At 41.8% G+C, this 72089-nt stretch overlaps 1 protein-coding gene across 1 annotated transcript; it reads right to left on the reverse strand.

Moving 5' to 3' along the window:
- Window positions 1-7577: 7577 nt before the first annotated feature.
- On the reverse strand, window positions 7578-52803 carry SAMD5 (sterile alpha motif domain containing 5; the record flags this gene model as incomplete). The annotated part of the gene is made up of 2 exons (XM_084228840.1): window positions 7578-7640; window positions 52339-52803. The coding sequence occupies 2 exons, from the start codon at window positions 52801-52803 to the stop codon at window positions 7578-7580; spliced, it is 528 nt and encodes a 175-aa protein (XP_084084966.1).
- Between the last annotated feature and the right edge of the window lie 19286 nt (window positions 52804-72089).

The following is a 72089-nucleotide window of genomic DNA, read 5'->3' on the forward strand; positions in this document are numbered from 1 at the left end:
CTCTGTCTCTGGTGAATCCTCTCACCCTCCCGCGCTTCTGACTGTACCCAGTGCTTGTATAAACAAATAAATAAATCTTTAAATAAAAAAGAGTAGATTGATATTTTATTGGCTTTGATTGGAGGAATAGATGATATCCCTCTGACAATTCAGATAAGGAAAAGATGACCAGAAGAAAACTAGTGGGCCACTTGAGTATTTCTATGTGCCTCCAGAAATTATGTTTACTATATTCCTGCAGAAGAAAACCTAAATGTGAGTGTAGAATTTTAGAAATTATTTGCACTTATGACTTTACACAAAAAAAGAGGACCTGAACAATGACTAAACCACCACCCAAAATGAACTCCTGATAAAGAGAAACTCAGTTTCCCACATCTTGGGGTGAAAGGCATGTTCTCCTTCAAACCAAGAGCCACGGCATTCCTCGAAGGTAATACCAACACATACAGCTTTGGGGTTCAGTATCCTTTGGCAGGTGAGAAAGCTCATTCATTCCTTCATTCAGTTCACATTACTACTTAGTATCTACAATGTTCTAGAAAATGCACAAGGAATGAGGAGTAGCAAGTGGGAACGACACGAGAGGGGATGTACCCGATGTATTCAAAGCCTGGTGGACATGAATGCAAAAGCTGATCATCTGCGATTTGTTTCTAAAGGACATGAGGTTGTTCGCAGACACGATCTTCCCAAGCCTTCTGGATGATGTGCTTGTGTAATTCAATCCACTGGACACTTCACACTTTGGAGAGCAAAGGCATAAAACAAAGTGACTTGGACAGGGATTTGTCAGGAAATCCAAGACTGTAGTCAGGGTTTCTGATGCGCAGGCCAGGACTCGGAAAACATTAAATGTGTCTTCTTCACTCAAAACAGTTATTTTTGTAAAAGCTGTTATGTAGATTAGTTTTCAAAATGAAATTAAACTGATCGAGCTCTACATGCAAAAGAAGGCATGCTGAATACTTGTAGTTCCCAATAGTGCTTCGACTCAGAGAGAGCTGACATCCCCCAGACATCCTGCTAACGGTGCGTGGATATATTTTCCAGTAGAGGAGGTTGGCCAAAAAAGTGTCCATAATTACAGGAATGAACTCTGTCCTCAGGGTGACTCTAGGAGGGGGAAAGTAAGTTTTTCATTTAAAATTGTTCAAGATACTTCTTTTAAATTAAAAATCCTTAGTAAGGCAACATATGACCTGGAATGAGACTAGAGGGTATTCATTTTCTAGAATCAGATGAGAGACTTCAAAAGTAGTCTTATGTGGAATAGTTTTATTTATGACATAAATCCTCCTATTCTTTGTCAACCACTCCTTATTTGAGATCTTCACTGCATGCAGCACTTCCCATTAAAAAAAAAAAATACATCTTACTGATGTTTATCAGTATCATTGACTTTTCTAAATATTCTGGCTAGGAAAAGGAAAACTTGACATGTAAAGGATGAGGTTTCTCGGTTCCTGCAGACCCAGCACCATTTGGAACTTGAGTTTATGAACAAAAGTGTTCTAAGGCTATATCTTGAAAACCATGGATCTAAAACGAAATTAAAGCTGGGCAAAGTGAGTCTCTTTTGAAGATTCCCTGAGCCTCCTGAGGTATGCTTCGTAGGATCTCAGGTGGACAGACAAAAGCCTGGATTGGAGGATTCAGGAGAACCTCAAAACCACTGTCATGTGAGCATAGCACATGACTCCTCAACATGCAACTTCTATTATTTTTTCAAAGATTTATTTATTTGTGCATACAAGAGCTGGAGTGCAGGCTAGAGATGTTGGGTGGGGGTAGGGAGGGTGAGAGGATTCACCAGAGACAGAGTGACTGAACAGGCAGACTGACTGAATACACTGCTGAGGGGCACAGTGGGCGAGACAGGAGAGGTCTGCTGCACCACATGGGTCACCACCCTGGTGCAGTGGCTGTGGATAGCTTCATAGTTCTGACATTTAACCCCTTGTGCCACCAGAGAGGCCCAACATGCAACTTCTAAATCAGGTTATCCTAAGGTTCCCTTTTCACCTCTAAAATTCAAAGTATTGTGTTATTCTTCCTCATATTTATTTTACATTTTGCTGTCTTTACATTTACTCTCCTCTCATCTTGTACTTAGTACAAATAAAAACTTATCCGTTACCATCAAATGATGCCATCTATACATAAACCAAAACACTATTACAAAACTTCTTTCAATCAGATTTGGGGCTGCTTACTTGGGGCTGTGATAAATATTGTGCTAAGCATTCACAACAATTGTTCCAATTGTTCAAGGTCACTGAAGCCAGAAAGTGATAAGACTGGGATTCAAATCCAATAGGCTCCAGGTCCCAAGAGTTCTGAGATGCTACAATTTTCAGGTGATGAAGATTCAGGGGCCATGGGAATCACAGCAGGAGCACAATGAATATGCCCTGCCACCCCACCTCCCACCATTTTGAGCCAGGTGTCCTGGCACAGGATCACAGGGGGAGAAAATCACAACGTATTCATATATAACAATTGTACAAAAGCATCAGCACACATGCTAATGACTTACTTGAATTTTGCATGCAAGTGTGGGGAATCTTGCTTCCTTCTTTCTTTCAAGTGAGAATTCTGACTTCCTATGTCCACTGCCATGCTACAACATGGCAACATTTACAGATCATCATTTAAACGACACACACGCTCTGTCCCATTCAACGAAATGTGGACGATTACAAAAGAGGCCAAGACAGAAGCGCTGTGAAAGCCATTTATTGAAGAGAACATGTCTGCAAACACAGCATGCATGGGCATACACCCCAGAGCTCACAACGTTGCTCCCTTTAGGCTTTTCACAGAGACTTTGAAAACAATAGATGAAAGGAGGTTTGGGGGGGCGGGTAGAGAATGGCCATTGCAATTATATTTACATAACCAAACTGCTGCTTTCATTCAGAAGGAATCTGTACTTGACTAGTTGGAGGGGCATATGTTGATTTCTCATGTCCATGCACACATTTCTATAGGGGCAGAACTTTTCACTGAATGTAACCTGAGTAACCCATCTTAGAATACTGTCAAGTCTAGGGAACAGGGCAACAACTACAATGAACAACAGAATTTCCGACTCTAGCCCTCAATCAAGATATCACTCTGTCCTTGAGATATTCAACACAGCATTTCATTAGGGGGGTAATAAGGGAATAGCTATCTGACAATAGCTATCTGACAAAGAGTATGCTACAGAGTATATCTATACAGGACATTTCTCATCTTAAATCAGATTTAAAAGTTGACTTCCTTTTGCTGCAGTGGAAGAAATTTTGGCCAACTGTCAAAAAAAAAAAAAAAAATACCACCTAGCCCTTAATGTGGAACTTAACCTCTTGCTTTCCTCTAAAGGTTTTCCTTCAAATGAGCAACAATCAAAAAAGAAACCATTTCCAAGAATTTAAACAATTTAAAAGAAAATCTCTATTTTGATATTTAAAAAGCTGTCATTTTTCTGAACTACCATTTTATTGGTTTTGGCATTTTATGGAAATGTGTAAAATGGTGGGTACTAATCATGGAGTAGAAAGTTATTTAATTTTATCTCATTAGAGAGTAATAATATAAAGTTGAAGAAGAATTTCTAATCAAAGAATCTGTTAGTGTAAAATATCTGATGCAGGAATTTCTAATTGATGACCACTGAGGTTGCTAATAAGAGTGAAATTAGAAAATTCTAAAAGAGAAGGGCTAGCTGACATGCTCTGCTCCACACAACTTATTTTGTTTAATTTAATAAAAATTCTATAATGGCTTTATTAGCAGCACTAGTTGTCAGCTGATCTCTTCTAAGAATTTCCTGTTATTTCATACTTGGTCTGAATAGAGAATTGGCAATACAAGGTCAGGTTCATTTCTCTTATTTGTCCCTGGATAGAATATTCTACTCTTTATTCCTTATTTATTTTGAAATTCAGAAATCGTGCACCTGCTTGAACATGACATGCTCATACCTAATTAAAAACTTACAGGTTAACCACCCATTTTGTCCAAGAATGTAATTTTATTTAACCTCTGTGTTTGTTATTCTCGAATGCCCATGTGGGGGATCTGTTTTCAATACTCAGAATCTTCACGGAGAACAATCCAGACATGCTCATCTCAGTTTTCTGGCAGGTGCTTCCCAGTCACTGGCACATCTGGTTTCTCTTCACGCAGAAAAAAAGAGTTTGCCGATCCACCATCATCTGCTTCGGCTCTTGGCTGGATTCATCCCAGAAGCAGCTAGAGGGAAATGCCTATTTGCATCCCTAATTTTTAAATCAGTCATAAAATCAGAAGAAAAAGCTCATACGCCACTCAAGTTGTACACCAACTTCATCATGTAATGTAAAGCTATTATAAAAAAGAGGAAAGTTAAAGAAATACTACCTTCAAATATGTCTGTGGGACTTAATTTCCCAGACTTCAAAAGTTCTAGCCTTACTCATTTGCTTATTGTTTTTAAAACCACTCTGCACTCAGACAATAAACAGTCACTGAAATCCTATTATGAGCCGTCACTGTAACCTTTCTTTCAATTAACCTTCCTTTAAAAAAGAAAAGAAAAGAAAGGGGCCTTATTCGGTATGTTTAAGCCTTAGGCAGCTATAGGGACATGTCAACTTGCCTGAGTTTTCATCTGAGAGGAAAGAGAAGGTTAGTGAGAGCCAAGGAAGGAAGGGAGACACTCAGCATCCATTATGGCCAAGCAGGAGTCAAGAACTGTCCGTGGGTGATGATGACAGAACTCACAAGCTTCCAGAGAATCATAGGTGGTACTTATATCTAGGAGGTCCCAATTTATGGATGGGGGGAAGTTTTAATGACTTTATTAATTGTTTGAGATAATTTCCCATGCTACACTACAGCTTATGTTCCTGACAGATTCACCACATGAGAAGACAATGGACATGATTCTAGAATTTGAATCATCTGGAAAGTCCAAAGTACAACTCAGTGCATATTGTTTTTGTTGTTGATTTCACAACACATTAATGCTGTATATGTCTTTGGATCAAGAACAGTTACTCTATGTCACTGCAAATTCCTCTGGTAAAAAATCCTTAAAATCATATCTTCCATATGCCAAGAAATAGATTATGTAAGTGAAATGTTTCTTTTCTCTTCCCAAAAAATTATGTTTTAAGATGAACTGGATAGAATTTTACTATAATCCTCCAAATTCTTCAATAGTATGTAGCAAGTCTGATATTAATCTCTCTTGATGTCTTGGGAAATATAAATCAAGATAATCCTCTAGTTTTTAAAAATTATATTAGTTTCAGGTGCGCAACATAATGAATCAATATGTGTATATACTGCAATATGACCATAACATATGTCATTAACGTCTGTTAATATCCATCCCCTTACACAGTCCAAAAGAATTTTTTTTTGTGAAGACTTCTAAGATCTACTGTGTTAGCAACTTTCAAATACTTAATATAGTATTATCATCTACAGTTGTATAGATAATCTTCTAGCTTTGATAATTTATATGCACTACAGTATCTTCCCTTACCTTAAAAAAATGAAGGATATTATGAATGTTCAGATAAATGGAAAAATCACTGTGAAAAATTATCTCCTGATACAATTCATGGTAATTCTACTTCCTTTCTCTTACATGCTAGCTCTTGAGTCAACGCAACAGAATGAGCTTCCTTCAACACCTCTTATTTTAAGGTTTTCTTCCTCTGGTTTTTGGTAAGAAGTCTTTAAAAACCATTAGCTATGTTGACATTCTAGATTGCGACTCTTAATCTAGGTAGAGGATTGTTATTTTTAAGTTCCAACAGCTGACACAAAAACTAAAAACTGTCAAGATAATTGAAGTTAGACATTACACATATGGAAAATAAAATGTGAAATGACCAAAGAGCCCCCTTTTTGGTTGCAGTGGATTACATTATAATGCACATAGTGAAAATAATAGATTTTTCAAAAAAGTGGGGTTTTCTAGAAACTGTTCAACAAATGCATGTAAATGTACATCTGTGAAATAAATCTATAGATGCTGTACCTGGAAATGATTCCCAAAAAGGAAGCCAGTTATGATGACAATAAATTATATCTGTAATCTATACAGCCCCCCCCCCCAGGACTCTAGTTGACTTGAAAAAATGATGAAAGGTTGATTGGAGTATAATCCTTATGAAATTATGAGCTATGTATAGTTTAAAGGGTAACTTACAGATATATTCAGAACTTAATTTCCTTACACTTTTATATTTAAGAATGAGATAGAGTTTACCCCCTAGTGTCTAATCTCTAGAAGTATTTAACTATGTCACCTTAGATGTTTTAGAGCAGATACTATACTCTTTGGAGACCCAGTTCTAGGGACCAGTATGCCCCAGGAAGAAGTGCATGTAATACTTTCTCCTTGAAGAGTTTCCTTAACTCCAGAAAGCATCATCACTGTGAATTTACACATCTCAAGGACTTCTATATAGTGCAGTCAGGATTCTGCAGTACTGCAGGAGCTCTCAGAAGTTTTTTGCTCCAGGACCTTGTGGCATATCTACATCTTTTTGATGATATTTCAACTTAGTTTTTGGTCCTGTCAACAGAGGGGCATTTTCTAAGCAGAAAATAAAACAACCAACATCCAAAGGCATGAAGAATAGGAATGAGAAACATTTCAGATTCATCCTAATCTCACTCCATCTCATTGTGCCCTCTGCTTTTTGACTGCGGCTATACAGGGATCTCAGTGCCCACTGCCTCTGCTCACCCCCTACCCCAACAGGCCTGAAGTCAGAAACTAAGGAGTAAAATAAGCAGAGAAGGCCCTGCATAGGCCAGGCAGTGCACTGAGCAAGGATAACTATCTCTATGTAACCGGCTCTTGCTCCATATAAGTCAAAGCTAGACACTCTTACTGGTCCTAACCCTAAATTCTAGCTAGAGTAAATTTAAAAGAAGGTAGAAACAACTGTCTTCCCTTGGTGACTATCCTTAATGCCTCAGTTTCATGATTAACCTATACATGAAATAACTATATAAAACACCTTAAAATAAGAATCCCCATACCAATCTATTCTATATAGAATGACATAAAATATCTCAAGCTATCAAAGCATGGCTCTATATGAAGTGAAAGAACATATGTTAAAATCAAATATTAAGGCTACTTATTCTCTGAAGGTTAATTTGGAAATAATGCAATTATTAGTGAATGCCAGAAAACTGTTTTTCTTGTCTTGTCCTACACTTAAAAGCAGTTACCACCCATATGCCTTAGTCAATCTTACTCATTTTCATTAAGAACTCATAGAATGGAAGGAAGAATCCCAAAATATGCACAAGACTGTATCTCATAGCAATGTGTCTTCTAAACATGAATGTGGTACTTCTTGATGTGTGATATTTCACTGCCTGATGTCTAGCTATTATACGTTAGTTACCCAATTTACTAAGTTGATTATTCCAGAATTTTTCCAATCAAAAAGTTAAGCTGATGCGTATTTCCAGGGTCACCATCCATTTCCCTTTTTGAAAGAAGATTCTAAATATGCCCTTTTTCCAGTCTTCAGGCACCTCATCAGTCCTCGACGAGGTCTCAAAAATGATATCTAGCGGTTCTGTGATGACTTCGGCCAATTCATTAAGTACTCTAGGATGCCAGCCATTGGGACCTGTGGATTTGAACATATCTGGGTTATTTAAATTCTCCTTTACCCAATCTTCCCCTAGTCAGTCCATCATGGATTCCTGCTCCTCTTTTTGAGTCATAATGTGTCCCTTTCTGGTTACCACGCAAATTTTTGAAAAATAGGTTTAAGTCTGCTTTTTACTTATCAATTTTCTCTTTGCAGCTAATAAATGGGATATGTATTTTATTCTTCTCGAACCTACAATTTGTTTTAAAAAAAAAAACTACTTATTTTTCCTTTTACATTTCTTCTAAGGAAAGGAAAGTTTTTGAAAAAATGAAATAAAAACGTATCTTCTAGGAGTTGCCTTCTTATGGGACATCATTCATTCCTACACTTTAACAGCCTTCATAATATAGTAGTAGATCTTCTGAAGGCTCCTGATCTCATGCTCCGAGGATACACACTTATTCAACCTGTATCTACAAGTGCTCATTACAAATGCACCTTCCAAAATCAAAAGATTCACAGCCATCGTTAATCATAATCACCGGTATCTATAAACAGTAACTTCTCCCACAGTTGTTTAAAAAGCACAGGGGTGTCTGAGCTAGAAAGAGATCAATAAGGATTTCTTCCAGAGCAGTCACCCAGTAAGATTTTTTTGTGGTGGGGTCACTTGCCTCAGTGTTCTGGGGTTCCCATTACTCAAATTACCTCCCAGCCCTGATCCCTGCGGATGGTTTTAACCCTTTCATCGCCACAGTAACTACTCTGAAATTGAAAGACAGCAACAGATTACAGTTTGCTGCCCATCTGTCACGACCAAACCTGTGTGTGAGAATCGCTTGACAGGTCTCTTGACCAAGGAGAGGCAGGAAAGAAGAAAGGAGAGGAAATGCAGAGGAAGCAGGCGGCCATCTGAGTCCTCTCCAGGATTTTAGACATGACAGGCAAACTGCTGCTGGGATTCAACTATTTACTTGTTGATGGTGTTTTCATTGGAAAAGGTTGAATCCATTTTGCTTTCTTTTCTTCTGTTTTTCGAGTTGATAGCTCTCCAAGCCTACCCTTAGTTTCATCTCTTAACAAAAAAAAAAAATCATACTGCAGGCATCATTAAAAGCCTCTTCTAATAAACGATTCTGCACATTTCTCTAGGGTACAACAATTTGTTTTAGCACATGCCATTTTCACCTCTGCTCAAACAGCCACCTGCTGATGGCAATATGTTAACTAATATGTCATTATTAATTAGTTTGGGTAATAGCATCTTGCAATTGTATCTAACTGGATAGAAAGTATGTCTGGCCATGCCCAGGAAGTTGCTTTCTCTGGAGAATCAAGCTATTTTTATGCCCTTTTTCCCTGTAATACTAAGTGATAAGTTCCTACTAATTAGTATATCCAAATAGTCACTCAAATAAACTCATAACCAAGCCAATGGCTCTCTTCAAGTCCTGTGAAATAAAGTAATGTTGTTTTATCTTGATAAATTAAGGTTTTGGAGGGGAGTGAGGGGGATTTCTTTAGAGGAGGGAAGTCACCTTAACATAAAAAAGGCAAAACTGTTAGGTGCTTAGTGCTCTGATATGAATGAAACTATACAAGAGAACTAGCTATTTCTATGAGAAAACACAGAAAGAGCCTTCAGTTACAGCGATGGAAGCAACTAAGACAGCAGAATCACTACAGCTAGGGAAGACCGCAAGTAGGAAGCACCTTGAGGAGTCTAATGAAAAGGAAGATTCTCTCATGTCTCCCTGAGTCAAGATGACGGCCCCGCCTACCTTTCAAGGTCATTTAATTCTAGGACAGGTGATCACAGAGCAAGCACCCAGACACTTCACACGAAGCTCTCATCAAGATGTGACCCCCAGGTCATTCGCAAATCCAGCATCAAGCCAACAGCCTTGGAAACCTCTTGTGTCTGGGGTCCAACAGAAACCAACCTCATTCATGAAACAAGCCCAGCCTTGTTATGTGCTACTTCTCATTCTTTGGTGGAGAGGGTGGGAGGCAGACAAACAGGATTTCCACAGTTGGGTCATGGAGAGTTGCAAGATGTGAGAGCAGGCGCAGAGAAGAGTAATTAGCTGAGCGCATGTTGCTTCATGATCACTCAGAAATTTCCCTGTTACCACCGCTCCTCCCTGGGGGGTCCCGGCACCCATGGTGACATCCCTGCTCCCAATCGATGCCACCGGTCGAGGGGGAGAGAAATGAACAGATTTTTAAAATCCTGACCAGCTTTAAGGAGATAACAGTTGAAAATCACTCTCTGGCACATAATCCTAGCCAGTCCAAACTCATTTCACAGAACATCTGCCCTCACCACACATTTTTCCTGTTTCACTTTCTCCAGAAATTATCTGGCATCCTCTTTCAAAGAAAAGTGTTTTTCTTTCCTGCACCAAGGAAAACAATTATCTGTGTCTGTGTTGAGAAGTCTTCTTCGGCTCTAGTACTAGGCTGACTTAAAAAATCTTGAAAGGAATTGCCTCAAATCTGGTCTTTTCTCAAAATACATGAAAGCCAACTGGGGAATAGTTAAGTAGCAAATTCTATTTTTTGGTTTATTAATGCTGCTGAAGTTGTGCTATTTTTAAAGCTGAACTTGTTTTAAAAAAAGGGGTGGGGTCTATGCAGGCAGTTCCCCTGCAGTGTGCCAGATTATAATCTCCCCGTTTCTAGGGAAACACCACTAAGAGGTTTCTACCCCCACAAGCCCCCGTGCACCCCTCGCCCAGCCTCTGTGATCACACTCTCCATCACAGAGTTCTTACATTAGGGCCACACAAAACTAGTTCTTGGGCAGAACTATGCCTTTCTCCATTTTATTTGTTCCAGGCTCCTGGGGGATGGGTTGGGGGGGGGGGTTGGTCTTTCTCATTTCACAGATAGTTGGCAATTCTCCTAACCTATTTTAAAATCCCAATTGAAGAAACCGGGAGGGACAAAAAAAAGTTATTTAATGAATAAAGAAATTATTATCCTATGGTTAAAAATTAAGATTTATGAGATTAGTTTTTTTTCCTCAGTTGATTACTCTGATTTTTAACTGACTTCAAGTCTGTTACTCTTTTTAGCTTGTGATTTTCCCCCTAATTAAAGGCAATCAGTTACATGCAGGCTACACCATTTGGAAGTCATTTCTCTATTGTGATATTATTCTTAAGGATGTAGCTCCATGGCAGATGGAGAGCCAACAGGCATAAATTCTCCACATTCGGTTGCTGGATGGAAAACTTTGAACTGGTCATCAGACATTACTAACCAATGCACTTCCCTGATAATGGGGGGAAGGGTAATTGTGCATAGGAAAAAATTAAGAATGACAGGACAAAGACGGCCTTCTTTTCTCCTGGGTGGCACAAGAGCACAAAGCTAACCTTTGGGTGGGTGGCTGGTAACAGGACATGAGATTTTTTTTTTTCCTCTTGACTTTCTCCAGCTACGTTTACTCACATTAGGGTAGGAAGGAAGGTCAGGAATTTACTTAGAAAGAAGGCTCAAATACAACCTTAATTTCTCACCAAGCTAAGTCCTTAGTGGGAAATTTCAGTCTAGCCGGTCAGATGGGAGTACAGTTTCCTCTGCTCATACAATAGAGAAAAAAATAATCGATACATGCTCACTCAAGCTACAGGCATCTTAACAGTCATCTTTCAGTTCCTCCAAAGGCCTCTGAGGGTCCCTCTCAGATTCCACACCACTGAGGTCAAAGCTGCCTCCCAGATCCCAACAGACTAGAAGATGCAATCTTATGTTACACACGAGCTGGCATATGTGTCCTTTTTCTGCTAGAGAAGGCTGGCAGGGTAGATTTCCTAAGGATTCTATAGACTAGAAAAATGTTTGGTCTACTCCAGAATGACCCACATAAATTTTCTTTTTTTTTTTCTTCTTTAAACACAGGAATATAAATGCTGGATAAATTATGTGGGCCACAGTCCTATTGGTCTTCCTTCATGGCATACCCTTGGTAAGAACTGATTCACTGGCTTATTCTGAAATTCAAGGGGTTCCAAAGAAATGGTCTGCATCTCCCTACCTCTTCCTGACCCGCCTGTGTTCTGAACTTCACGTGTCAGACTTATCTGCAGGCTTCAGCAGATGGGAAGTCACTGGAAAGGCTGGAAATTTTCTTATCTACTTATTATTCAGAGAACTCTCAGGAGCAAATTCAGAGGATAAAAGACAAAATTATCTTTGTTTATGCTCTCCTCGGGGCATTAACTGATTTTAAAATTTTTCCAACTGAACAGCTACGTACATGGTACATTCTAATTTCTTAAAAACACTTTGTTATACTTAACACTGAATACTTAACACTCCCCTGCCCAGAGTTAGAGCCCCGTCTTATCTCAGGAGAAATGTCCAGTTTTAAAGTACAGAGGCTCCCCCCTCACGACCTCATCACCTCCAAAAGGCCAACCTCTAAGTACCACACTAGGGATTAGGTTTCAATCTATGAATTTTAGGAGGCCACAATCATTCATTCAAACTATAACAATATCTCTACTAAACTTCTTGCTGAAGAATTATCATTCTCTCCCTCCCTCTGTCTCTCCTCTACCTAGTCACAGCAAAAGCATACATTATTATCTATTAAAGGTCTTCGAAATCACCATTAACATTAATCTGCTAACTCACATTACACACAGCATCAATATAGTTGCCATTAGCAGTATTTGTATAGAATGTACTATACTATTGTTACCTGCCTGCCCTGGCAACAGTAACATGACTATTAATATTTGCCAGGACATTCCTCTGGTCCCAGCACTGTGCTAAGAACATATATTTTACATATAATCTCCTTCACTTCTCATGACGAGCCAAGATGAGGCTATCATCAGCCACATTTTATAGATGAGGAGCCTGAGGTTTTATGGTATAGATAACCTGTCCATGTCAAAGAACCAGTCAGTGGCCAAGGGGTTCTATCCAACAGCAACATCTAACCTTGTAAAATTACCTCTTCCCTCCACATCCTTTTTTGATCAGGAACCTGTTGCAGTTGAACTACAAAATTCACATTCACCTGAAAACCCATAATGTAATCTTTAGATACAGCCTTTGCAAATGTAATTAATGAAGCTATGCACATGAAATGACCTTTGGCTGGGGGTGACTGGGCCCTTTATCCAATCACTGGTGTCTGTATGAGGAGGGGAGGAAACCCAGAGAAGAACCAGATCCACACAGAAGCAAAGATCTTGGGGGTGCAGCTGTAAGCCAAGGAATGCCAGGAGCCCCACGGAGCTGGGCGAGCCCAGGGAGACCCTCCCCTAGAGCCTTTGGAGGGAGCACGACCCCACTAGAAGCTTCATTTCAGACTTCTGTACTCCAGAACTATAAGAAAATAAATTTCTTTGCTTTAAGTCACTCAGTTTGTGGTACTTTGCTACAACAGCTCCAGGGAACTACTATGGGGTCCTTTCACAGAAATGCATGTTTCTCAAATGCTGTTAAGAATACTTTTATTCACTTTTATTATTTTTTAGCAGTATATGAAAATGTGATTTTAGGCAAAAGGTATTCCTTTTTTTTAGAACACAGAATATTGTTCATAATGTTTATTTAGATATCATATTTAATGTCATTCATAATACATGAGGAAAATTTTAACTTTTCCCTATTAAATAAATGATGGAAACTGTCTAAATTATGTAAGAAAAAATATGATTTATAAAAAATACATGAAAATCTATATACTGTTTATTTGTGGGCTCCATGTATACTAAAATGAAGACTGAGACTTAACTGTTACAGAATCAAAAATAGAAAATAATCAGGGGCCTCCCTGGTGGTGATGGGGTTAAAGACAATGCTATCAAGGTATTGGCAGCCACTGCAGTATGAGTTCGAACTCTGGCCAGCCAGGAAGCGACCCACATGGCACAGTAGACCTCTCCTGTTTTGCCCGCTGCTTCCCTCAGCAGTGTTTTTCAGTGGATCTGCCTGTTTTGCTCCCCACTCTGTCTCTGGTGAATCCTCTCACCTCCCCACACCTCTAGCCTACACTCCAGTTCTTCTATGCACAGATAAATAAATCTTTAAAAAAAAAAAAAAGAATCAGCATTTGGAATGATTGCTTTTCTTTTGCTTAATGTCCACTGGCTTATTTATTACATGCTTGAATGTCTTGATTTGCAGTGGCTATTTGCAAACACCTCTTTAAAAGTAACTCACAACACATGCAGATATTTCTACTTCCAATAAGTTAAGATGAAATACAATTGCCAGTGTTTTTCTGTTTTGATGTTTGTTATGAAGAATGTTAAGTGTAAATATATTTAAGTTCTCTAAAGTTATCTTTTTTTTTCTTACAAGGTATCTTGGGGTGTCACAAAGCCCTCTCACTTCCTAACGACACTCTGATTCTCTAGGTTGTGGGTAGGGGTATTGAAGTTAACAGTGCACCCCTCAATGACCCCCACCTGTCCCTCCAGGGATGCTTCTCCCAGACCAGTCAAGGCTTGTTGAAATGGTGATGTGGTTCCATGAGCCAACATAGTCCCACTGTTGCTTAAAATGCTTTGATTTGGGGGCCTCCCTGCTGGCGCAAGGGTTAAGCACCACACTATGAAGCAATACACAGCCTCTGTAGCACAAGTTCGATCCCCAGCTGGCCAGGGAGCTACCCACATGGTGCAGAAGACCTCTCCTGACTCGCCCACTACTCCCCTCAGCAGTGTACTTCAGTCAATCTGCCTGTTTCATTCCCCACTCTGTCTGGTGAATCCTCTCACCCCCAACATCTGTGGCCTGTACCCAGTTCTTGTATGCATAAATAAAAACAAATCTTTAAAAAATACATAAAATAAAATGATTTGATTTGCTTTTCACTTCAACCTATAGATTTGAATTAGTTTTTTCCCATGACCTTCTCTGATACATATTCTCTCCCTCTTCACCTCAGAAGATTCACTTCTTTTATTAGTAGTGACCACTAATTTTTAAAAGTATTTTGTTTTGATAGAATCATCCACTATGAAAATGTCCAATATTTGTTTTGTCGTGTTGACTTCCTTTATTGCACATAATTTTCTCCAACTCCTTCAATTTAGTTGTAAATGGTAACAATTCATCTTTCCTTATGGTTGAATAGTATTTCATTGTGAGAATAAACCACATCTTTTTGACCCAATCTTTGCTCAGTGGGCAATCTGGTTGTTTTCATGTATTGCTTCTTAGAAATGATGCTGCAAAAAAAAAAAAACGTTTTGTAGAGCATTTAGTTTTTGGAGTTGATGGTTTCCTGTTCTTTGGACAGATGCCCAAGACTGGGATTGCTGAATCCTATGATATTTCCTTTTTATTTTTTTTAAAGATTGATTTATTTATTTACACAAGCACTGGGTACAATCAGAAGCACGGGAGGGTGAGAGAATTCACCGGAGCCAGAGCGGGGAGCAGAGCAGGCAGAAGGACCGAAGTACACTGCTGAGGGGAGCAGCAGGCAGCAGGAGAGGTCTGCGCACCATGTGGGACCTTCCTCCTGTGGCCGGGGAGCAGCCGGGGATCGAACTGGTGCTGAAGAGGCTGCGGGCAGCTTTGCAACTCAGCGCTCAACCGCTGCGCCACCAGGGAGGCCCTGCTTTGCTTTTTTGCATTTCTCTTCGATGGCTGCTTTGACAGTCTACTGGCTTCTCTCCACCCACTGTGATGTGTGGTCGTATCTTTTCAGTTGATTATATGGACAAAATCTGGTCTCACATGTGTTATTGTGTTACTGGGTAGAGTATTCTACTTATTTCTTTTCTTTACTGAGGTAACACTAGTTAACAACCCTGTATGTGATTTAGGGGAGTAGGTCTGCACATCCTCCCAGAGGTATGTCACTACACCACCACCACCATGGAAGCACCCAACACCTTTTACCCTAAGCCATGGGGCTCCATCCCACCTTTCATCCCATCCCCAGCTCTCTCCCACTCTGGCAGCCTCAATTCTGCAGTCATATTTCTAGGATTTGTTTTGGTTTAGTTTTGTTTCTTCCCTTTTTTCCCTCTATATTCCATACATAAGCAAGATCCAGTATTTGTCTTTCTCCTGATTTATTTCACTTAGCATACTCCAAGGAGGAGTCTTTTAATAGCCTTTTTATATAGGTAAGTGTAGAAATTCCTTTGAATACCATGCCAAAACCTGACAATATATGTAGGTTCTTCAAGGTTAGTTGCGATGTAAAAGCTGAAATTCTGTCCATGAACTTTTCATAGTCTGTCCACTATATTAGAACCATTCACCTGTCTTCTATCACCCATGGACCAATTCTCATGAGTGATTTAATAACATCATACATGGACATTTGCAAAATATAGGGTTCCTGAGTTACAAAGATCTTGCAAAGGTTGACAAATATTATTGTATATCCAAAAGTAACAGTGGTCAATACCATCACCCATGTCATCAAAAATGTCTTCACTAGGAAACTGTCAAGCTCAATGTGGCAAAATTCAAGTTTTCCAAAAATTTCACTGACTTCAACATTCAAATTTTGTTAATAACAAGTACTTTCAATTATTTTTTTGAAATAATTTATCTCCCAAATATCCAAATACTCTAAATAACCATAGTACATCCCTCAGATGGTATTTCAAGTGAAAATGATATTCCATGAAAACTTAGTTAGTTCGGTTAGCGACTCAAACAATAGCACAGTAGTTTGCAAGAAGACAAGGTTCACACACTTTCATTTGCAACATAAGTGTTCACAAGTAGCTGCCATTTTGTCATATAGGTTATTTTTGAAATTACTGAAAGTTGAGATTAATTAAACATATTCATTTCTATGGCTTCATCCTTCATCAGGGAGACTGCAAGGAAAATGACTATTTTCTGGTATATGTGCGAAGATTACAATAAGCACTAGTACAGCTTGGTGTTATTGACTTGACTGGCATTAAGGTGCCTACATTTTTACCCACTGCTGCTTTTGTGCCACTTGGGCAAATATCCACATAGGGAAAAAAGACAAATAATGTCATAGTGTTGTTATGAAATAATCATTACTTTGCATCCCTCCAACATGGGTCTTGAGGACTCCCCCCCCCCAATTTCTTTGGACCACATGTTTCTAGATGCAAGAATTAAGGCGGAGGCCACAAAAATCTGCATCTGCAAGTCTCCAATCAGCTCATGAAATAAAATTCTGTGCTTTGAATTGATAGCTCCTTCCAAATAATCACTCTTCCTTGAACCTTCTACCCCCCCAATTTGACCCAGTCCCAAGAAACTAGAAAGTCTGGCAGGAAAGCAAGTTGGCTTTCCTCCCAGGTATGGTGAAGTTTGTAATGATGGTGGGGCTGGGTGGTAGGTGAGCACAATTCCCCAAGGGACTGCGATCCTGGACAACAGTAAGAGCTTTTGAAGTGATCAGACAACCCTGCACACAGCCAGCCTGCTACATTAAAATAACCCAAGGTCTCCCGGTGCTAACTCCCACCAACCTGAACTTTGAAGAGTGGCCTCCACTGGGCCTGGATCTCACCTGCCAAATTGGAAGGGGCAGGGAAGCAAGACAACTGTCATAATCCTCTCTAGCAATGCCTTGCAAAGCACATTTGCATGCCTGCAGCCTGGCAGGCAGAGTGAAGGATCAGCTCGGGGGTCTGTGCTATTTGCTACTGCTCTACCTCCTCTCTGGTTTGGCAGGGACAACAGGGCATTTTCAAATATCTCACAAAAGCCAAAGGCTCTGATGTCATCAGCTGGGTCTCAAGGACCAAGGGCTAATTGCTTTAAAGGAACAGTACTTAATGTCATCTGAATAATCCTCAGGTTGCAGGTCTTGTCTAAATGAACTCTGAGGATATGTAAATGAATTACCTGAAGCAGCAAAATATGCAAATAGGAATGTGTTCCAATATGCATTGGAAATCTTTATTACAAACACTTGCTGCTTTCTTTAAATGTATATATATAAATACACCTGTAATCTAGATTAGTAGTGAAACTTCTATCTTGATTATGTGCTTACTATGGGCTGTTTCACTGAGGTCTAGTTCATATTTATCTTTTCCTTTGTGGGATCCAGTTTTGTGTGAAAACATAGTCCAAATTTTGATTGCAGGACTGTCTGGCTACGAACTAGATGGATCAAATAAACCCTCCAAGTGAATGGCTTTTCAAACAGGTCTGGCAAAGGATGTGTGCCTCATGGAGATAAATTTCATGGCTCAGCCTTGGTAGAGTTTCTTTAGGAGAAAATAGTTAATATTGCACAACTGGCATTCCCATGACCTTTTTTTTTTTTTGAGATAAATAAGGGAATCTGTCCATGTGGGAAATGATGCTCATACTTGCTATGATGAAGTAACAGTTCTGGGAGATTTGGGAGCAAAGGGCCTTAGGGTCATAGTTGAAAGTAGCTTAATGTCATTGTGTGCTCAGTAAGTCCAGGGTGGGTGTGTATGTGCCAGTGTGCATGAGTGTATGAGTGTGTGTGTGTGTATGAGTAGGCATGTGAGTGTGTGAATGTAAGATTGTATGAGTATGTGTGTGGGGGTGTGTGTATGTGTGTCCACATGTAAGTGTGATGCTGTGGGTCTGGAGGGGGATAAAGACCATATGGGGTAACTGCCTCAAACCAAACCAGCCCATCTGCCAGGCATTCCTCCTAGTCTTGGCATCCCTTCCTGCCAGGACACAGTGAAACCCCCATGGGAGCAGTACAGGGCTAAAAAATCCATGCTCAGCCTCTAGAGGGAAACCCCAGGTTTACTGCTTCCTGGATGGGTGGCCTTGAGCACATTTCCTAACCTGACTGCTCTGTGTTTCAATTCCCCATCCATAAAACGCAAACAGCACAGCCCTAACACCTCCGAGGGTGTTAAGAGGATTTAATGAGCTAATATTTGTAAGACTGTTTACAACAGTGCCGCGCACAGTGTAAGCCTATCTGAGTGTCTGCACGATTTTCTCAGCACCTGCCCTATAAAAGGTATGGAATTCTATTTCTTAGTTCAATCACTGAGTGATATAAACCCGCCCCTAAGGAGGCAGGTACTTAGTCACATCTTCAGAACAAAAACATAACGGATGTGCGGCAGCATTATTAAGTTAGCCATCCACAAATGTTATTAGAATAAATCATGAATAATGTGTGTGCTTTAAGCACTGGCTAGCCATTAACTTTTAAAAATTTCATTTAGCTTTGTGAAGCATGCCCTATAGAACATAACTACTGTGGTAGTAGTTCTCAGCTTGTTCAAGCATAAAGACCTCTTTAATTGCTTTAAAAGCATAGATTGCCTCCCCCCACCACCCCAACCACAGGGCATGTACATGTATGTGACTAAAAAAAAGAGTAACTTTATTGTTATATTTTTTCTACCTTCCTATTGCCCTTTGAGTAAATCATTGCTTTTAAAGAGACCAAAAATTTAAGAATAGCTTCAAACTAATTTATACAAAACATATTATTTATCTGGAGACCTAATGACAAAGGTTTGGTCAGAACCCTTATAGATTCCAAGAGCCTTGTATTATTCCTCAAGGGTTTGTGTTCTTTTTGGAACCACCTGCCCAGAAGAACAGAATCATTAGAAAATACACTTGGACCTTTAAAGAAATTAAAATAAAACCAAGTTAACCAAATGAAAGTCAAACCCCAGAATCCAGAGGTCAGTATAAGGCAGTGGGTTTCTGCATTGTTAGGGGTATGGCAAGACTTCAGAGCAGTATTTCAAGAAGCTAAAAGCTAACATTTTTTTAATGCCTTAAATGAGAATAACTTGCTTTCCCTGCGCACCGTCTTCCACTGCTGGACCTTACAAATTTCCACTGGGTTCTTCAGAAATCAGACCCATGAGGCAAAGATGTTCAACAGAAAGTTAACCCTATATAGTTTTTGCAGAAACCATGTGTCATTCCAGAGATAATCAAAAGGACCCAAATTTCCTGGAACTGATACAAATCCATGGAAATATCTCCATGCAAAAAGCACAAAAACTCAACTGGAGGGTTTTCAGAAAATTCAAAACCAGGATAAGAAAGCCTTTTATAAGCACCCTTCCTTCTGTGGTTAGGAGTTTCCCCTACTGGTACAGGATGCAATTCTAAGCACTGGCTTTTGTTTAGCAGATAAAACAGGACTTAAAGTAGACATATCCATCTATAAATCACATTCAGGAACAAGTTCTTCCATTCTTCTGTGCTTCTCATTCCCTTTGAGACCAAATGTAGAATAAACTTTCTCATTACTGCATTTTACTATCACTCTAAAGAAGGACTTATTTTTATTTTAGGACATAAAGTGCAAAATCATGTATTTAACACTACATTATAGTCACAGATCATGCAAGTTAAATAAAGACACCTTGCTGATTTCTTAATATAGATTCAGCTAAGATTAGTTATGCATCTGCCACCTTAACATTCAGATTGGGGGGAAAAAAGCCTTAGTTAAAAATCACACTTGCATTGTAAGTGCTTAGAATTTCATGGTTCATTTAAGAGCATCACAATCAAGAATTTAATTATGTCAAAAAAGAATGGTGTCTTCTTAACAGCCAGGATTACATCGCCCCGCCACCCTCCCCCTGCAAAGTGGATCATTTTCCTTAACCTCTATGGACTTGTTTCCTGACCTATGAAATAAAGAGTTTGGTTAGATGATTTAAAGATACCCTCTGGATCTATCACACTGTGATTTTAAGATTTCTAGGGAATAGACTGACAAGGAGGCAGAGTAAGCAGAGCCAAGACACCCTGGGAACTCAGCCAATTCAATTTCCTAAACAAGGCGGTATTTCTCATGATGTCAAACACCCCACACAGCGCTCAGCAGACTGGCAACTCAGGGTGATGGGGAGCAAAGAACAAGTTACCCCCAAATCTCAACTGCACATGAACACTGAAGCATTTGCCTAACAACGTGCATTCATTTCACCAAGCAGTGAATCTCCAAAAGCATGGATTCCTCCCAAACAAGATCTCTATATTATACCATGGGATGGACTGAGAACCAACGTCAGAATGTTAATCTATGTGTGTGTGGTGGGGGAGGGAAGGTCTTATTTTTGAATCAGCAAATCTAACCATAACTTCCAGGCTATACTGAGCAGTGAAGAGTTTATATGCGGGCCTCCCTGGTGGCGCAGGGGTTGAGCGCTGGGTTGTGAAGCTGCCCGCAACCTCTGCACTGCCGGTTCGATCCCCAGCTGCTCCCCGGCCACCGGAGGAGGGTCCCACATGGTGCGCAGACCTCTCCTGCCGCCCGCTGCTCCCCTCAGCAGTGTACTTCGGTCCTTCTGCCTGCTCTGCTCCCCGCTCTGGCTCTGGTGAATTCTCTCACCCTCCTGCGCTTCTGACTACCCAGTGCCTGTATAAATAAATAAATAAATCTTAAAAAAAAAAAGAAGTTTATATGCTACAAATACATAGTGTATTCCTTTACCCTCCTGAACTACTTATATAATTCACAATTCATTCTAGAGGTAGATTATGTTCTAATCAGTTAGTGTGAGACCTGTACCCAGCAAAGAGAGCCTCAGACAAAGGCTTGTATGCAGACAGTTCACTAAGGAATGTGATCCCAGAAAGCAGAAGGAAGGTCCAGGGAGAGTGAAACACAGGCCAGAAAGATGACAAGGAAGCATTATGGAGTTGGCCACTGATTGATGTGTTACTCCATTCTGCAAGACCTTCCAAAGGGCCTTAGGAAATGCATCTCAGAATCATGCATGTAATGGGAAAAATAGGGAAGCATTTATGTCCTCAGCACCCATTACCCATTTGTCTAGGTGTGTCCGGTGGGTATTAATTTCCCTGCATTTCCTGTTCACACATGCATGAGTAATCGGCTTCCACAGGTGAGCATGACAAAATCAGGGGACACCCTGGGCCTAAAGCAGGAAGCTCAGACCTAAGCCAGGAGCTGTCATGCTGCACCTCTGTGATCCAAGTTGAAGCCTCTGCAGAACTATTGACTTAGCCTAGGTTGGAATAAGAGTTAAAGCCAAGACGATCTGAACTGCTGCCATGCATCAGGCCTATCTCTCAGTCAGGATGGGTCAGTCATACTGCAGTAACAAACGATGACTCCACCATTTCAAAGACATGCCACAACAGAGATGAACGTTCACTCATGCTCCAGATCCAGCGTGGGTCTGCAATGGCTCTGTGACATTTTGTTGATTCCAGGAGCTGGAGCCTTAGAGTTCTTGAATCTATAAAGTTGACCAAGGAGTCACCATCAGGAAAATCACCAGTTACTGTGACTTAAGGGAAAAGACTGAATTTGTGAACCATGCATAGTTTGTAAAGCTTCTGCCTAGAATAAAGCCACATCACTTCTACACACCTTTCATTGCCCAAAGCAGGTCATATGTGTATGACCTGTAGGGGAAGAAACGCAGAAAGGGTGATTTAGAGTGCACTGTGTCTTCTATCATGCTCTGCCTTCATTTTCATGGGAGAGAAGTCAAGGGAAGCAGGTAAAACTCTCTTCAGGAGCCCTTTGAAAATTCTTACATAGCTCCCCTTTTCTTTGAGAACATGGCAAATGGATATTTAGAAATAAGAAGTTCCAAAGGAAACAGGTCTTTTGCAGCAGATCTTTTTTAAAAAAAAAAGATTTATTTATGCATACAAGAGCTGGGGTACAGGCCAAAGATGCAGGGGGGAGGTAAGAGTATTCACCAGAGACAGTGGGGAACAGAACAGGCAGATTGACCGAAGTACACTCCTGAGGGGAGCAGTGGGCAAGTCAGGAGAGGTTTGCTGCACCATGTGGGCTGCTTGCTCCCTGGCAGGCCGGGGATCGAACTCGTGCTGCAGAGGCTGCGGCTAGCTTCATAGGTTGAGTCTCAACCCCTTGTGCCATCAGGGAGGCCCCTAGCAGATCTTTTTCTAATGAAAAAGTAAAGCCAAACATGGGGAAAACTTTGGCAGAAGCATTAGACATCACCTACTTGTTATGCTGTGAATTTCTTCTGTTTATAGATGTTAAGATGGGGTCAGTTCTCAGAAATCACAAATGAAGTGACTTGTAGTCAAGACAATGACAGAGCTGGAACTAGGTTTCAATTTTCTCTGTTTCTATTCCAGGGCAAGTTGATTGTTAGCATTAAGGTGTAATTTTACATTCATGTTACCTAAAAATACATATAGAGTCGATCTTCTGTATCCAAGAGGTCAGCATCATCCAACTGCAAGTTGAAAATCTGTACTATGTGGTTAAGTCTATGATGGCTGCTTCTGTGCTGAACACGTAGCTTTTTTCCTTGTCATTATTCCCTAGACAATACAGCTTAACAACTATTTACATGGCATTTACATTGTATCATAATCAATTGAGAAGATTAAACAGCATATAGGAAGACATGCATGGGCTATATGCAGATACTATGCCATTTTATATAAGGAACTTGAAGATCCCCAAATCCCCAAGGCAGGTTCTGGAACCAATCCCTCTCTGATACTAAGGGTCAGCTGTATATTTTACAAAAAATAGGCTTCAATCATGTTATCAACCTAACAACAAAACAATTTTAAATAGCTAAGTTACACTATACTCACAAGACAAAATCCAACTTCTCTTATTCATAAGGTCTATTGCAATGAAGCATGTCATAGAACAAGTGAACAGAGATAACAGATCCTTTGCACAAACTTAAAAAGCGTCAGAACCTTGTTTATGAGAAGACTAAGCCCCAAGACTTAAGCGAGGCTCATCTAAATCAGGAGTCCTGATTTGGAATGGGAAATGTAACTTCCAGGCCTTCTGTTCATTTGACCTGCCTCACCGGCCAGTGATGAAAATGCAAACCAGTTCATTCAGTAAATATTTGCTGAGCATCGTGACAGACAAAGCACAGCTCTTAGGCACTTGATTCACAGTGAAAAGCAAGGCAGGCAAAGTCCCTACCTTCATGGGGTGCACATTTTAGGAAGGGGATGGGAGCTGCAGGGGATAAGCAATAAGCATGTAAATAGCATGATCATTTCAAACTGGGGCACATTCTGAAAAGGCAGTGCACAGTGATACCATGGTGAGAATCGGGGGCCAATCTGGGTCTCTGATGAGGCAACTGGTAAAAAAGTTATGAAACTACCACTGTAAACCACAGCATGGCCTCTGGCATTAGTTACATTATCCTACCAGAGCTGCTGTTTCTCTGTGAGGAAATGTGATGGAGAAGACCCTCTGTGCTTTCCCCCACTTCCCACTCCCTACTAAATCGCTTTTAATAGGTCATTGTTATTTTTTCCTTGTCATATTATTCAGTGCAATTTTACGATTACAGTTCTTAATTTTAAAATTAAGCAAGTAAGCTCTTTTATATTTTATACGCCCATTACTTAAATTAAGTTGCTTTTTACGTAGTTTATGTATAACAGAAAGCCTTTGAGAAAAAAAAAGCTTCCTCTCTCCTTACCAGCTCCAGCTACTATCCTCTTTCTTCTCCTCCCTGCATCTAATTCTTGTTGTGGAAAGATTGTTTTATCTTCCAAATTTGTGTCTGGGCAAAAATACAGATTCCAGTAAACATAAACCTCCTTTCGAACATTTCCTAGGCAGGATCCTAACAATGACTCCAATGAGTATTGCTTTTATCAGACTCTCTCCCTCGAGTGTGGGGGAGCCTGTGTGACTCTATAAGATCACTCTGGGATGGGGTGACCTTATATGACAAAAGGCAGGTCATTGGGGTTGGCTCCATGTAGGCAGATTTCTTTAAAAGTCCAGTGTTTCTCCAGGAATGGGAAGTCAGAGAGATTGTGAGTTGGAAGACCCTCCCACGGTGGCCGGTCTGGAGATGGGGGTGCTGCAGGGAGCCTCCGAATGCAGAGGGCGGCCCCTGGGTGAGGCCTGCAGGGAAATCAGGACCTTGGATCTACAGCTGCAAGGAACTGGGTTCTCCCAAAACTTCCATGAGAGTAAAGCAGATTCTCTGCAACTTCTCCAGATAAGAACCCAGGGTGGCTGATACCCTCAGGCCTTAAAGACTCTGAGCAGAGAACTCGATCCAACTTGCCGAAATGTTGACCTCCAGGTCTATGAGATAATAAATGGGTTTTATTTTTAGCCGCTAAGTTTGTGGTAATTTGTCATGCAGCAATAGAAAACTAATACAACATGTAACCAGATTTATCAACTGAAGGGTTCCACTGTTAAACAGCTAAATAATGACTGTTTCCACCTTCAGAACATGCACCATTAATTCTCATGAAAGGAAGGGAATTCCCTAGGGGACAGGGGAGGCGGGTCAGTGATGGAAAAATAGGACTCCAGGAGGGACAGAATGATGGGAGACACAGCATCGCCCTCCCTACCCGGGTGCTGCGGCTACTTATTTATAACAGAGAGGCGTTAACTGTTTACAAACCAGGGGTGACTCCACCATCCACTACTCTAAGGCAGAGAGGCAGAGCCACTAGGACTAACTAAAATGTGCCTCAGTGACAGGAATGTGCATACAGCCAATAGATTTTCTTCCCAATTCTTAGTACCAGGGTGGGAGTGGAGAGAAGATCACGAAACTGGTTAAACGGTGCCATGCCTTGATCGTCTATTTTATTATAAATTCTCATGTCACCTCTGAATGCAGGAGCATTCACATATACCCCCGCAGAGCAAGCCCGGCGTGTTCACCTGATACCCTTCCTTTTCCTTGCACAAAGGATGGCTCTCTTCCCAGCCTCCCTGCAATAGATCAGGGGCATCTGCTGGCGTTCTGACCAATGGAGTATCAGTAGGTATAATAAAGTCATTTGCAGGCTCTTAAAAAGTGCCCTCAGCCAACCTTCAGAGACAGAGAAGCCAGAGCATCCTGGAGGGACCTGGACAGCTGAGTCTCTGTGTGGAAGAAGCCCCCACTGACACACACTGGACTTTAAGGGAGCCAGAAACAATTATTATATGAAGGTTTTGAGACTGGAGGAAGGAGACAATATTTTCTTATTACAGCATAGTTTAGTAATGTTAACTTATCTTGAAGAATACACATATATCTCATTTTATTTGATTTAATAGGATTAGACAGAATCTCTGCATCTCAGACTCTTCTTGATTTAGTACAATACCCAGGTGTTACACAAGAACGTTAACATAGGAATCTGAATGTCAAATATAATTCCTATTAAGAAATTATTGCAAGAAATTCAAATTCTGACACATCTGATATTTATAATGGGTGATTTCTATCTTACATGAAATTACGATGAGAAGTATAGAATCATTTGTATTATATGTGTATCATATACATATATGTGTGAACATACATGCATATATACTTGTAAATTTACGTACATTAGTAATAGGTATAATGACAAACTCCTTCCTGAAATGCCAATTGAAAGTGCACTTTCTCTGCACCTAACTACCCCACCACCTTCTATTGCGCCCACCCCCAAATCTGCAGAAGGACCACCTCTCTGATTTTTCAGCCTAATTTAAGAATGTTAGCCTAGAACAAAGAGAAGTTTAAAATGAAAACTAATACTTGTTGGGCCTCCCTGGTGGCACAAGGGGTTAAGTCTCAGCACTATGAAGCTATCAGCAGCCACTGCAGTATAAGTTTGATCCCCGGCCATGGAGGTGACCCACATAGCACAGCAAACCTCTCCTGTCTCACCCGCTGCTCCCCTCAGCAGTCTATTTCAGTAGGTCTGCCTCTTCTGCTCCCCACTCTGTCTCTGGTGAGTCCTCTCATCCCTTACTCCTCTGACCTACACCCCAGTTCTTGCATGCATAAATTGTTTTAAAAATTATATAAAAAAAAAAGAAAACCAGCACTTGTTTAGAATAGAGATGGACTCAAAATAGAAGTAAAAATTATTTTTCTAAATAATCACAAATGGAGTTAACTATTCATAAACTAGGAAGCAAAAGTGACTACAGTGAATGGTCAACCCAATTATCCACTTTTCCATTTACTTGAATGAGTTTCAAAAGACTGAAGAAGAGACAAAGGGCTAATACATGTTCTTTAATGTACAAGATTATAATTAACCTAACGTCTGTTTCAAATTTACTATTATCTATTAAAGAATAAATAATTTTACAGCCCTCTAATGTAGCTCTTAAGCTTTAAATCACTGACCCTAACTAATAAGCAGCTTAATAGCAAGAATACCCTAAATAGAGCCCCAGACCGCAATTTCACTGAGTGTAAATCATCATCATTTTTAATGCAAAGGCAACAGCAAATCTCTGTAATTACTGGGTGCATTTTGAATCACTTTTATTATTACTGCACTGTTCCCATTAAAAATCCAAAACACTGAACTGCATGGAATATAAAACTGGAATTACGATACCTTACAAACTGTAATTGAAATCCATAAATTTCCTACTAGTATTCAGAATTATTTTGTTGCCAAGGAATTTCAGCTATTCAGACTTTGAAAGTATTTGCTTTGTCTAGAGCAAAAAGTAAGAGCATTTTACACTACCAAATTTGAAGAACTGGTTCTGGAGCAAAAGTACATGAATGGTTTCTTACTCACTCAAGAATTTACATTTCGAAAGTAAACCATATAAAGCCCAGAAAAAAAGAGAGTAAGGAAAAGTCAAATAAATGACAAATATACCATCTATGAAAGGATATCAAATAGCATCCCTTCCAGAATTATTGTCACATTCACCCTCCCCTCCAACAGGCTACATAAAACAGTCTATATAAAACAGTCTACAAGGGACCCTTCAGTATCAGCACTGATCTGCTTACTAAAAATAACGAAGGCATGACACTAAGTTTACAAAAGGGTAACAGTGACAGTATTCTTATTGTGTGCACATGAGAAATGAACAGAGGGTACGCCACCAAGTCATTTTGAAGAATGGTGATGTTCTGAACCTGATGTTGTAAGCACCCTTGTGGCTAATGATGTAATAACTGCCTCCTAAATATGCTCAATACTTCTCTGATAAACACCATCCATAACCATGGGTTGAGTTGTTTTGTTATACACATGAATTTATTACAAATGTTGCTTTTAGAAGAACTGCTGGTTACCTGAAAAACCTGAGATTGTATCTTTTAAAATGCCCAATGAATACTCTGTAGATACTGGATTTCACATGAGGGTAGGCATATGGAGGAAGCATTCTCCATCCCATGGCTCAGCGTGCAGTGTGATCATCTACTAAAACCAAATATTCTGTATACTGACTCTTACGTTGTTATGATGCCCACCAGAGTGAGGGTCATCCTGCCAAATCAACTGTCTTAAAAACAGGCTGTGCCTGGGCCTCTCTGGTGGCCCAGGTGTTAAAGTCTCAGTACTATCAAGCTAACACCGGCCACTGCAGCATGAGTTCGATCCCCAGTCAGGCAGCTGACCCACATGGAGCAGCAGACCTCTCCTGTCTCACCTGCTGGTCCCTTCAGCAGTGTATTTCAGTAGATCCGCCCGTTCTGCTCCCCACTCTGGTGAATCCTCTTAGCCCCCGCACCTCTGGCCTGCACCCTAGTTCTTGTATGTATCAATAAATAAAACTTTAAAAAAAAAAAGAAGGAAAAAAATCAGGCTGTGCCAGCTTAAGGAGTCTTCTTTGTAAATTCTATGTGTTATTTTTATTCATAGTCTACTGGCCTTTGAAGGATCTTAATCTCCTGTGAACATCTTAACATTAGATATATATTAGATATACATTTTCTACATTAGATATTTCCTTTTCCAGTCTATATATTTGTTTATATTTTACATTATTCTGGACTGTCCCCAATTCCTCCTCCCAACTCACATCTAGACCTGGCTCAAATTCTATCCTTTATGTTATAAATTCCCAGATCACCCCATCCTGAAGAATTCATTCTCCTTATTCTAAACTCATAGATCATGTAACAACCATCCTGATTTCCTGTCTTTGCTGCCATACATTACCACTTAACTAATACATTTAATATTTTATAAATGTCTGTCTTCTGACCAACCATAAGTTCATCAGTAGAGACTATCTTAGTGCTGAAGCATTAAAGAAAAGTGTCCATAATTCTCAATACTTAACACTTGCATATTTCAGAACTGGGTGTCCATTCTCAAGTTACTTAGACCTAAATATTTCATATTCTGGTAATCATACCCAATTTGCCTCCAAAAAAATCAAAAACACAAAAACACCAATATGAAGAGTCAGACAGTAAATTTTTTAGTTAAAACTGTCTCACATCTACACGTGTGTTACATTAGGCTCTAGAATTGTGACCTTGCTCTCATTACAACTTTCTCTAGCAGTGGCGTCTTCTCTGCCTCAATATTCTCATTTGAAACTCTGCAGATGTTTCTAGATATCAGAATGCACGTGTGCACTTAAGCCAATCAATAAAAGCAAGGGCAAAACTAGACAGCTTTTCAGAAAGAAAAAAATTGTTTACAACTCAAAGGAAGGAGTGTGACTTCAAAGTCTGACTCTGTCATTCTATCATCTGGAGACACTGGGTCAGTGATTTGAAAACCTGGGATAGTGCAATGCAGTTAGAATGACCCAGTCAGTGGGCCTCCCCGGTAGCGCAGCGGTTGAGCGCTGGGTTGCGAAGCTCCCGAAGCCTCTACAGCGCCGGTTAGTTCCCCGGCCACGGGGTGAGGGCCCCACATGGCGCGCAGACCTCTCCTGCTGCCCGCTGCTCCCCTCAGCAGTGTATTTCGGTCCTTCTGCCTGCTCTGCTCCCCGCTCTGGCTCTGGTGAATTCTCTCACCCTCCCGCGCTTCTGACTGTACCCAGTGCATGTATAAATAAATAAATCTTTAAAAAAAAAAAAATGACCCAGCCAGTGGTTCTCAAACCACTCTCCTCAGAGTCACCCCTCTGGCCTTTCAACAAGACAGGCTACTTTTAACTCTGCCTTGGGGATTGGGATTCCTTCTGTGATTTTTCCTTGAAATGTTTCCACGAGAAAAAAAGAAATGGCAAACCCCCGTCCTTTCATCTCCGACATGGCACATCTTGACAAACGCTCTCATTTTTCCAGCAGAAAACTCAGACTGGAAAGGTGAAGAGTTCACCTCTCTCAGGGTCCAAAGCCAGAGTGGTTAACGGCAGGGCAGTGATCTGACTGTCCTGTCTGGCTCGAGTCCTCCTCCTCCTTCAGGCTGTGGCAGACCATCTCCACACGGCAGCGAGAGGTGACAAGCCCTCCACATTCCAGGTTGTGGTCCAGGCCGACAACTTGCACCGGGGCTTAATGTGGCTGGGGCTCCAATGTCTAGCTCTGTGGTCCAATACAGTCTAGATGTTGCCATGAGGTCTATTTTAGGTATGATCAGCCTTGATACTGAAGACTTTGGATGTGGGTGGGCCTCATGCAATCAGCTGAAGGACTGAAGAGCAAAGACTGCCCTTGCGCGAGAAGGAAGGAAGGGATTCTGTCTCCAGGCAGGCTTTGAACTCAGCTCTCCCTGGGTTTCCAGACTATTGACCAGCCTGCTTGCAGGTTTAGAACCTGCCAGCCCCTACTCGTACATGAGTCAATTCCTTAATAGACAACAATCTCTTTATCTTTTAATAGACGGAGTTATAGAAATGAAATACACATACAGATGTAGATAGATGTACACACACACACACACACACACACACACACACACAGCTAGTTGTTTCTCTGTGCACCTCATCTAAAGAATCCACAGAGACTCCCTCAGCCTTCTGCTACCACTGATGCTCATACAACTAGAGAGACAAAGTGGGGAGAACAGTGTGGCAGATGCCCAGCAGACTATGGTGAAGGATGACAGATGCTTTGTCCTGGGTGTAGTGTAGTAACAAACACTTGACGGGGCGTGACTCTAAACCTCTGAATCATACAGTGTTTTAAACCAAGTCACTGCAAAAAAAAATAAAAAAAAAAATATATCCTTTTGTTTATCGCCCTATCTCAACCAGAAAGCTGGCTTGTTCTCTTAAATGCTCCCTTTGTTTGACTGAAGGCAGATCTAGAATGAGGTTGAAGCTCCAAGAACTCTAATTGGGCGCCTCTGCAGGCCTATTATCTACTTGTGCACTCTGTTCCTTTAAGAGCCCCTCTGTTTTAGAAGTTTCATGCCCCACAAGACTTGGCTCTGCTGCTAGGTTGCAAGGAAGGTCTGGATCTCTGAATGTGCAGATCTTGCCACTGGCAGCACCGCCTGAGGCCTGACCACGCCCACAGCCAAGCTGCATTGTAGGTGCAGACAGGGTAGGGGGTAAAACACAATCATTCCTTCAAATCTCAGCTCAGAACATACTAACCTGCACTCCTCAAGGTCCTAGAAGCAACTCTGATAACCTGGCCTCTTCAGGGGGCTGCTGTTTAATGTCTGATAACTGACTCATAGGAAGTGGGGTGTACACACACACACTTAATAGTTTTTTTTTTTTATATACAATAAATGAAATCCATTTATTTTAAGTTCTACTGACATAAAAGAATAGTAGCACATAGTTTTAAAAATATCTGGGGCCTCCCTGGTGGCACAAGCGTTAAGTCTCAGTGCTATGAAGCTATCAGCAGCCACTGTGGCTGAGTTCAATCCCCTGCCAGGGAGCTAACCCACATGGAGCAGCAGACCTCTCCTGCCTCGCCCTCTGCTCCCCTCAGCAGTGTATTGCAGTAGATCTGCCTGTTCTACTCCCCACTCTGTCTCTAGTGAATCCTCTTGCCCACCTCCCTGCACCTCTGGCCTGCACCCCAGTTCTTATATGCATAAATAAAAAAAAAATCTTAAAAAAAATTTTCAAATGGGGCCTCCCCTGGCGGCGCAGCGGTTGAGCACTGGGTTGCCAGGCTGCCCGCAGCCTCTGCAGCGCCAGTTCGATCCCCGGCCACTGGCGAGGGTCCCACCCAAAAAAAAAAAAAATTCAAATGAAAATCATAAACTCAATACCCCTGACTGTAAATTCCAGATAACCAACTGATTCTCAAAGAATGCCTTTGTTGATCTGAGCTGTATTTGTCTACTGGCAGTCAAACTATGCTGGAACCAGTACAGTTCTGACATGAATTTTGGCTGATATGTTTGTTCACGCTAATGAGCAAGAGGAAAATGGAGGTAAGTGTTCTGTTACGAAGCATCCCATCCAGGCAGCCCTCCCCAGGAGCAGGCCTGGGGCTGAGATGAATAAGACAGGAACCTGCCTTCACATTTTATGGATCTAAGAAGACTTAAAACAGCAATTATCCTGCTAATAATCTAAGATTACAATTAAATACTGCAATTTCAGGCAGGATATCTTAAATGCTTAGTCAAATTCACTTCTACAATTTACATAATCATAGCTATTTTGACTTCAGTGCAAATTTCATATGTGGACTAGACCTTATTCCCATTAACAAGATTTGTGTTTTTTTCCTAAAACATTAAAGCAAAAATTGAGCATTTTAGTGCCTAAAGAAACTCTTGGATCTCTAAAGTAAAAAAACAAAACTATTGTTTTTAAATTTTTGAAAACTTAAATACCCTGGAATATATGAAATATATCTAGTGGTCTTGTTCTATAGACATCTCAAATCAGAAAGGACCGACTGTGGAGGCATGTTTTATAAACAGAACACTATTTAATATGTCATGCTATTGCTGTAATTATGACAGTAGTTTACAATTTTAAGCAAGGCTAATTCCAAGTGAAAGTAGGTCACATTCAGAGGTGAATGTGGATTAACTTGGATCCATGTACCATGATTCTGTAGTTCACAGAAAAACAGATTAAGACATCAAATAGCAGAAATTGCAAAGAAGGATGATTATGCAAAACACCCGGGGCTCAGAACCCAAAACAAGGCCCTGTTCCCAGGTCTGGGAACCACTAACCAGGCCCTAATTCTCACTAATTCCTCAACCCACCCCAAGCCACTTTGCACCCTGCCCTCTTGCTTTCAGCTGGTGATCCTTAGCATTTTATAGTAAATCCTTTACCTATAAGGTTTATGTCTCACTGTCTTATTAAATTAATGACATCACCCTCAACAATAACCACAAAGTTACAAAAACAAAATTTCAAGGCAGTTGTGGCCCTGGAGACAGGGGTTGGGGCCAAGCAGCATGGTTCCAAGATGCCAGAGAAAGGAAGGAATTAGGTGGCCCAGAGGGCACCTGGGGTTGCTTTGATTACTACTTTACTGCAGGAAGGAAATGAGAACCAACAAGCCCTATCCCTTAAAAAAAAAAAAAAAAAAAAAACACCGCTGTCTGCACCCACCTCCTGCAGACACACAGGTCCGGCTCCATGATAAATGCCAAGTAAGATGTGCATGTGGGCAGCAAGTTACTATGTCCCCCAAAACCATCCCCCATTAGTATTCATGTGATTCCTGTCCATGTCACCTCTATCTACAATTAAATTACTAAGGTTAATTATTACTAAAAAGAAATCTCAAACACGAACAACAAATATTTCTTTTCCTGCAGCAAAATCTCTTAATATGTTTGTTTGATAGTTCCATTTGCAGTTTTTATTATTTTTTATGTTTTTACTTTAACATTTAACATTTTTAAATTTTTTTTAGACTAAATATTTGCTTCCCCCCCTACCCCCTCAGATTGAAAATGGAGCTACCACACGATCCGGCATTTCCACTCCTAGGGATCTACCCAAAGGACACAAGAACAGTGATTCAAAAGAACACCTGTACCCCTGTGTTTACTGCAGCACTATTCACAATAGGTAAAACCTGGAAACAACCCAAATGCCCAAAAATAGATGACTGGATCAAGAAGATGTGGTATATATACACAATGGAATATTATTCAGCAATCAAAAAAGATAAACTCATGCCATTCGCAACAACGTGGATGGAGCGAGAAGGAATTATGCTCAGTGAAATTAGCCAGAAGGAAAAAGAAAAACATCGGGTGGTTTCACTTATAACAGGAATATGGGGGAACCAAGTAAGACATCAGAATAAAAATAATAATAACAGTACAAAACACAACAAAGCAAAACCAGGCAATCATAAACCAGAGACATCCTGAAGGGGAGGAGGAGGGAGAGGGATCAGAGGGAGGGAGAGAGGAGCACAGGGGACTGTGGTGATGGTGCACGGGTGCCTTGGGGAAGGAAATTCTATGGGGACCATTTGTAGTTTTTAAAAGAAAACCTAAATATTAGAACAAGCTCTCCCTCCATATATGGTAAAGACAAATCTGTTTTTTAAAGGAGAAAGACCATCACATGAAAAACTGCAGGAGAATCCCATCTATACAAGAGATTCTTAAATGTCCTGTCAACTCGCTGCCTCGGTTAATAAAACCTTTGTCACTAACGTTATTAAATGTTAAACACACATTACAAATTGTAAGTATCTTGGTTACCTTTTCTGCTGTATGAACTGGGCAAACCCCGAAAGAATTATTTTATAATAATATTTAATAGCTTTATATTACAAAGTGTTTATAAGTATCCAATTCATGTTTTATTGGATGTTTCAAAATGTTCTAAAATGAGCATATTACCAGTAAAGTCGTGGTCTGAAAAGCATGAAGAATAAACCACTTTCCTGCAGGTGGAAATGATGTATGTGGAAAGTAAAAAGGTCCAAGAAAATCATGACTGATGAGTTTATTCAACATTTCATATCAATGCTGCTCATTCTTCATCAAACTTCCAAGAAGGCTTCCTATGACATTAACTACAAGGCTGCAACAATGGCATCCAATCCTCCTAGGTATGTTAAGAGCACAAAGAAATGCAGGTTCCCTCAGCTGTCTGTAAGTAGAGTGTTCCAAGTTGGTATGATTTTGTAGGTTAGTATTTGGGTCTGATAATTATGGCAACTGTTCCCAGACTCCCCAAGATGACATACCCAAGTCTTACAAAAATGAACCCTCTACTTTTGGGTAAGTGGGGGGAAGCCGCACTTATTTGTGCAGACTTCATAAGAAAGACAACATTTATATCATTACAGACAAAAATGTTCAATGCTAGAATATAACTCCACTTAAGTTATATCTAAACTGGTATCTGTTAAATTGTTTGATTAAGGCCAAGGGAAGCTACTCCTAAACAACACTGGTGTATGCAGAAGAATTGAAAATTATGTTTTGTTTATAAGGATACCAAAATAGTATTTATGATGCTTTAACCATTGGGGATATATGCTTGCCAATTGGAGAAAAAAATATTTCTGCAGCATCTATAAATATGGCTACAAAAAACAATAATTTGCCAACTTCTACTACTAACATGTTTGTGACGAGATCTGCCATTTTCCTCTTTATTAGACAGCACTGAATACATATCAGACCAGTGAATTTACTGTGTGCTTACGCTGTAGCAAGAACTATGTCAGGTGCTTGACATATTTTCTCATGTAACCCCCAAAACATCCTATCAAGTGGGAAACACTATCATTTTATTTGTATTTATTTATGCATACAAGAACTGGGATATAGGCCAGAGGTATGGGAAGAGAGAGGACTCACCAGAGACAGAGTGGTGAAGAGAACAGGCAGATCTACTAAAATCCACTGCTGAGGGGGGCAGCAGGTGAGACATGAGAGGTCTGCTGTGCCATCTGGGTCAGCTCTTTGGCCGGGGATCAAACTCACGCTGCAGTGGCTGGTGATAGCTTGGTAGCACTGAGACTTAACCCCTGTACCACCATGGAGGTCTGGGAAACACTATCTTTGATTTAAAGATAAGGAAGGGGAAGCAGAGAAAAGTTAAGCCACCTGCCTAAGGTCATACAGACCCAAATAGACAGAATCCAGTGGTTCTCACTTGAGAGACTGGGATCTCGTCAAATGTACCATGTAGCACTTGTTTAGTCGTTTAGTCTCCAGCAAATGTCAGGCAATGATGCTCTGGATTGATGTTCATTCAACCTTTCCAAACTTGCTTAACACTATTGTAACGTGAACTGGTCCCAAATTTGGTCACTTGAGCCGCTCAGAAGGGATAACTTTCTCTACGCAACAGCTGAGTAGTCAATGAGCCACCTTAAGTTTTAGATTCAAGCTCAGATTCCAACCCCTGGAGATCATTTAAAACATAACTTCCTCTCAGGCGGCAGAACATGGAAATAGCTCCCCAATCAGTGTTACTAGTTCGGTTGGGTCCCTGCCAAAACTATTATGTTGAAGTCATAACCTCCAGAAGGTTAGAAGATGTCTATACTGGAGATACAGACTTCAAAGAGATAATTGCAGTAAATAAGGTCATTGGGTGGGCCCCAATGCAGTATGAATGATGCACTTCTAAGAAGAGATTAGGGCACAGACACACAGAATGAAAACCACATGAGGATGCAGTGAGAAGACAGTCATTTGCAAGTCAGGAAGGAGACCTCAGAAGATATGAATCCTGCCGACCCCTTGATCTTGGACTTGTAGCCTCCAAAACTGTGAGAAAATATCTTTCTGTTGCTTACACCACCCTATCTGTGGTATTTTGTTGTGGCAACCTTAGCAAATGAATAGTCAGCAATTAAATCCAAGTTCAGCCCTTTCAGGAATAGCTTGTTCTTGATCTAGTTTCAGGATATGCTTTTGACCAACAAAAATAGGAAAGTTAATTGATCACCATGTAGACAGTTCTTTCAATCAAAGCCCCAAAGATGGATTGTATGGACATGCATGTGCGCACGTGTACACACACACACACACACACACACACGGTGCCTTTGGGTAAAGAGGTTAAGTACACCAAGGAGGCAATGAGAAAGACATCAAAGAAAGTAAAAGTTTGAAGGAGAAGGGTTAGGTAGTTCTCCAGATCAAATATAGGTGACAGATCCATGTCAGAGATGTAAATTCTAAACTCCTTAGCCGTCGAGGAGAGTCCCTGGACAACCCAACCCAAGCTACCCTTCACCCTACACCACATACCTCTGCACCATCCTACCACCTCTGTTTTCAGAAGATAGGTGGAGTTCAAAATTGACTTGTGGGGAAAGAATGTCACCTCTTTCCCCACAAATCAATTTTATATAATCTAGCATATGCACCCCAAAACAGCAGTGGGATGAACCCATGCTGAACCCCTCGCTCATCCACATCTCACCTTTCTTCAGATTTTGCTTACACTCTTTTATGCTTTCATTCACTCAACAAATATTTCCAGCAAGATGTCAAATATACAAATGTTTATAAAATGGACAAGATCCAGTCACTTTGTGTTTAGTGTGAGCCCGAGAGAGACAGAGGATTTTTTCCTCAGTGCTCTTGCTCCACACCAAATAAGTGAGCGAGTCTGTTTTTGCTCCCCCAGCCTTAGACTTTTTAGAGGTGGTACCGAACTGGGAAGGTAAAGCAGACCCTCATTGGGACTGAGTTTCCTAGAAGCTTGAATTTATCATGAACTTTAGCCTAATGAAAGTAATTTAATTCACATATAATTTTCTTTCCAGTCTCCTTTTGTTGGTGAGTATTCAGAATACATGTTGAAAAAATGAGCAAGTCTCTTTGAAGTATACACTAGTTTGCTATTACATTTATAAAAATAACAACAACCTCCAGGACAGAGCCACCCTACCCCACACCTATTTTCACCTACCGAGAGTAGACAGCCACCAAGTGCATAAAGCAATGCTTTTAGTCAGACCAGCACAGCAGTGAAGAGCATGAATTCTGGGGTAACACATCTGGTTTTAAAGTGAGATTTGCTAATTGCATGATTTTAGGCAAGGGTCTAGGCTCTTTATGTCTCATTTTCCTCATCTGTCCAAGAGGGATGGCAAAAATAACATCTACCTCAGAGGTTTGTTATGAGGATTGAGTGAAATGAGGCAGTAAAAGCACTAACAAATAATGCTCCATATTGAACATTATCCCTAATGCTGTTATTACTAGTTCACACATTTCTAAGCTCTTTCCTCATGTTAAATCTGAAGAGGTCACTGATAGCAAGAAGCTTATTTTAACTTGTGCAAGGTTGACTAAAAAAGTAAACCTAGATGGAATGGAAAATAAAATGTCACCTTTCTCAACTCTATGGGGAGGCAAGAAGAGAGATATGCTCTCCAGACCTGCAGAGAAAAATCAAACATATCCATAGCTAATTAACATGGTTGAATGAAGAATAAACCCAATTTTCAGAACACAATCAAAAGGTTTTCAGAAGACAGGTGGAGTTCACTCTACCAGGAGCTTTCCAAAGAATGTCACCTCTTTCCCCACAAATCAATTTTATACAATCTAGCATATGCACCCCAACACAGCAGTGGGATGATAAACATCACCACACTTCCTGTCAGAAAGCAGGACCAGCTGTCAGCAGTTCAACCACATGACGGTCGCCATGTTTTAAGAAGTGATCAGAAGATCAGAGACCAATGCCCCACAATGTCAACATAAGCATGTTAGGGGATCATATTTACAGAAATAAATACTTTGGCCCAAGTCAGTGGCAGTAAAAACTCTTATTTAAAATGACATAGCAGTAAAACTCAAAGTTAATGTCCAATCTTACTCCAACTCTCCATCACCTCTATGTAACAAAGTAGGTCTGAAAATAGTAAATGACTATTTATACCTTCTGGCTCAACTCCAATCAATAGGGGATGTAACTTGCATATCTGCCATTTTTTTCCTACTGCTTAGGCCTAAGCAAGCCAGAAATATACCGAGTTTGTTGTGTGATTCCAGACAGCAACTAATCCCATCCTTTCTTTAGATCCCTTGCAAATGATGTGACTACAACACTGACCTTGGATGCAATTAACTAATAAAAGTAGAGGTTTTTTATTTCACATTTAGGTGGAGCTATTTTTCACCTTAACTATACCCTGTAGGAATCAAGTCCCAAGAATTGCTCAGTGGTTTTTTATATGTAAAATATTTTCTCTTCCTAAAGATTATCTATAGTTTATTACTTTCTGGTCATATAAATACTGCTGCTACTTAATGCAGCACTATTTTTGTCAATCAGGGTTTCCCAGAGGGAGTAGTTCATAACACACAGTGTTCCATTCTGTGTTGATACATGGTTGCTTTAAAGTGGCTGTATCTCTAGTGCATGATTGATGGCTAGCTTGGGAAGCTTGGGTGCATCCATTTCTGCAAACTCAGCTAAATTCAGCACCTGATGTAGGTATTTTTTTCAGAAGCATAACACTTCTGTACCCCATCTTTAATCCCTGCTTCAATGACCTTTAAAAAAAAGCATTCTATTTGACCTGTCAATGAACGTTTAAATATAAATCAAGGATTTATTATCATATTCTAATAGAGTTTTCCAATTTCATATTTGTGACACACTCGGCTATTGTTTCTATGCAAAACCAAAGATTCAAATTAAAGTGAATGCCACTTCAGTTTTTTTATAAGGGTTTTCAATTTAACACAGCATCTGGCAAACAGCCCCATCCATATTTTCCACTAAAGGATCTGGCTTAGGGTTGGGGGCTGCAAGGAAGCAGAGTAGCTGATGGGGTGGGAAGGGCACTGAGTGAAAGAGAGTGTGGGTGCTGTGGAAAGAATAAAAGCAATAAGGATTCAAATTAACCCCTAGACTTCCCTCTGAGTCTGTGCCTTCTGGTTCAAAATCAAAATCTCTGTACAAACCAAAAAACTGAACTTTTACCCACAATTGCGTGGTTATTGCCTTCCAACAATGTGAGGTCACTGCATCACCCGTTCTTGTACTTAGCCAGACAATCTGCAGCTTTCATAAAGCTGTTGGCATGAAGTCAACTGTAATAATATCACAACAATATCCAATGAAGTGGTTACCAAACCGAAGGTAAATGCAAACACTATTCATGAGAGAAAAGAGATGTAATGTAAAGGAATCTAATAATCTGGGAGTAAGATTACAAAGTCCCTCTTCTCACATTCAAGCTGCTTTAAAAGCCATCATTTCCTTCTTTACTTCAGCTATGTAAGGATGTCTTAATATTAGGAAATCTGGGGCCTCCCAGGTGGCGCAAGGGGTTAAGCACCACACTATGAAGCAACCCAGAGCCTCTGCAGCAAGAGTTCGATCCCCGGCCAGCCAGGGAAGCAACCCACATGGCCCAGCAGACCTCTTCTGTCTCGCCCGCTGCTCCCCTCAGCAGTGTATTTCCGTCAGTCTGCCTGTTCTGTTCCCTACTCTGTCTCTGTGAATCCTCTCACCCCTCTGCATCTCTGGTCTGTACCCCAGCTCTTGTATGCATAAGTAAATAAATTTTTAAAAATACATACTATAAAAAAATACTAGGAAATCTGTTAATTTAATAGAATCAAATACTCATTCTCAATAAAAATCCCTACCAAAATAGGAAAACAAAAAAAAAAAATCTTTTCTTTTACATCATGAACAAAGTCTTAAACTGACACAATTCTGCCAATGGTAGAATAACAGCAAAATTTTTGCAGAATACTTGCAAAATGCACTATACATTAAATTCTGGAATAAGACAAGAACTTATTATTATTATTATATTATTAACAATTCTATTAATTCTAGTCAATGCAATTGAGTCCAGAACACAGAAATAAAAGCTATAACTCCAAAAAGTATGTAATAAAATTTTGTGTATGATCATATATAACATTAGAACATTACATCAAGGCAAAATAAATTTCATATTGAAGAGTTAAATATAAAAATAAAAATGTCTTAGAAATATATAGATAAATAATGATTATGTGACAGGAGATTTATAAAGAATAAAAGTAATCACTAAAGTAGAGATTAATTATATTCTCTATAAAAGCTATGAAAACAAAAAGGAAACCCTAAACAATGACAAACTGGATAAAGTGTTTTCAATGATTATACCGAACAACACAGCATGTGTGTTGGTGTTATTTAAAGAACTTTTTGAAATTATGAAAGAACACGTATTCTTAACAGAATAAATCTTATCAATTTAAGAGAAAATCATCATACTGATCTTCAACTGACCACATGACCATAATCATAAGGTTGTGTATACTAGAATTATGAGCTAGATGTGTTGAATGATTTCTATTCACAGGTGTTCTATGAAGCTTAAATATACTCACTAATTACTCTCAGTAGCTTTAAGAAGTAGGTAATATTATTTCTTATATATTTATAAAGGAAACAACTCAGTTTGGAAAGATTCAGAACCTTGTCCAAGTAAACAGTAAAAAAATAATTCAAATTCAAATCTCTGTACCCACTATATTCATCTGGTCTGGAAGAAATAATTCAAATTACTGATAAAGTAGGCTATAGAAAGGTTTTTAAATTTGCGGTTTTTTAAATTGTAAAGGAAGCCGCATTCAGGATAAAATCTCTGTAAACTCTAAACAAGCATGATTATTTTTCTTAGTATATAAGGAACACTTACAGATCAACTGGAAGTCAACTGAGACCACTAGAAAAATATAGGCAAGCACCATGAATGGGCAATAATCGTTAATATAAAATCATTTATATTAATAGCCATTAATATAAAGGCACAAATATGAAGTTATGTAAACTATCAATCTAAGAAATATAATCCAATGATGAAATAGTTTCTCAAACACGTCATTTTCAGATAAGAAATTATAATAATCCATAATAACATAGGTAAGATTTCAACTCAGTAGGAAATGGTAAAATTCATTATGGTGTTAAACTAAGAATGTCTCAGTATGAAAATCATTTTCAAATGACATCCGCTGACACAGAAATAGCTTTACCCTTCTCCAAGCTTAGCATAATACTATATTTGTATTGCATATGTATAAAACATATAAATGCATTTTTTGAACATGGAGTGTATTATTAAAACATAAAATACAGACCAGTTTAAATTTCTTCTGATCTGCTTCAGTGTTCTCCATATTTTCTCTATTCTGCATCTTTACTTTTCAATCAAAAATATTTCAAAATGTGGTTGTAAATATAATGATTGGTCCATTATCAAGAAGAATGCCTATGTCTGTAAAGTTTGAGTTTACAAGGCAATTTCATAAGTATCCCACATTTAATTTACATTGCAGCCAGGTGAGATAGAGTGACACCATTTTACAGAAGAAATAACTTCTCCTGGGCCTCCCTGGTGGCGCAGCGGTTGAGCATTGGGTTGCGAAGCTGCCCGCAGCCTCTGCAGTGCCGGTTCAATCCCCGGCCGCCGGGTGAGGGTCCCACATGGCGTGCAGACCTCTCCTGCCACACCAGCTTCTCCCCTCAGTCATGTGTTTCGTCAGTCTGCCTGTTCTGCTCTCCGCTCTGGCTCTGGTGAATTCTCTCACCCTCCCGTGCTTCTGACTGTACTCAGTGCTTGTATAAATGAATAAATAAATCTTAAAAAAAAAAAAAAAGAAAAAAAAGAAAGAACTTCTCTTGAATTAAAATGTTCACATTTCCCTATATGTTCCTTGGGTAGGACTGAGAATAGAGTTCACCCCACTTGCAGGTAATGAACAATCTTTAAAAACAAAACACAACTTTTAATCATGAACATGTCCCACAGACAGATAACCAGAGACATCACGACTGAAACCAGACCTTCTGAAAAAGTGTTTTATTGGCCTAAACTATAGTTGCTGCAGTTACTGTATATGTTTAAAGGCATGTAGATTAGCTTCAAGTTAGCATTTTTTTTATTGTCCCGTCATAAGCATTATGTGCCACAGGAGAGCTAATTCAGAGAACTCCTAGCAGTACAGTAGGCACCAACCATCAGACTTATCTACAAAAGTCCTTTACCAGAATAAGTTTGTGAGTTATTTTGTTTGTCCCACAATACTATCAATCCATATTCCTACATTAAACAGGAAGTCTGAAATAAACAATGATTGCACCATGATTTCCAAAAGCAAGAAAACAAAACTGAATTATTTCAGTTCTATTATTCCTAAGTGACCATGAAAGAGTTTCTCTGTGTTAAAAATTCAAAACAGGGCCTCCCTGGTGGTGCAAGGGGTTAAGCACCACACTATAAAGCAATCCGCAGCCTCTGCAGCATGAGTTCGATCCCTGGCCGGCCAGAGAGCGACCCACATGGCACAGCAGACCTCTCCTGACTCACCCACTGCTCCCCTCAGCAGTTTACTTCGGTCAATCTGCCTGTTCTGTTCCCCGCTGCTCTATCTCTGGTGAATCCTCTCAACCCCCACATCACTGGCCTGTACTGCAGCTCTTGTATGCACAAATAAATAAATCTTTAAAAAAAAATTCAAAACAGTGAAACAGAATACAAAATGTAAGGTGTAATACTTTGGTTAAGTACAAATTCCATTTCATAGATTAAATATTTTTACTGAATTGGAACACTTTAAAACTGCCAAATATCCCTTATATTATTTGCTACTTGCTTTAAAACCAAAGAAGAAATCAAGAAAATAATTATTGGGTATTATTCTTAGACTATTAGTTAAAACATTGTTGTCATATAGAGATGAGTTGTTAAAAAATGATACCCTATGAGTGTGAAATAACAGTCAGTACACCTTTTAAGTCTAATTATAAAATTATGATGTTTCTGGGAAAACATCTTAACATTTAGAAAATCTGTTCATTATGATTTTGGTAAATACAGAAAACACACCAATTGTTTTCCTTTCTAAATGAAGTCAGTCTCATTTTGCTTGTATTTATAACTTTATGGTAACATAACAGTAAGATTTTAGAGCTCATCAGTCCATTTATTTCAATTAGAAGCGGTAATGAAATCTCTTTAAACTGTTAGATGTCACTTAGTCTCTATGTAAGACAGATTGAACACTTAATTCCTTTTGGCATGATCTACACTTATTTGCCCTTAATAGTTTTTATATTGACCAAAAATGAGGATTCCCTTTTTACACCTCCCAAGCTTTCCCACATCCAAATGTGGCTGATGTAAGAAGGCTTTAAAAAAAAAAATTTAAGTAGAAAATAACTGTTAAAATCCTTTCAGCTCATATACCCGTAGTAATAATAAGCACTGGCTGGAGCCAATGGCTAGATGCTGATTCTAACTCTCACAGGTTCTGACTTTGAGAACTGACAGCTTCCTGCTGTCCAGTCACTCCTCAGGGGTAACATTCTGCCAAATTCCGTAGGGAACCTCCTGTTTAGTTCAAAAACCATCCCTCTTTGAGTCCCTGTCACCTGACAAACCGTACTTTAAGAAAATCCAATTCAGAATCTATTTCTGGTCTTCCAGAATCTGTGCACATAGATAATCGAAAAAGAATGTCATTGTTATCAAATGTTTAGTTCTTTCTTATTTTTCATGGTAGATCTTAGACATCTAGCTAAGAGCAGACGGCATCCTTAATACTGCTGCCCTGGCTCTTAGCATCTTTTCATTTCCACTTAAGAGTGAGGATGGAGTATGAGTATAATTACAAAGTCTTCAGGACTTAGGCAGCAGTGTGGGGAGAGTGCTCTCAAATGAAAGGCCCTCAGAACCCCATGAGCCCACCCAAAATCCTAGTAACCCAGGGAGCACAGCAATTCACTTCAATCCTTCCCTCCAGAGCCACATGCATGTCACACCATCTATTTGGAGAGTGTCATCAGTCCCTTGCTCTTTGCAAATAGATAAAGAATTGACTATTGCATTTTAAAGTCTTTTGGGGGAATTGCCAATTTGCAAACACGGATCCACACTGACAGCATATTTTAAGGCCTCAAATTAGGAAAAAGAAGATAAATATCATCAAATGCAAAACTAGCTTACAAATCATGCCCCCCAAAGAGAAAATACTCATTGTGTTCCCAGATTCTATTTTCCATTCCACATTTTATTAAATATAATGACTCTTAATTGTGTGATTTGATTTCAAATTAATTGAGGTGTTTAACCCCAAACTAGATCCACCTTAGAAAAAATGAAGCCTTGCCATCGTTGAAAGTGCTCTACAGAGCATTCTGCAGGCACCTGAATTGCAGAAATGTTTTGAGAAATGGCAACACTGTAATCACCAAGTGCCTGTTTTGAGGATCACAACCTAAATTTGAATTTATAAATTCTGAAATGTTTACTTTAAAAAAATAATTTTCAGGGCCTCCCCTGGTGGTGCAGCGGTTGAGCGCTGGGCTGCGAGGCTGCCCACAGCCTCTTCAGCACCAGTTCATTCCCCGGCCGCCGGTGAGGGTCCCACAAAAAAAAAAAAAAAAGCAGATAAAAAAATAATTTTCATTATTGTATCCCCTGTCACGCAGAAACAACTGAAACAGCATTTGTACTAAAAATCTACCACCAGTTAATCACCCAAACACCTATCACCGGGAATGAGACCCAGGCCAAGAGGTTCCTTGCATACAGCGGATGCTCAACCAGTACAAGGGAGGCTAGAATGGCTGAGTCAGGCTAGTACCAGGTACTAGGCACGAACCTAGGTGAGCTCTTCCCAGGAGCCAGACAACTCATCTGTAAAGAGCTTTTATCCCAGGGCACATCAACACCCACATGAGCAGTTTGCTTCCAGCACGACCACCATCCGCCTTCACTGTCCTACTGCGAGTATCTCTAAGCTCTCCAGCCTGATAGCAGAATTTCATTCATGAGGCTGATGACCCCCTGTCTCTCCCAAAGGAGATCACATCAGTCCATTACATGGATGACATGATGCTGCTTGGACCTAGTGAATGAGAAGTAGAAAATACTCTACACTTATTGGTAAGATCTTCCCATGTCGAAAGGTGAGAAATCCAACCAAAATGCAGGGGGCTTCTGCCTCAATGAAAAGTTCAGGGTGTAGGAAGATATCCTTTCTAAGGTGAAGATAACTTGTTGCATCTGGTCCCTCCCATGACAAAAAAAAAAAGAGGCAGGGCACCTAACGGGCCTCTCTGGATCTGGAGGGCAGTGCAGTCCTCATCTGCATGTACTACTCCAGCCCTTTGACCAAGGGACCCAGGAAGCTTCTAGCTTTGAGTGGGGCCTAGAACAAAGGAAGGCTCTGCCGCAGGGCTAGGCTGCCCTAGAAGCTGCCCTGCCCTTGGCCGTAGAGTCCAGTGGATCCATTGGTGCCGCTGGCTCAGTGGGAGAAGGGAAGCTGTCTGGAGCCTTCTGTGGCCTCTCTATACAAATCACAGTGCAGACCCTTAGGATTTTGGGCAAGAGCCTACTCCAGCTTTCTAGTTTCCAGAACTAAGAAAGAAAACATTTCTGTTGTTTTACACACCCAGCTTGTAATTCTTTGTTATGGAAGCCCTAGGAAACAGATACGAATTTTGGGCTAAAATGCTCATGAATGTTAGCTCGTGTGGTGGCCACAGGACTATTCAGACAGTCACTGGCATTGCCTGCCTGAGTCAACGGTGACCTAGCAGAGCTGGGGCTTGAACCCGACGTCTGTTCAAGAGCCTAATCCCTACAGCGCAGTGTCAGCAGAGAGCAGCTGTGTGAGCGCGCACAGTAATTGACCTACATGGACCCCCCCTGGGCAGCCATAACTCACAGAAAACACATCTGAGCTTGGGAGCTTGGCACCGTCAGCTCTCAGGACACTGCTGTTGAGGGCAGGCACCAAGCACCAGAAAAGCAGGCGACTGCTTAATGTACGATTTGAGGGTTGCCTACGACACCAGCAAATCACTGCTATCTCATGACAGTGTCGTTTATTCATGGCAGCCAGTTCACCAGCAGGGCCCAAAATAGCACAGGCTGGAGATGGGGACCTCTTTACACTTTGTGCGCGGGGCCTCCCCTGATGGCCCCTGGTCCTGGCGCTGCTGCAAAGTTTCTTGAGCTGCAGGAGGAGCCCTTCCATCCCCAGCCCTTGGAGAACACTTAATGAGTAAACATACTGAAGACTCAACCACGGTTGATTATTGTTTCATATCTGAAATATACCTAAGTGCAAAATTCACCAACTCTTAGCATCTGTAGAAATAATATTTAAGTTTTATAGGGAGCGATGACTCCATGTCAGCCCTGGGTTCGGTCCTCCACATACATGTCCATTAAATTATAAGCAGAGACCATGTCGTGTTCAGTGCACTGCTGAAATCCTAGGGCCCGTCTGGCCCATGGCATGTGCTACATGTTTGTTAAACAGGCCGATGGACAGATGACTGGCTGGACAGATGGACCGATGGAGTGAAAGGCCTGGCTGGCTGAGGGTCCACCTATGTAGAAACTCTGGAGACAGTAAACCAGCCACCAGAGCAAGAGGCTACCACCCAAACTCTTGTCTCATTCCCCCCAACACCATCGTTCTTTCTGCAGCATTCTCTCCATTCAAATAGGGCGACAAAAAGCTTAGGACCTTTGGTGACCTAAGTGGAGGACACTTTAAAATACTGATTTGAATTCAGAAAACTGAACTTCGCCAGCTTCCAGTCTTCCTTGGTAACTTCATGAAGGTTGAGGAATTCTTGGAGAAGGAATTTTTATTAACGTTTCAGTTTCTGCCAGGAAACAAGGCAAAACTCCAGAAAGCACAAGCTGATCTTTGCCAACTTCTCTCTTTTCCAAGCACTTCCCTGTCTTCTACCTGGCCCCACACATGGAAGCCCAAAGCCTCCTCTGCCTCTCTAAATTCTTTCATCCCAGTAATCTCTCCCAAACACCCACTGGCACCCAGGGAGAACCTGGCTTATTGATTAAATTGACACTGGAGTGTGAGTGAGGTTTAACACTCCTGCAGCACTCTTAAGGACGGTCATACTGACTCAAACTGCTTTCACTGGTAACAGGTGGCAGAATGATCTTTTGCAGGTTCAGAAGCTGAGAAGCCTCGCCCATCCACTATCCACCTTAGGGCCTACTTTTCATTTCTCCAAGTCAGCCAGGAAACAAAATTCCTTCTCCCCCTTATCACATACCCCCACCAAAACCCCATTCACAAGTCAAATCACTCAGGATTTAGTAAAATATCATGGGTAGCCAGTATAAATATAGGCATGGGTACAGACATATGAATGGCGAGTACACATTTTACAGATGTAGTATGAACACCTGTCAATAGTATTATGTGCACACTGAGGCATAACTATAAAAACACTTGTATATTAATGCAGTGCTCTTCATAAACCTCTCAGCCCTCCATCTTCCCTCCTCGTTGGCATCAGGTGGATGGCAAAACTGAGGGCTCTTCTCTGTCCCCCTATAAAGGCTCCAGTCTCCCCATCCACCTTCCCCATCCACCTCACACTCAGCAAGCACTTCTCCCACTGGAAGAAAATTCCTCTTTCTCTCCCAGCATCTCACACAATTCCCTCCGCCCTCCTTGGCCTCTGCGCCTGGCTCCTTGCTCCCGAATCTCCACCAGCTCCCTTTCTCTGGCTCCCCAGCGCCAACACTAGGACATGCTCCAGTTTCTCTCATCCTCCAAGAAGACACAAAACACAAAACTTTTTCACTTGCCCCCAAATCTCCCTTCCTCCTCCTGCTGTAGGCCTAGTTCTACCTTCTCAGTCCAGCTTCTTTAAAAGGTTGTCAGCATTGCACTCACACAAGGTGAAAATCAATGAGCTCTCAAGCTGTGAAAAGGCGCTGAGGAAAGTTACATGCGTAGTTCTGGATGAAAGCAGCCAGTCTGAAAGGGCCAACGACGGGAAATTCTGGGAAAGACGCAACTATGGAAGCAGTAAAACCATCAGCGGCTGCCAGAGATTAGAGAACCGAAAAAGGCTGACTAGAGAGAGAACAGAGGATTTTTAGGGCAGTCCAAATACTCTGGATAATAGCATCAATGATGGCTACACCCCATTATACATGTGGCCAAACCCACAGAAAGCACAGCACCAAGAGTGGAACCCCAAGGTAGCTCCGGGCTATCAGTGACCACAATGCATCAGTGTAGTTTCACCAGCTGTAAATATAGTATCACTCTGGCGGGGGATGCACTAGCAGGGACAGGCGCTCAATACACAAGAAAGAACTGTTCTCTCAATTTTACTGTGAACCGAAAACTGTTCTTAAAAAAATAAATCTTAAAAAATAAAAGTTGCCTGCATGCATACTTCCTCTCCTTCCTGTCACTGGCCCCAACCCCTAAAGCTTTAAATTGCAGATGAAGGTTCTTAATGACTTGATTGCTGCTTCCCAGGAACAGATTTCAGTTGTGGTCTGACTTGACCTCTATCTGACCTCTTGACCGGGCCCTCTTGCTGGAAGCCTCTCTGCTTCCACTGATTTCTGGAATATCACTTCCTCATCCTGCTCTGCTCACCTTGGAGGTTTCAGCCTCCCTTGGAGGTTCCTCTCCCCCAGGGTTCCGCCCTGGTCTCTTCTTTCTCCTCTCCCAGCTCCTGCTTCTGTGGGCTGATGACCCCCAGATCCCTTCCATGCTCCACAGCCAAATTCTAATCGCCGGCTAGACAGCTAGGTTTGGACAGTCCCCGGGCAGGTGATTCTCAGTTATCTTGAACCTGAAGGTAATTTCTTCCATCCCAGGCTTGCTCTTTTCTCCCCAGACCCCCACATCAGGAATGACATCACATTCCTAAACAAGAACCTGCGGGTTTTCCCAGCCTCTCTCCCTTCCACATCCAGAGTGGAGTCCAGTCCATTCTACCTCTCAGTTGCCGCCACTGTGCTTCCCCCGCTGTCACTCTCGGCCACCAACAAACTACTGCCGACACCACCCCGGGCTCCTCATTGCTCACACTGCCTCCGGCCAGGACCCAGCAGCAGCTGCCCTCTTGAGACACAGACCAAGTTCCTAAATAAAACGTCAAGTCCATCAAGGACAAGCCACTCTGTCTCTCCGTCTCTGGCCATATCCTCCAAGCCTTCTGAGCTCCAGCCAGACTAAATTCCTCAAAATTCTTGTTGCCCACAGCACGCGAAACTTCCTCCCCTTTCTGGCTATTGCACACACAGTTCTCTCTGCTAGAACGCTCCTTCCCTTTGGACCAACCTCTTGCTCGGGTTTTTCCTCCCAACCTTTAATCTCCAGACCAAATGTAGGTCCTAGCCTGCCAACTAGGCTGGATGCACCTGTCCATACCTGTGCTCCTCTGTGTTCCCCATCAAAGCACCTGGATGCACCTGTGCTCCCCATCAAAGCAATCACCACCCTTTATCAATCCTCGTGGTCGGTCTCAGGTTTTCCTTGCTAGATCCCCAGTTCCCTGAGGGCAGGGCTCCTGCAACTTGCCAACCATGGCAACCTTGAACTTTTAGAAGACTTGGCAGAGAGCAGCTTGGTAAAATACTCAAATATGTATAGAGTGCTTCATCTACGCCACACCCTGCGAAAACACATCCCAACTTCACCGAGAGAAATCACATCAGTGGGAGCAGCTGAATAAATGGCAGGAGTGGGGACTCGTCCAATGTCTTTTCATTTTAAGCGGCACCCTTGCCAAACTGCTGGTTTTACAAAGGCACGGGCTTCTGTTGGAAACAGTGAAATGTACCTGTAACTTAACATTTCAACTGACCTAGGAGGGGACGTGGGAATTGCTGATAAAATTTAGAGATGGGCCTCCTCTGGTGGCGCAGCGGTTGAGCGCTGGGCTGCGAGGCTGCCCACAGCCTCTGCAGCGCCGGTTCATTCCCCAGCCGCCGGCAAGGGTCCCACAAAAATAAAATAAAATTTAGAGAGCACAGCACCCCGAAACATTAGCTGAGTTGGAGCCAATGCTCCAAACCCACAATCCCAGCAGGTGATTCTCGGGAAAATTCTTCAACTTAATTTCCTCTGTGAGAGAGTCACCATTCCTGCCTTGATCACCTTTAACATAACCCACTTTTAACCTCTAATAGTCCCACCAAAGTGCAAAAACATCACAGGGATCCATCATGCAAACAAGTGGCAGGGTAATGTGAGGCCCACTCTCCCAAGCAGAATTCCAAGTGGCCATAACAAGCATGACGCAGTCTAATGGAGACAGCGCCAGGGTATCTAGAGACAGCATCATGTTGATCCCAGCGCTTTCTACAAAGAAACAAGCTGCGTCAGATAACAAGTTCTGGAACAATTTAAAATCTAAAACTTAAGAGGCAAGGCCCGCAGAAGCCACATGAGCTGGCACCACAAACTTGTCCGCTCATTTCGGGGTACGGTCAGTATATTTCAGTTTCCATGTCAGTGGGTGTTTTTCTTGTAACAATTACAAAAACATACAGTAAGAGGGTTTGTTGTTTTTTTTTTTTTTCAAATAACTAGATTGGTCAGCTCCATTGTTTTAGTTCCCAGGTGGAACTTCCACAAAGGTGGTTAAGAAAACCACTTCTGTCCCCATTTTATTCTTTCATCCGTTTGAGGAGAATTAAATATGTATAGGAAGTCAATGATGAGACACAGTTTATGAGCAAACTTATGGAATTTACATAAACATTGACTAAATTAATTCTTCACATGGGAAGTACAGTTTCCCTCTGCAAACTGAAATTTCTTCTATCAATAATCCGCACTACCGTCCACCCACTGATCTAGGCAAGAATGTACAATCCAGTGACATATTCCAGAATCCTCGAAGAGGAAGAGGAACCCTTTCCGCGTTCTAAGTTTGATATCTAGACCTGTCTTTTTTAAGGAACAGAGCCAACCTGTGTGACTTCCTGCCCACCCCTCTCACCTCCAGGCCACACTCTCTTCTGCCCTCCAGTCGCTGGCACAGCTCTTTTCTGGAGACTGAGCAAGCCCTGGTGACACCCCTTGCTCTCTGCACCCCTTCCTGGCCAGGGCTTGACTTGCCCAGGAAAAGCCAGCTCTCCTCACACTCCTGAACGGGACACACCTCAGTAACACAGTCCATGCAGGTAACCCAGGTAACCCGCGCACACCTGTCCCTGGAGGCAAACTCTCTTGAGGCCCACCCTCCTGAGTTTGTATAAAACAAATTTCTCTTCTCAAGCAAGTTGTTTAGCAAAATAACGCATTCAAGCCTGTATCCCCATCCTGCAGATATGATCTACTCGTCACAAAGTTCGTGATTAAACCTCCTTACACCCAGACATTATCACCTTAAGATTCTAAGGCAAGGTGAGGGCCAAGGAGAGTGTGCGTTTAGAGCACCCACATTTTCCCCTCCCAGCTGCAGCCCCATCAAGTCCCCCTGGCCTTCTCCACTGGATCTTCCAGCCGAGCAGCCTGTTTTCCAGGGTAACTCCAGGAGGCTGGGGATGACCCGGGTTGTCTCCCTCTGCTTTTCAAATCAGGGCCCTCTGCTGCAGAAACCAACCCTCAAGACCCTCCGCTGGAGACACAGGTCTTGGGTGAATGCCTGCTCTTAGATCTTGGGCTCACCAGTCCACACAGCTTCCTCCTTCCCTAGACAACCCCCCTCACCCGCTGCTGTGCCCCCTTCCCAAGTGCCAGTCCACCCAGGCTTCCCAGAAGCCACAACTGGACTGCCTCGTCTCCTCTAAACCAAGCCAAAAGCGTGACACCCCTCCCCCCACTGACAGAAAAGCAGGGGAACCCCATGATCTCCAGGATCTTCTCTACACACACAAGCTGAAGGAACTTAACCGTCGTGCACGGGTAAGAGTTTCGTTAACTTTTCCCTCAAAATGTTCGTTCTGTGTCCACTTCTCAAACGTGCGACAGTCTCGGGGTTCCACTTTATGGAGCCGAGAGCCACAGGGCATCATTTCCCACTGCCAGTTTCCCTCGGGAGCGTCTCCAAAAGGTCAGCCATAGAACAAGAAAAGGGAAGGGCGGGAAATAATGTAAACTTGCAACCCTTCTTTCGGTACCCTTCAGCACCCAACACCAGAGACAACCTGGACCTTTCTCTGCTCCTGGAGAAGCACGGACAGGAGAGCCCCAGAGCCCGCACCAAGACGCGGCCCCAGCGGAGAAGGAGCATCTATGTAGGTGCGGGTCTTGTGTCCCCAACCGCTGGTGACACAGGAAAGCAGGCGCGCAGAGCGAGCGCAGGACACGCAGAAGAGAACCCCGAGCACCCCGAGCATCTCAGTCCCTCGCGGCCACCTGCCATGGGCTGCCCAGCTCGGGCCGCAGCGCTGCGCCCGTCCCCTCCCAGGTGCGCCCCGCGCCCCGCCCCGCGCGGGTGGCGCCTGCTTACCTTGCGCGAGTACGGGGGCTTGCTCAGGTGGATGCCGTCGCGCACCAGCTTGTCCCGGATCATGATCTTCAGCTTCAGCTTGGGGTAGCTCACCAGCTCTCTGCCGCGCGGGGCGGCCGTCGGGCTGCGGGGGCCCCCTCGGGGGCCCGGGGCCGGGCCGCCGCCCGGCTCCCCCCGGCGGCCGGTGGGCACCCAGGCGGCGGGCGGCCGGGGCGGCGCGGGCTGCGGCTGCGGCTCCAGCGTGAAGTAGAGGCCGGCGGCGGCCGCGTCCTGCTCCCGCAAGCGGCGCACGGCCTCCAGGATGCGGCGGCGGTGCGCGGGCGCCAGCACCCCGATGGCGTCCAGGTCCGGGTCCCCGATCTGCTTGCACACCTCCAGGTCATCGTAGCCGTTGTCCACGAAGGACTCCGCGTACTGCGGGAGCTGCAGCGCCTTCAGCCACTCGTAAACTATGTTGGTGCACATGGTGGGACCGCGGCCCCTCGCCGAGCCCCCGCCGGGCGCCCGGGCGCCACCAGTTCTTGCAACTTTCAAGCCTCTGCTCCGAGGCGGAAAAGAAACCCCGGGAAAGTTTTCCTGCGCCAGGGGCGCGCGGGGCCGGCGGCGGAGAGCCTCCGAGGCAGCCCCGGGAAGGGGAAAGCGCAGCAGCGGCAAAGTGAATTCCCCGAGCCGCGCCGCGCTCTCCGGCTCTGGCGGCTGCGAAGCCGCTCCGCGCCGCCCCTGGATACGCCGCGCCGCGGGGAGGGGCGCGCGGGGGCGGGGGCGGGCGGGGCCCGGCGCACCCCTCGGCCCGCGCGGGGTCAGCGGCGCCTCGCGCCGCCCGCGAGCTCGCCCGGCCGGGACCGTCCCGGGGCCGCGCGCCGCATCCCGGCTCCTGGCCGCCGCCGGCGGCGTCTGGGCGCGCGCCCCGCGCCGGGGAGGCGGCTCCTGCGCGCAGACCCGCGGCCGCCCGGGAGCGCCTCGTCTCGGCGCGCGCGGCTCACGGCCGTCCTCCTAGCGGGGCGGGCTGTCTCCTCCGCCGCGGGGCGCGGGCGCAGCCCGGGCTGGGATCTGCGCTTCTTTGGACTCGCATTCCCCGGCCCGTGGAAATCTCTGCGCGCACTTCGCGCCCGGCCGCCCGGACGCCAGCCTGCGCGCCCGCCGCCGCCCACCCGCCCGGGCCAGGCGCTGGGTCAGGGGTCCCTTCACCTTTCGGGGCCCGCGCTCAGCGCGGGGCGCGGCGGTCCGGCCTCTCCGCGGACGCCCGCTCTGGACCCCGAGCCGCGGCGCGTCGACCCGAGGGGTGGGCGCGACCCGGGGGCCGCCGGCACCCCGCCTGCGCCGCGGGGCTCCCCCTGGCCGCCGCTGGGCTGCGCACCCGAGAGGCCAGGGTGTCCGCCTGACTCTCCCAGGCCCCCGGGTCTGCGAAAGTTTAGGCGGGGTCGCCCTGGCCCCCCGCCCGGCGCATTCCGCCGCGCCCCCTCTCTGGGTTCCCCCGCGTCCTCTCACCCTCGCCTCCGCCCAGCTTTCCTCTCCGGCTCCCCAACCTGCGATCTGCCCGAGCGCTCCGGGCGACTCTGCCCCCCGCGCGCTTGAGGGCGGCCGGTCGCAGAGCCGGGGGGCGCGCGCGGCCCCCCCAGCCCGCGTCGGAGGGGCTGCGCGCCGGGCTCCCCGGGGCGCTTCCTCTCGGGGGGCCAAAGCCGGAGCCAGCCCTGGGGGCGGGGACCCGAGCGGCAGGTGGAGCGGCGCGAGGTCCTCGCCTCAGTTGCCTTAAGTGTCTGCGCCTCTTCTCGGGACCCGCAGAATTTTGGTCGGGGCCGCGGCGGCGCAGGGACGTCGGCTTCTGAGCGCGGAGGCCGTGCAACTTCGCGGCTGGGGTGTCTCAGCACCTGGAGGACCACCGCGGCGCATGGGGTCCCCGGGGCGCGCGCCGGCCTCCGGCCCCCACCTTGGGAAGTGGGCAAATGAGCATCTCCATGTCTTTTCCAGACGCGCGCGTGGAGGGGCCAAGGGAGGGGCTCCTTCGTCCCCTAATTCGATAGTTCAGCGTCTTTGGGGACACAGACTACTTCAGGAATCACGCGACAGTGTGGGCCGGGGTGGGGGACGCGGGAAGAGCTCCGAGTTCCCGGGGACTCGCGGGTCTCAAATGAAGGTCTGTTTGGGGAGCGCTGCGAGGCCGCGCGTAGCCTCAGCGCGGGGGTCACCCCGGCCGCCTCTTCTTTCCTAGTGAGAACCCCGGGCCCTGCTAGGTTTCCCCGCTCCTGGGCGCTCGGATGCTCGCAGCCTCCAGGCCTCCCGCGCGCGCCTTCGCCTCGCCGCGCCAAAGCAGACGCGCAGTGCCCCCTCGCGGCCGCGCCCGCGAACTTTCAGTCCTGGTGCAGCCCCGCCAAGCGTTTTAATCAGTGCAAGGAGGTGAGTGTCAAGGCCTCTGCTAGTTGTTGTCCAACACATTTTAAACGGCTAATGTTCACGTGACTTTTAACTTTGCACCCCAGCTCTCTTACATGGGGATCTTTGATTTTTCAGGAGGAAAATATTTTAGCAGTTTGAATGATGCTGCTGAAAAACAAATTGTTGCTGGCATTTATTTGGAACTTACTATATGCCAGGCAGCCGTAAAAATATCTTAAGTAGTATTTTTATCCAGTGTCTTCCTGAAGAGGAAACCAAGACGCTGAAACACTAGCTTGATCCCAAGGACGGCACTGTTTAAGGTGGAGCAGGGATTAGTACCCCATAGGAATAAATTCAGTACCTGTCTTCCAGCTACTAAGATTCCAAGTCTCCAGGGTATGTTATCAGGGAGGCAGGGAAATGGGCTGCGTGTCTGAGGGGAGCCCTTTGTTTTAAGACTAGGAAACTTAAAGCTCCAGGGTTTTATTGCTGTGGTGTTTTAAAAGTTGGATTTTAAAAATCCAACAACATTCTTAGTAGCTCTTGGCTTGCTTATGGACAGTCTTTTCCCCTCTGGAAGCTTAAAGACATCCCCCTTGTCTCATTAATCCTCCTTGAAGGATTTTTATTTCCATTTTATAATTAGAGAACCTGGTTTGGGGGAAGATGAATGACTTGCCCAAGGTCACACAGTAAATCAGAACAGACAGGAGCAACCTGCCATGTCAAAGTATCTCCCCAACAGGCAGCCATGATTCTTCTTTATTTATGTGCAAAGTCACTATCCAATTAGAAAACAGAGTATCTTGGTGCTCTCTTTGGAAGGGAAGCCTTTTATAAATTAATCAGTTGTTAATCAGTCATAAATAAAACCAATTCTCTGTAACCTCTGGAGAAAACCTGCCTTCCCTAACCATTACTAATCTGAACTGTGGAGACATTTTTTTTTAGATAGCTCTTCTACTTCTTTTGTCTCCTGCACTTGCTCAAGTCTTTAACATGTGAGTCCTCTAAGCTTTTATCTTTCTACCACCTGCCTTAGCATATCTTGTCTCTTAATCAATTTAATGCTAGAGGCTACTCCGTGTGTTCTCAGATGGAGAGGTTTTATGGCCTAAATGTGTTCTTACTGCCTGTAGAGACACATGGCTAAAGTCCAAAATAAAACAGGTAATTTTAAGAGCTAGAACTGTAGTGTCGGTTAGTGCTTTAGAACAGGAAAGCCATTTGAAATCATCTCAAGCATCCAAATTTACATGGAGGGAGTTGACACTCAGGAAGGTCAATTACTTACCTAAGGTCACACAGCTAGTTCGTGGCAGAACCAGGAAGAGGACCCTGAACTCTTTCCTTCTAGCCTCTTCACAATCTACTGCTATACCTCATTTTTGCTGCAAGTGCCTGGTTACTGTCAAATCATTCATTTACTCATCAAATGTTTATTGAGTAGGCACTTCAGTGGCAGGCACTGAAGCAAAAAGAGAAGAATTTTTCTTCATTAATTGGAACTGGAAAGATTTCAGCATCTTAAATATGTAGAGAATCAACTGATAGTTTTTTTTATATCAGTTCAGAAAGAAATTAAGAGTTAGTTTAGAAGGAGTTAGAAAGACTAAAATGATAGTATTTTCTTCTATCTTTCGTTAATTATTCAAATTCTGTGACTCATAGCATGACACAAAATTTGAAATTAAATTGTATTTTATATCCAGACTAAAATGTATGTTAACAAAGCCAGTGATTTTCATGTGCCTAGGCACAAGCTTAGGCCACCCAATTATTTTATTTATATACACTGTGGAGTAGGCATAATTTTAGAAGTACTTCTCGGTGGTATTGCTTTATTAGCATTTTTCTTATATATGAAAAGATTTAAAACATGTATCACATTGATTACTATCTAGCATGTTTGGGACTGGATATTTTTTGTAGAAATGATGTCTTGCCTAATGGAATTTAATGAGAAAAGAGGCTATGAAGAAACTTTCTTTGGTTTAGGCAACATTTTAGGATTATTAAAAATTTCTCAACTGTTACTGATATGCCACTGGTTTGCATAAGCATATAAGTTTGAGAGGACCACCGCACACTCCCACATACTTACTCACCCTCCACCAAATGTCCAGGGCCAAGGCCCTATCACCTTCCCTACCCTAGACCCTCTTCTTTCCCCCACCCCGAACCCTCTGGTAACCAGTAGATTTTTCACATAATCTAAGAATTACTCTAGAACTGTTTTGTTATGATAATAACGATGGCAAAATGCCTATTAATACTCTCGGTATAATAAATTAATGATAATCATATTCCAGTTTTGGATTCTAAATATCAAAAAGCAGCTTTTCTACTTGGCTCAGTCTCTGTAACTTGATTTAAGGCTATAGAGTCAAAAATAATTTGTTTTGAAATTTTCTTGGTGCCACATATGTTTCATGCCATTTTATTTCAAAGATAAATGTCCATACATAGGGTGTGTAAAAATTAAATCCCATTAACATCTATTAAATGTCAGTCCCCAGGGTGTCTAGCTTTGCAAAAGTCAAAGATATATAATATTAATCTTAAAATGCAAACTATGTCTTGCCTCTGTTTAAACCATGAGCTAAAATGCATCTAGAAAGAATGTATGCCACAGAAAGAAATGAGAATAATGGTCTTGAGTGATGTAACAGGCAATCTGTTCTCCTGTGGCTGGAAGCGAGGCGTTAGGTTGGCAACTTAATTGGGGGCAGGTTGGGTGGGGGTGTCTGTTAACGTCTGAGCTGTGTACGTTATACTTGTGTGTGACAACAGGGATATGAAAGAAGGAGAGACAAGGAGCAGTAGGGAGTACCAGCAGGATGTCATTAGATTATGCATTGCTATTATAACAGGTCTTTCTTTAATGAAGGAACAAAGGGTAAAAAAAAAAATGTTCAAGGAGTCAAAGACCCAGAGGTCAGTAATAGAAAGTCAAGGAAGAGAAGAGTGATTATAGAAAATAAAATGAGATCCATTAAAAAAATTCCTATCTCTGATAATCCTAAAATGTTCCATTATTTTGAAATGCACTCAAGAAAGGAGGAAGGAATTTATCCCATGTTTGCTCTGGTAAAAATGATAGGTGCAGTAGTTTGTTATCTTAACAATAGGCAGCTCTTACATTTCATCTAAGTCAGCAAGGTTAATTTAGCACCTGAAATTTAGTTTATGTAACTTCATGCATGTGAAATAATGTTAATAAAAACTGCTTCTGACAATTACAAGTTATTTATATTCACAACAAGGAAATCACTCAATTTATGACCAGGTGTCCACATTGAATATATACCAGTTGTTCCCATCTAGCAATTTATTTCAGTCAGGAGTTAGGACAAGAGTTGATGGAGGTTAATTTTCTGAGATATAATTGACTCCCAGTGAGTGAGAGGTTACAGGTCATCTCTTTTGAGGCAAAGTAATTTTACATGTCTGCATTAAAAGTCTCTCCTTCCTCTTATCTGGTTTAAATCTGATACTGGAATATATATTCTGGAACTTTTGAACTCTTAACACAGAAAGAGATGTGCACACAATCAATGCTATTGTGGAAACCTAAGTCAGGTCTTGTTTCTCTCCCAGCTTTGGAGAGAGAGAGATGAGTACATCGGTCTTAAAATTATGGCTGACTTTTGAGGCTGTATTTTATGTCCATACAAATTTTCAGACCTTATTTATGAATCATTCAACCTAAGACCCAAATGGGGCATCAGATCCTAGGTCAGCAGAGCCTAAGAGATTGACAGACCAGGGGATAGTAAATGATTTAAATACATCTGTCAAATGTTCAGCTTGTTAGTTTCACCACAGCCAAGTTTAAGGCTCTTTCTTGAGTCCTAGTAAGCCCAGATTCCTGGGCTTGGATGGGGGCTTTTGTCTCAGCAGCACAGTCTGAGCTGGTATGTTCTCTCCCCAGAGGACATGACGGTGGTCTGAGTAAGGAGAGGGCAGCTTTAGGAACTTTCACAGAAAGATATAAATGGTACAATCCCTATGTTTATTCCTTGTACACCAGGATAAATTACAAATGGATAAGAAATTCAAAGATGAAACTATATACATGGTTCCCCCCTCCCCAAAAACAATGTATACTGCTCTATTTGGGAGTGGGGAAATTTTTCTTAATTTTGATTCAATGTTCAGAAGCAATGGAAAAAACACTGACACTTTTGATGACATAAATGTAAAACAACATTTGCGTGACAAAAAAATAAAATCAAAATTAAAAGGGAAACGTCCATTAACAAGGTACAAATGACAAATATTTAGAATTTATATGACAAGGATTGGTATGGCTAATATAAAAAAAACTGAAAGTGGAGAAGGAAAAAGTCAATAAACCTATGGTAAAACGAACCACATTGTTCCCAGTAAAAATGCAAAGGAACATTCATTCATTTGGAATCATTCCCTATCTTGCTCGAAACCAGAGAAATTCACACTCAAGCTATGGAAACAAATGATTTCCTACCTATCATATTAGTAAAAATTCAAAAGTTTAGCAACACACTCTGCTGGCAAGACTGTAGAAAAATATTCTTATGGATTGAGAGATAAATTGCAAAATGGTACAGGATCTGTGTTGATCAGACTTGGAAAAATTAAGTTCACATTGTTTAATGAAAAGAGAATTGTCCACCAGATATTGAAGTATCTAGAAGAAAAAAGTAAACTGTTGAGCTGGGACCTAGACTTCTGAGAAACAGAGGCTGATTGGTTAAGAGAAACTGGAACTAGGATCAGATCTTTGAAGAAGAGGCATGGCTGGCTAGTCTGCTTTTGGAAAAACTTAAAAGGGATTCAGCTGGCAAAGCAAAAATGTGGTGTGCTAAGTCCCAGAGCCAGACCCTCAAAGTGGAGGGGAAGGTGGAGGATAGGGAAATGAGAAAAATAACTGAGTAACCAGCACTGCCCTTATGGGGGAGAATTGACAACATCCAGCAAATTTCATGTTCATTTATCCTTTGATATAGCAACCCCACTTCTAGGAATCTACCCCAAAGATATTCTAGCAAAACTTAAAAAAAAAATGTAAGTGTGCATTTGATTATATATCACAGCAGTCTTTCTACTAGCTAAATACTGGAACCAGCCCAAACATGCATAAATGAGGGAGTGATGGAATAAGCTATGGCTCATCAACAGAATGAGTACTTGGCAGCTGTTAAAAGGAATGAAGACTTTCTCTATATACTAGTGATAGGGTATATCACTATTTGAAAAAAATTAAAAGATGGATAAAACTAATAACACGCTCATAAGAAAGATGAGGTATGAATATACATATTTGCTAATATTAAAAAAGAAGAGTAGAGGGATTGCCCAATAATTTGATAATGGTTACTCAGGAAGAAATAGATGGAATATGTTGGAAGGGGTGGGAATAGGATTTGAACATATTTGAATATATTTTATTTATAGATTTGACTGTGGAACATGAAAATATTTTATATAATTATAAAATTATATTTTAAAATATACACTATAAAGTAATGACAGTACAAAAGTTAATGGTGGACAATAATGATGTTGCCTCAGTACCTTCCAAGGCTCTTGTACCCTCTTTACTACTAGCAGCCTTGGCATTCTCTATCATCACACACTGCAAGATAAAAATAAGCAGTATTCCTAGAGAATTTCCTAATGAAGCAGTAAAAAAAAAAATAATTGTATTAAATCTTGACCTTGACTTAAAAATACCTACATAATAAAATGGCAAATATACATAAAGCATCTATATTGAATCCTGACCTTTGATCTCCTTGAAAACCACTTATGTGATTGCTTGAGTTGCCAGCTAAACTACCTACTTTTTTCATGAAATACAATCTTCTCTTCAAGGAAGGACTGACAGAAAAGTTATGGTTATTCAGATGTGGGTATGTGGCAGTGATTTTCTTGAAAACAAATGAAGGTAAACTGACACTTCAAGTATATAAATGACACTATATAATCAGTGGTAAGATTCAAGTTTTTAAATAAGAAATTATCTTTTTGCTTTTTAAGAGAAAAAATTGAGTTTTAGAATATGTAAATTTGCCACCATGAGCTTGACAGTTTCCTAATACATACAGGCCTAAAAAATAACATCGGTACTTATTAATGAATTTTTTAAATAATGAATAATGAATGATGTCTACCTTTGGAAGATCTGCATATATCAGTGACTCATTATTTCAAAATAATATCACAAAATCATACAAGGTAAGAGATCCATTAAAAAAGGATAAATGGATTTTTATTTATTTATAAATAGACTAAGATAAATCTTGTATTTATGTTATTGTTTATTTTAATATAACAAAATAGCACAAGTTTATTGACATGGTTTCAGATTTTACACTACAACTAACTTTAAGAAACCACAATGTGTCAAATTTTGGTATGAAATAAAAAGAATATCAACAGTTATCTGAAAAGGGTATTAAAATAATCCTTCTACCTCCTACTGCACATCTTTATGATGCTGGATTTCTTCATTTACTCAACTAAAGCAACAGATTGCAACAGATTGAATAAAGAAGCAGAAAAAAGAATCCAGCTGTCTCCTAGCCTATTAAAGCAGACATTAAAGAGACTTGTAAAAAATGTCAATGTTCCTCTTTTTATAAATTTTTTACTTTGAAAGACATAGTTATTTCCCATAAAATGCATTATTTATATTAACATATAAGAATGCTATTATTATTTTAAATAACTAAATATTTTAAAGTTTTCTATTTTAATTTCTAATATAATAAATATCAGCAGCAAAATCCCCATAAACAAAAGCTCCAAAGGATCTTCAACAATTGTTAAGAATGTAATGCACTTGTGTAACAAAAAATTGGTAAGTGCTTGTTTCAGTTATATCAATGTTGACATCACCAAAAGCGAGGCATTCAGACATGGTCATTGTTTCCTACTGAAAGTAGACACTACCTATGAAACCATTTTGACAAAAATTATATTGAACTAAATCTGATGAAAACTACACCTCTACCTACCAATTTATAGGAAACACAACAGATGGCCATGTAGGAGATGCAGTGAGCAAAATCCAGACAGAGGGGGCTAGAAAAAATTTACCTGGTTTGTTTAGCAAAGGTGTGGGATGTTAAAGAGAGAGAGGAGCAGGGAGCAAAAGAGATTTTTGACAAGAAAAGAAGCAATAAACATCAAAAAATTGAAAAATATGGATCTTTCTTAGACCATGATTCAAACAGTTAAAAATTGTAATAAGAAATGAGAAAGGGGGCGTCATATGATGACGAGCAAAGATGTTCGTTGCTTCACCCATAGGGGAGATAATCAACAATTGTTCAGGAACAGGACACAGTGGTGAGATTAAAGTACCCCCGGTACCTGAGACCAGCACCCACAGTTTGAGAAGGGATCCCCAGCAGGAGGTCGGTGCAGGGTGTGGTCTGAAAGAGGCAGGGAGAGAGATGGCAGAATGGCCAGCCCAACCAAGAGCCCTGGGGCAGAAGAGCAGAGACAGTGTGAAGGTCCACACCCTTGGCCCAGGTGCAACACAAAGTGGAGCAGCTGTCGTGGTCCACAGCCAGGACCCCACAAGCAGGGCAACAAAGAAAGTTCTCCAGCCTATGCTCCTCCTCCCCCATCCCACCACATCTGTGCTGGCACCATGAAATGCATGGGCAGTGGGTAGACTGCCATGGGCTCAGATCTGGGTGCCCAAAGGTGAGAGATGACAATGGGGCCACGCGTGCAAGTCAGATCCCGCCCCCAACTCCGTGATAGGGGGTGGCCCTTTTGTGCCACCTTTCCCCAATCTAGTCACATAGTAGCAGATCTTTCACCATCCCCAACCTGACAGAGATGCCTAAGGCAACCAGCAACAACCAAAATAAATCAATAAAGCTAAAGACCGCCTGCTGTAAAAGTAGAAGATAAAGACCTCAGTTCTGAGCTGACCATCAGGACTTTAAACGAGTCAGAGGAAACATAAAATGTGGTGACATAATCAAATGGGAAAACAAAGGCGATACCACAAGGCAACTTCAGCCCTCGAGATAATTGCTATTCAAAGAAGTGATAGCAGAAAACTGTGAAAGGAAGGAACTGAATAATCAAATTCATAAAATTAACACAATACTTTTCTTAATCAAAATGTAAAGAGACCAAGCTTCATTTTTAAAGAATTAGTATATATTGCACTTGGTGGCACAAGGGGTTAATTCTCAGCACTTTTTTTTTTCCCAAAGATTTATTTATTTATGCATCAAGAACTGGGGTACAGGCCAGAGGTGTGGGGGATGAGAGGATTCACCAGAGACAGAGTGGGGAGCAGAACAGGCAGATCAACTAAAATACGATGCTGAGGAGAGCATTGGGCAAGACAGGAGAGGTCTGCTGCACCATGTGTGTAGCTCCCTAGCTGGGGACTGAACTCGTGCTGCAGTGGCTGCGGACAGCTTCGTAGGTTGGGTCTTAACCCTTTGGGACAGCACTTTCAAGCTGTCACCAGCCACTGCAGCACAAGTTTGATACCCAGCCAGGGAGCTGGCCTACATGGCACAACAGGCCTCTTCTCTCTCCTTCTGCTCCCCTCAGCAGTGTATTTCTATAGATATGCATGTTGTGCTCGCCACTCTGTCTCTGGTGGATCCTCTTATCCCCCACACCTCTGGCCTGCACCCTAGTTCTTGTATGTATAAATAGATAAAAATAAATCTTAAAAAAATAATTAGTATATATAAATGCCTACTAAAATTATAGGGCAACCTTCTTTATTTATAAGATAATGCAGTCTATTGGGGTTATAAGGATGAGCATTAATTTCACTAGTAAGTGAAAGAAGTGATACAAATAGTAAATATTAGTGGAGATATAGAGAGACAAGGAAAGGGTGACTTTAATGAGAGTTCCAAATAACCCAACTTACATTTTAGTTGAAATCATCTTAATATAACCTGCCACCTTGAAAATGCTGCAGGAAGGACATCACAGGCTCAAAAATCTTTTTCTGGGTCGAAGACCAGTGGTGTAGATGAGAAAAGACAATTTACAAGTCACTGTTAGCACAGAGACATAAATTTCAGGTACAAATGAATAAAAGAATAAAAGGCACATGAAAGGGAGTCTCTTCTTTAAATTTTATTGCACTAGGGGGCGGAGCAACATGGCGGCGAGGAGACGCTGCGAGTAAGATCTCCCATTAAAAAAAGTTAATAGGGAGGAAAAGCGGCAGGTCCCAGTGAGAACTGGGACACGGAAGATAAACGGGTGACTCCAGCAAACTGCCCGAAGAAGAAAGTGGCCATAAAAGAGGACGAGAAGGGAGGGAAGCGCAGAACCCTGCTCCCCTCCCCCGCCCACAGAGGCGGCACTCTCCGACCCGCAGAGAGGAGGGAAACAACAAACCAAAATGGCCAACAAGAAAAACGGACGCAGCAAGCGGGACTGTGAGTGGAAAGGAGCTATTTCAGCCACCACACCCCGTGAACGGGAGCTGAGGCGAACCCTGCAGGATTCGCCGCGGAGGTGAGCGAACGGCTCCGGGCGCCATTAGAGAAGAACAAAGACCCCTGGAGACGCGCACACAGCCCGGGCTGCCGGTAAGCTTGCGCGGATAGCGGCGCGCTCGGCGCGCTTGAAAAGCAAGTGCAGACCAGGATCGCGGCTGCCCAGGTCCCCGCGCCTGCGACCTAGGCTTGGGAGACGACCTAGGCTTGCCGGGAGACGCGCGGAGGTCCTCACTGAGGTGAAGGTCCCTCCCTGAGTAAGCAGGAACCAGGCGCCCAGGCAGGGGAGCAGTGCAAAAGGCGCCATTCCCGCACCACTGAACTAGGCTACAGCCCGCGTCCTGGAACTGAGGGCTTTGGAACTGAGACCCGGGGCACGAAATTAGGGGCGTGGGTTCCCCACGACGGTAGGGCACAAGGCAGACACAGCACCCCAAAGCCGTTGAGGTGTACCCTACCATCCCCGCTCTGCTCCCTGTCCCACGGGGTGGAAAATCAGCTCCCCAAGGGCTCTAGGAGAGATCTCTGGCGCCACCTAGCGACTTGAAGCCAGCACAGGCTCCTGAAGGAGCTAGTGGCCAGCTGGGGAGTTAGCCCACACCCGGCCCCTTCCGAACAAGTAGTCTGAGCCCACAGGGAGAGCGAGCACCCACAGCCGGGGCAGACCAGGCACGCAGAAGAGTGTGCCTGACACCGGACGCGCAGGGAGTGTGTCCCACATCACCATTTTAGAACAGGGACATTTCTTCAGTAAAGACTACCTGCAGAAGGCTTCCTCAGGAGCCAGAGGTGAGCGGGGGAAGTTCGCCCACGCCAGACCCCCTCTGGCCTGCAGTCCAAGCCCAGAGGGGGAGCAGGAACCCACCGCCGGGGCAGACCAGGCGCACAGGGGAGTGTGTCCCCACATCGACATTTTAGGACAGGGACCTTTCTCCAATAAAGACTGCTTGAAACTGACAGATGACTCCTGGAGGAACCAGAGGGGAGCAGAAAAGCTCACCCAAGATGCCGGCCAGTCCCAACTACACAGTGTCCCAACGCATACGGCAAATTAGAAAACAGACAGTAGGGAGGAGAAGAACCACACGCAACCTAGCAACTCTCCAGAGAAAAAGCACACCACAAAAAGAAAACCAGCCCTCAGATTGCAACGACAGTAACTTGGAAGAACTTCTGAGCCTTCCAGAAAGAGAATTTAAAATTGCCGTGATTAAAAAACTGACAGAAGTCATAAAGGAAAACAATGATAAGGGAAAAATAATCAACGATCAGAAGAATGAAATTGAGTCCCTAAAGAGGGAAGTAAAAGAAATGCAGGAGATCAAAGAATTAGTGGAAGAACTAAAGAATTCTGGGAAAAGCAATGAAAGCAGAATTGATGAAATGGAAGAACGAATAAGTGCTCTTGAAGACACAGAAATAAAAAGAACCAAAACAGAAAAGGAAAGAGAAGTACGAAGGAAAAAGAATGAAGAAAGACTTCGGGAACTATCTGACTCCATGAGGAAAGGAAATATAAGAGTTATAGGAATACCAGAAGGAGAGGAGAGAGAAGTAGGAACAGAGAAAATATTCAAAGAGATAATTGAAGAGAACTTCCCAAATGTGAAGAAGGAGCTGAAAATTGATATACAAGAAGCAAGAAGAACACCAAACTTCCACGACGAAAGAAAAAATACAGCAAGACACATAATAGTAAAGCTCCCAAGAATCCAGGACAAGGAAAAAATAATGAAGCTGGCAAGAGGGAAGAAACAGATAACATTCAAAGGAAAGCCAATCAGGCTGACATCAGACTTTTCCGAAGAAACACTACGGGCAAGGAGAGAGTGGAGGGACATAGTCAACAGACTCCAAGAAAACAGATGCCAACCAAGAATACTCTATCCCGCAAAGCTCTCCTTCCTCTTTGAAGAAAGAATATGGACCTTCCCAGACAAAGAGAAACTCCGGAATTTCATTGCAACTAAACCACCACTCCAAAAAATACTACAAGGAGTCCTAAAGCCAGAACCTCAGAGTGACGAATAACAATGAAAGAAGGCCAAAAAAAAAAAAGTTATTAAAAGAATAAATAAAATCAAAGGAAAGACAAACACAATGGCAAATACAGATGTTAACATATCAATATTAACTCTAAATGTAAATGGAATAAACTCTTCAATAAAAAGACACAGAGTTGCAGCCTGGATTAAGAAACAAAACCCAACCTTTTGCTGTCTCCAGGAAACACATTTAGCTACAAAAGATAAAAATAGGCTCAAAGTTAAAGGATGGAAAACAATCCTACAAGCAAATGGACCAAAAAAGAAAGCAGGAACAGCTATACTTATATCAGATAAAACAGATTTCAAACTCAAAAAGATAAAAAGAGACCCCAATGGTCACTACATTATGATCAAGGGGACAATACTTCAAGAAGAAATAACACTCATTAACATATACGCACCAAACGAAGGAGCACCAAAATATATCAGACAACTGTTGTCCTCTCTGAAAACAGACATCAGAGAAAACACATACGTAGTGGGAGACTTCAACACACCACTATCAACAATGGATAGATCAACAAGACAAAAAATAAGTAAAGAAACCAAAGCTCTAAATAAGGACCTAGAGCAATTGGGCTTAACAGACATCTATAGAACACTAAACCCCAAAAAAAAGGAGTACACATTTTTCTCAAGCGCACACGGATCATTCTCCAGGATCGATCACATACTGGGGCACAAGACAAACATCAACAGATACACCAAGATTGAAATCATATCAACCATCTTTTCTGACCATGAAGGCATCAAACTAGAAATAAACCATAAAAAGAAGACAAGGAACTTTCCTACCTCATGGAGATTAAAAACCACACTACTGGAAGACCACTGGACTAATGAGGAGATCAAAGAAGAAATTAAAAAATTTTTTGAATTGAACGACAAGGAGGACACCAATATCCTAAATGTATGGGATGCAGCAAAAGCAGTAATAAGAGGAAAATATGTAGCAATAGAAGCTCACATCAAGAAACAAGAAAGAACTCAAAGAAACAACCTAATCTCAAAGCTCAAAGATCTAGAAAAAGAACAACAAAAAACCCCCAAAACCAGTAGAAGAAAAGAAATAATAAAAACCAAAGCAGAAATAAATGAAATTGAAATTAAAAAAACAATCCAAAAGATCAATGAAACCAAGAGCTGGTTCTTTGAAAAAATCAATAAAATAGACAAACCCCTAGCCAGGCTCACAAAGGAAAAAAGGGAGAAAGCACAAATAAACAGGATCATCAATGAAAGAGGAGAAATCACAACCGACACAGCAGAAATCAAAAGAATAATCCGTAACTACTATGAACAGTTATATGGAAACAAGTTTAACAATCTAGAGGAGATGGACAAATTCCTACAACTCTACAATCACCCAAAGCTAGATAAAGAAGAAATAGAACACCTAAACAGACCAATTACAATTAGCGAAATTGAAATGGTAATCAAAAACCTCCCCAAAAACAAAAGCCCAGGACCTGATGGATTTACAAATGAATTCTACCAAACATTCAGAGACGAATTAGTGCCTATCCTTCACAAACTCTTCCAAAAAATTGAGAAGGAAGGGACAATACCAAACACGTTCTATGAAGCCAACATTACACTAATACCAAAACCGAACAAGGACAACACAAAAAAGGAAAACTACAGGCCAATCTCCCTAATGAACACTGATGCAAAAATCCTCAATAAAATTTTAGCCATCAGAATCCAACAATGTATCCATAAGATAATTCACCACGACCAAGTTGGATTCATTCCAGGGGCACAAGGATGGTTTAACATCCGAAAATCAATCAACGTTATCCAACATGTCAACAAAAAGAAATATAAAAACCATATGATAATATCAATAGATGCTGAGAAAGCTTTCGACAAAGTGCAACACCCATTCATGATAAAAGCCCTTGAAATTCTTGGGATACAAGGAACATACCTCAACATCATAAAGGCCATCTATGACAAGCCAACAGCCAGTATCATTCTCAATGGTGAAAAGCTGAAAGCAATTCCATTAAGATCTGGAACAAGACAAGGATGTCCACTCTCACCACTGCTTTTCAATATAATACTGGAAGTCCTAGCCAGGGCAATAAGACAAGAGAAAGACATCCAAGGAATCCAAATAGGAAAAGAAGAAGTCAAACTATCACTATTTGCAGACGATATGATATTATACATAGAGAACCCCAAAAACTCCACAGAAAAGCTAATTCAACTCATCAATCAGTTCAGTAAAGTGGCAGGATACAAAATCAACACGCAAAAATCAGTAGCCTTCCTATACACAAACAATAAATCTGAAGAAGAAGAAATCAAAAAAACCATCCCTTTTGTTATTGAAACAAAAAAAATCAAATATTTGGGAATAAATCTAACAAAAGAGGTAAAGGACCTATACAAAGAAAACTATAAAACACTGTTAAAAGAAATAGAAGAAGACACAAAGAAATGGAGAGACATCCCCTGCTCGTGGATTGGAAGAATAAACATTATTAAAATGGCCATCCTTCCAAAAGCAATATACAGATTCAATGCTATTCCAATCAAAATTTCAATGTCATTCTTCAAAGAAATAGAACAATTATTGATGAAATTCATATGGAATCACAAAAAACCCCGAATAGCCAAAGCTCTCCTGAAAAAAAAAAGAAGGGAATGGAGGCATTACACTCCCAGACTTCAAACTATACTACAAAGCCATAATCATCAAAACTGCATGGTATTGGAACAAGAACAGACATACAGACCAATGGAATCGAATAGAAAATCCAGAAATAAACCCACAGATTTATGGTCAACTAATCTTTGACAAAGGAGCAAAGACTATGCATTGGAGCAAAGAAAGTTTGTTCAATAAATGGTGCTGGGAAAACTGGGTCGCTACATGCAAAAGTATGAAGCTTGACCACTACCTCACACCATACACAAAAATCAACTCAAAATGGATTAAAGAACTAGACATAAGACCTGAAACCATAAAATATATAGAAGGAAATATAGGCGAAACACTACGTGATTTGCACATCAAAGACATCTTTACAAACACATCACCCAAAGCAGTGATAGTGAAGGCAAAGATAAACAGCTGGGACTACATCAAATTAAAGAGCTTCTGCACAGCAAAAGAGACAATAACAAAAACAAAGAGAAACCCCACCAACTGGGAGAACATTTTTGCACCCAACACTAATGATAAAGGACTGATCACAAAAATCTGCAAAGAGCTGATGAGACTCAGCAACAACAAAGAAAATAATCCAGTCAAAAAATGGGCAGAAGAGCTAAAAAGAAACTTCTCTGAAGAGGAAATGCAAATGGCCAACAGGCATATGAAAAAATGTTCAACATCACTTGCCATCAGGGAAATGCAAATCAAAACTACCATGAGATACCATCTTACACCAGTGAGAATGGCACATATTAAAAAAACTAGCAACAACAAATGCTGGCGAGGGTGTGGAGAAAAAGGAACTCTTCTACACTGTTGGTGGGAGTGCAAACTGGTCCAACCACTGTGGAAAGCTGTGTGGAGATTTCTGGACCTACTAAACATAGAGCTTCCATATGATCCAGCAATTCCACTCCTAGGTATTTACCCAAAGGACACAGAAACATCAATTCCAAAGAACACCTGCACCCCTATGTTTGCAGCAGCACTGTTTACAATAGCTAAGCTTTGTAAACAACCCAAATGCCCAAAAATAGATGACTGGATCAAGAAGATGTGGTACATATATACCATGGAATATTACTCAGCATTCAAAAAAGATAAACACATGCAATTTGCAGCAACATGGATGGCGCTGGAAGGGATCATGCTCAGCGAAATAAGCCAAAAAGAAAAAGAAAAATACCGGATGGTCTCACTCATAGCAGGAATCTAGAAAACTTAAATAAGGGACCAGGAAAATGAATAACTATAAGAAAGTGAAAATCAAAATGAACAAAAAACTATGAACCAGAGACACTTTTAGGGGGGCGGGGGCGGGAGGGGAGGGATTGGAGTCAGAATGGGGGGGCTGCAATTGTATGGGGAATATAACAATAAAATTTTTTTTAAAAAAATAAATAAATAAATTCATGAGTTATTGTCGAAAAAAAAAAAAAAAGATGTTAAGACATCAATTAACTTTCCCATCTTTAAAGTATACTGGTAACAATCGTATCACAGTAATATATAGTTATGTAGAAGAATGTTCTTTTTCTGGAAATGGATGCTAAAGTGTCAGAATTTTTGAACTGGTTCATCTAAGAAATTAAAGAATGAGAGGGGGGTAGGTATATTAAGAGTGTAAACTTAACAATGTTAAATCTAGGTAGTGAGTGATGGATGTTCATTATATCTATGTTTCTACTTTTCCTAATTTGAAATTATTTTGCATTAAAAACAATTAAAAGAAAGTAAGAAGAAGGAGAACTGGACAGTCCTGATTGTGTGAGTTCTTTATTAAACCTGTCCCCTCAGTATCAGTTCCACTGATGGCTTGTCCCAGTGGCCAAGTAGGAGTTAAAAAAAAAAAAAAATTTATTGCACTAATTTAATTCTGTACTAGAAATAATGAAAAATGACTTAAGACAATTTTTTCTCTTTCCAGAAAAATCTGAAAGATTATGCTTTTGACTGGTAGAAGTGGGAATAACTTGCAAAGATCATCATGAAAGATGTATAAAATATAAAAGCTATAAAGTAGACTTTCTCTGAAGAGCTCAAAATTGAAGATCTTTGAAAAAAGCTATATTCTCTAAGAATTTCTATGAGATTAATGGAGAAATTCAATATTTTGGCAAAAAAACTTAGGGTATTCATTAAAATGGAAATTCTTTGAGGAAAATAATAGATGATAAGTAAGAACTCAATGAAAAATTATATAACCTACAGGAACTTATGTCCATATATCTTCTAGCTTCTTATGGATTTTCTAGGTAAGCAGATTTCTTTGAAGCAAATGGTATCAACATTAGTGTGTGGTAGAAAAAGGTAGTAAGGTTGTGCCTGATTTTAAACTATACAGAGAGCCTAACTTTCCAAGGAATGCTTAGATGGTATTTGACACAAAGGAATTAGCTAATGGTTAAAAAAAAAAAAAAGTGACCTGGACAGTACAATCTATAAGCAAAATATTTTAACATGACTTCTTGAGTAAAATTTCATTTTTTGTAATAATGGTGCATTCTGAATTTATTTTTCATGTAGATATTTCAAGTGTTCTATGATCACATTAAGAACAAAGAATTTCAAAATAGTCCCCATAGATAAGGAGAAAAAAGTGTTGCATCTCTCTCTATCAGTACAAATTAATAGCCTTTATCAAAGATAGCAGTAAATATAAATGCACAGACCGAGCAGCCCCGTGGCCTCGATGACACCACACTGATTTCCTTCCTGATGTTAATCTTTCCTGCTGAGCCTCCTCCTCTGACCCAATTTGGCAGACCATTCTCCACTGATTGCTAAATAAATCTGTTTTCTGCTGTCCACTCGATATACTGCAGGTCTTTGAATAACATCATTTTGTTCATCACTGATTCATTATTCACTGATGAGGAAAACACAATCCTGGCTAGTTTTGAATAAAAGGACATCATTCAAGGACCTGCTTTACTTATAGGTTGTTTCACTTAAAGTTGCAGTTTCCAAGAATCTATGGATGAAGTTGAGTGAGGATTCAGGGCACCACTTCCCATGTAGCTGACTGATTGACTTGTCACGACTCAAAACCTACCGCTTCAAGTTGGCTTCCAAACTATCTCTTTTGCTTTAAGCTCCAAGTTTTAGATTTGCTGGACTAATTCAGGCACTGTAGGTGGGAATGCACATTGGTGCAGCATCTATGGAAAATGGTAT

The sequence above is a fragment of the Talpa europaea genome (genome assembly GCF_964194135.1).
Source record: "Talpa europaea genome assembly, chromosome: 2".
NCBI classification, from domain to species: domain Eukaryota; kingdom Metazoa; phylum Chordata; class Mammalia; order Eulipotyphla; family Talpidae; genus Talpa; species Talpa europaea.